A 72,089-nucleotide genomic window follows, 5' to 3' on the forward strand; every position below is an offset into this window, starting at 1 on the left:
GTGTGTTATTAATGCCTTTGGAGTTTCTCAGAGGTTTTTAACATTTTTATGATTTGTTATTTATTTGTGTGTATACGTGAGTATATGCCATGTGTGTGCAGTGCCTACAGAGAACAGAAGAGTGTGTGGATCTGTCTGAGCTGCAGTTAGGGGTGGCTATGAGCGGCTGTGGACCTTAGTGCGGGCAACTAAACTCTGGTCCTCTGGAAGAGCAGCCAGTGCTCTTAACTGCTGAGGCCTCTTCTAGCTCCAAGGCTTTCCTGTTTTGTTTTGCGGGTTGGGATACACACATCTTACATACTGTATAAGCACCCTACCAGAGAATTACACTCCCATTTCTATGGCCTTAGATTTTTATCACACACTTTAAAGTAGAAAGACAATGAATAGCCTGACTACCTTTACAAATAATGCAAGAACACAGGACAAGATTATTACCTTTTTTCTTTCTTATTTTATGTATATAAGTACACTGTCACTGTCCTCAGACACACCAGAAGAGGGCATCAGATCTCATTACAGATGGTTGTGAGCCACCATGTGGTTGCTGGGAATTGAACTCAGGACCTCTGGAAGAGCAGTCAGTGCTCTTAACCACTGAGCCATCTCTCCAGCCCTGATTATTACCTTTTAACTTGACATCATGTTGCTCAGAGGTTTTGATGTGACTTAAACCCAAGTTGACATTATTATTTATAAGCAAGTAAATAACCGTATAGTATACTAATTTATCCAATAGTTTATTTTCTTCTTGCATCTCACATCTTTTCTCTGAGACATTTCTCTTCATACAGAACATCTTTTAGGAACTCCAGTAGTGAGGGGAGGAGCCCCGAGGGGTGCAGAGGTGATGCCTCAACACTTAAATGAGATTACTGCTTTCCGCAGAGAACTTGAGTTCAGACCCAGCACCCACATGGCAGCTCACAACTGCCTTTAGCTCCAGTTTCAGGAGCTCTGATGTCCTCTTCTGGCCGCCGTGGGCACTGCATGCACATGGCACACATACAAACAAGTAGGCACATACTCATACACATAACATCAAAAAATAATTAGAGTGAAACTTAATTAAAATATATATTTTAAAAACACCCTTGGAACCAAAGAAGAAACAAAGGAAGGAAAGAAGAAAGTTAATTTCAATAGTGAAATTTGTTTCATGTTACTTTATTTATTTTATGTGTGTATCTGTGGTGGTCTTCTTTTCCCCGAATGACCCCTTATGACTCTGTATGACTTGATTTCTAATTTTATCTTTAGTTAGGGGTCGGGTATGTGTATGTGAACCTACTTTGCCCATAGAAGCAAGTTTCCTTCTGAAACTGATTACAATGGCTGTGAGCTGCCATGGGTGGGTGTTGGAGCCACTGGAAGAGCAATGTGTGCTGCTCACTGCACACTTATCTCTTTAGCTCCTATGCTTGTATTTGTTAATTTAAGGTTCTTGGGATTTAATTTGTTTATCACAATAGTTCTAAACTATTTATGTGGGGGTTCTAGAATTTTTTGTATATAAAACTGGATCAACTACAAAAATTATTCCTATTTGTAGAAGCTATCACCCTCACATTATATCTATAGACCTCTTTGGAGAAAACCTGATATTTTAATACTATTGAGGCTTATGTCTGTGGACACAGCTTCTTTCTTGTTTTATTTAGGTATTTAATTTCTGATGTTTTGTAGTTTTCAACAAACATATTTTAAACATATCCTGCTAAATTTATCTAAAAGTAAAATATTTTTATGTCAGATAAATAAATAGTACGGATATATTTCAATTTCTGATTGCTTAGAGTGACTTTTAAAGAATACAACAGATTTTCCTATCTCATGTGAAGCTGATCAGTTCAGTTGTTCTTTTTTGTTGTTGTTTTTGTTTTTGTTTTTTCGAGACAGGGTTTCTTTATGTAGCCCTGGCTGTCTTGGAACTCACTCTGTAGACCAGGCTGGCCTTGAACTCAGAAATCCGCCTGCCTCTGCCTCCCAAGTGCTGGGATTAAAGGCGTGCGCCACCACCGCCCGGCCTCAGTTGTTCTTTCTAACAACATTCTGTAGATTCTAATTGTATTATCCACTAATGCTGTACAGAAAGTCAGCCTAAAACTTAGATGGCTTGACCAACCTTCTCTCTGTTTCTCTGCATCAGGACTCTGGATTTGGCTCATGCATTCTTTGGCTTAGGACTGTCGTAGGCTGACATAGTGGTTGGTGACAGTTGCCCTCATCTCAAGGCTGCACTCGAAGGTTCTTCGAGTGCAAGGCTGAACAGGAACCATGAGCAATGGCCCTGCTCTCTGCTTTACCTTGGGAGAGTTACCATTAGTACAACAGTATCAGTAGGAGTTAATTTTTTTTGACAGCTTTATACATGTATACAATGGATCATGGTCATATCCTCCCCAGAATCATCTCTTACTTCCCCCCCCCCCCCCCCCCCCCCCCCCCCCCCCCCCGCCATACACACACTCCTGATGACCGATTTCTTCTCAACTATTCTCCCTTCTACTTTCAGGTGTGTGTGTGTGTGTGCAGATTTGTATGTGTTTGTATCCGTTTATGTGTGTGTTTGTATGTGGTTTTTTGTTTGTATTTTGTGTGTGTGTGTTTGTGTGTGTGTGTGTGCATGCATGTTGTTGTCTCAATCATCCCCTCTTACCCTCCGTCTCATCCTGATGACCCATCTCATCCATCACAGCTGTGGTGTATTCATGACTGCAGCAGCCACACCATATCCAGAAGACAGCATTTCACAGAAGCCCACTCCTCCAGCTCTTACAGTCCTCCCATCTCCCTTCTGTGATGTTCCAGGGTCCTTAAGGGTCCCATTAGGGCTGAGCCCTCAACAGTCTCTTAGTCTCAGCACTTCAAACAGTTATAGGTCTCTGCTCTAACTGTCACCCACTGCTAAAATAGACTTTATGACCAAGGCCAAGCTGCTTTTATAGGACTCCTTGATCAGCTTAAAGTCTGGTTAAACATGTTGAAAAGCTAAGCATTAAGAGTAAAGTTTTAAACAGGTATCTTTTGTTTAAAATAAAGATTTTTTAAATTAATAAACCTAAAATAAAGGTTCATAATCTATTTTTCAAGACCTATGAATCCTGTTATAGTTATGAGCTGACAATCATGTAGCATTTTGCTTCCAGATCACTTTCCAAAAAGCCCTCTCACCTTTGGTGCACAAAAGATTCTTGGGTATCTGTACACTACTAACATTTGGCAGTACCCAACTCTACTCTTGCCTACTTGAAGGAGATAAGTAGCCTATCCCTGTGGATTGTTCTACTAGTGACTTTGAGTCTTTCTTCTCAATACCACCTTTTAAGCCTAAATCTAACTAATTTGGACCTTGCAAATCAGCAGATTTGCTTTCTGGTTGGTAACAACGTCTTAGCTCACTGCCTGTTGCTGTGATAAACACCTTAAGCAAAGGTGACTTGGGGAGGAAAGCGTTTATCTGGCTTATAGGTTACAATTCCTCATCTTGGGAAACCTGGAATTTAAAGAAGGAACCTGAAGCAGAGGCGATGGAGGAACACTGCTTACTGGCTTGCTCTCTCTCATGTTCAGCTACCTTTCTTATATAGACCATGCCTTCCTGCCTGGGGATAGTACTGTCCACAGTAGGCCGAGTTCTCCTACATCAGTTAGTAATCAAGAGGTTCCCTCTCCCTGGGTTTGCCAAGGTTGCCCCCACAAGCACCCAAAACTGCTAAGCCAGGCTTTCCACTACATGCTCAGTATGTAAGTGATGAGTAGTCTCTGGGGGAGGAAGGAGTTGACGTCAGGCAGGTTTACTCACTTCCTCTCCACTCTGGTCTTCTCACAGAGGTTGTTTTGCACCCCACTGACTCAACATCTATTCTGATACTTCATTCTTTCCCAACTGAAGTCCACATTTAAAACAGACACCCCAATCACTGTTGCATACGAGAGCTGTGGGACTCGGATCAGGGACTGTAACGGTTTTGATTTTACCAGAATTAGGTTGTAATAATCTCTGTCTCAAAACATGATTCTACTCTTAAGTTGTCTGGTATGGAGGAGAGAGGATCCTCTGGGTCCCCAAAGGAAGATCTTGACCGTTTCTTATTTCTAGGGAGCATATTATAGTAGTCAGTAGATAATCTTTTGTTCTCTCTCATTGTTAGTACATCCCGTCTCTTGATATTTATGACTTAAAAACTCCTTCCAGTCTCGGAAATATTCCACAATCAGAGAAATAATTGCTTCTGTAGTAACGTATGAAGAGGGGGAGAGGCAATGTCTCACATCAGTTCGGGTCAAGTTTTCCCGTATAACAAGCTCCAAGCAAATCAAATTTTTCTGCTAAAGGAATGTTGAAAAGAAAAAAAAAGAGCTGTACATATCTCATTTTAGAGTCTGGAACTGTAGATGAAGGATTGGGGATACTAATGGTAGAGAGATAGGGAGGTTTGGATGGAAGTTAAAGCTAAAAGGCTTGCCTTAGGAAAAAGCTTTGCTATTGAGGACTCTGAAACAGCCAGTACGAGAGGACACGTGACAGAGATGTCTCAACTGAGATTAGACACTTGCCTTACGTGATAGAAGTTTCGTTTTCTTGCTTTAGTGACTTTGCAAAACACATCCAACTCTGAGAAGATATCGCTGAGGCCCCCTCCCAAGGTCTTGAGAGAAAGGTGTTCTAGTGAGAGGCCCTGGAGCTTAGAATCATTAGCTTCTTGTAAATCTGATTCTGGGTGGAATAAAGAAAGTTACTGAAGCGATGGCTTAGAGGCTGCTCTGTCTACCCTCTCCCACAGCAGCGACTGTGGTCTTCGTTAAGGCCTTCTGACATGCTGTACATAGCAATGTAAAAGCAAGACCATAATATGCATAAGACTGGGCACTTCGCCTCTTGACAGCTGCAGAGTTTTGCTATGTGAAGGTAGCTCTTATTTGGAAGACACTAAAGTTTCTAACACTTCTTTCTCACTAACAACATGTTTTTTTGTTTTGTTTTGTTTTAGATTTACTTTTACTTTATGTATATGAGTGTTTACAGGCCAGAAGAAGGGATTCAGATGATTCCCTGGACCTGAAGTTACAGGTGGCTACAAGCCACCATGTGGGTCTTGGAAACCAAACCAGGTCCTTTCTAAGAACAACCAGTGTTCTTTTCTTTTTTTCTTTTTTTTTTTTGGTTTTTCAAGACAAGGTTTCTCTGTATAGCTTTGGCTGTCCTGGAACTCACTCTGTAGACCAGGCTAACCTCGAACTCAGAAATCCACCTGCCTCTGCCTCCCAAGTGCTGGGATTAAAGGCGTGCGCCACCACCTCCCAGCACAACCAGTGTTCTTAATCACTGAGCTGCGTCTCCAGCCACTTATCTGTTTTCAAGTTAATTTGTAAAACAAAACAACAAAACCTTACTGTCACTGTTAACTTTTTAAATCTTCTCTGTAATTTGAAAAATTTTCACCCCAGTTTGTCAGACAGAGATTGTTTGTTTTCATAGGCTGCTGATGTATGGCTAGATTATACTGTTTTAACTACGTTAATTCTGGTGAACCAATGTAATCCTTTGTGTCCTCACAGGTTAAAGATGTCATTATGGTGGTTAAGTTTTCTGCTCCATGATGTACCCAGAGGACACATGACCAAGACATCTATCTGGTCAGATCTTCATGTGTGTGAGGTTATCTCTAGGTGAGATTAACACTTGAATCAATACAGTAATATGTACTTCATACCATGCTGTGGTATGAAGTACATATGGGCCTCACCTAGTCAGGTGACGATCTTGTGCTATAGAGTTGATATCTACAATGTCAACCCCCACCCCTCATATTTTTGAGCACCTACTCAGTCCTTGACCTAGTTACCTTGATATATATCTACTTGATATAGCCTTCAGTCATCAGAGAAGGGAGCCTCAACCGAAGGCTTTCCCAGATGGGACTTATCTGTGGACAAGTCAGTAGGAGGCTGTCTTGACTGTGAGCTGATATAGGAGGGCTTAGACTAGTATGGACGGTATTGTTGTTTAGACAAGTGGCCCTTGGCCAGACTGTACGCCATCAGGCAGCATTCCTCCATGGTCCCTGTCTACTTCCTTGACTGTAAAGAGTTTCTTGGTTAGATGTGACATTGTGTGAAGTAGCAAGCAGGACTTCTGTCAAGTTCCTGCTTAACTTTCCTCAATGATGGACTATATAATCTAGAAATGTAAGCCAAATAAAGTCTTTCTGAAAGCAGACATTACCTTAACATCCTGCTCCCAGCAGCCTGCTCTTCCTAGCTGGACCATAATCCCAGTGGTCTCATAGCTGCTCTCTCTCTCTCTCTCTCTCTCTCTCTCTCTCTCTCTCTCTCTGTTCCTCCTTCTCTCCCTTTTCTTTCCTCTCTCCCTCCAAAAATATGTGTGTGCACATAATTTGATCAGTGCTTATCATATAATTTTTAGTATTTATTTTAATTTATGTATATGCACACATGTATACACTTGCCTATGGAGGCCAGAAGAGGCCGTCAGATCACTTAGAACTGGAGTCAGGAACAGTTGTGAGCTGCTGATGTGGGTGCTGGGAATGGAACTCAGGATCTGTAAGAGCAGCAAGCACTCTTAACCACGGGGCCATCTCTCCAGCCCCAACACTTATTTTATGAAACAACCTGAGCTAATATGAGACTTTATCATTTATTTATTTATTCAAATGTCTGTCTATCTGTCTGTCTATATGTCTCTATTTCTTGTATAGATACATGCAGACATTTACATTATTGGTTTTGAGTCTCTGGTAAACATTGACACAATCAGCTACTTTATTTAACTACTGGAAAGAAAGGAGTTCATATATGTGACAACTTAACTGAGTCCTTAGACATGAAGTATTTCCCAAAGGTGCATGAGTTAAAGGCTTGGCCCCTAATGAAGTGTTCAGAGGTGGGGGATATTTACATAAATATCCATATGTTGGGATTTAATACTTTCCTCAAACTATTGTTAATTATCTCCATTTTACTGATTGAATAACACATAATTTTATTGTTCCCTAAAAGCATCATTTTTCAAAAAAATTTAATCACTTTACATCCCCACTGCTGTCCCCCTCCAGGTTTCCCCCTCCCACAGTCCTTCCCCCATCCTCTCTCCCCTTCTTCCCTGATAGAGTGGAGGTCTCCCCTGAGTATCCCCCCACCCTGGCACATCAAGTCTCTGCAGGACTAGGCCCTTTTTTTTCCGATTGAGGCCAGACAAGACAGCCGAATGGATTTCACAGACAGGCAACAGTATTGGAGATAGCTCCTGCTCCAGTTGTTCAGGACTCACATGAAGATTGAGCTGCACATCTGCTACATATGTGTGTGTATGTATGTGTGGAGGGGTGTTTAGGTCCAGCCTGTGTATGCTCTTTGGCTGGTGGTTCAGTCTCTGAGAGCCCCCCAAGGGTCCAGTTTAGTTGACTCTTCCTGTGGAGTTCCTATCCCCTTCAGGGCCCTCAATCCTTACCCCCAACTCTTCCATAAGAGTCCCTAAGCTCCATCCAATATGTGCCTGTGGGTCTCTTTATCTGTCTAAGTCAACTGCCGGGTGGAGCCTTTCAGAGGACAACTATGCTAGGCTCCTGTCTTCGAGCATAACAGAATATCATTAATAGTGTCAGGGATTGGTGTTTGGAACCATGGGATGGGTCTCTAGTTGGGTCAGTTATTGATTGGCCATTCCCTCAGTCTCTGCTCCATCCCCCATCCATGCATTTCTTATAGCAGGATAAGTCTAAGTTTTGTGGGTGCATTGGTGTCCCTATTACTCCTCTGGGATTTCTCCCTGGCTACAGGAGGTGACCTCTTCAGGTTCCAAATCCTCACTTCTGTGAGTCTCAGCTAAGGTCAACCCCAATAAGTCTTGGGATTCTGCCCTATCCTAAGTCTCTGGCATGTCCTCAACATGCACCCTGTACCAGCTGCTGATTTTCATTTGTTCTCATGACCATCTGGCCATCTCCCCGTCTCTCCCCACACCTAATCCTGAAACCTCCTCCACTTCCCTCCCCATCCCCTCTCCCACCCACTTCCCTCCCTCCATCTGCCTCCTAAGACTATCTTATCCCCCCTTCTAAGTGAGATTCAAGCATCCTCATGGGCATTCCTTCTTGTTTAGCTTCTTTGGATCTGTGGAGTGTAGCATGGGTATCCTTATTTTATGGCTAGTATCCACTTATCAGTGAATACATACCATGCATGTACTTTTGGGGCTGGGTTACCTCACTCAGGTGTTCTCAAGTTCCATCCATTTGCCTGCAAATTTCGTGATGTCTTTGTTTTAAATAGCTGAATAATATTCCATTGTGTAGATTACTACATTTTCTCTATCCATTCTTCAGTTGAGGGACATCTAGGTTGTTTCTAGTTTCTGGCTATTATGAATAAAGTTGCTATGAATATAGCTGAGCAAGTGTCCCTGTGGTATGTTGGAGCATTCTTTGTGTGTATGCCCAGGAGTGGTATAGCTGGTGTTGAGGTAGAACTATTCCTGGTTTTCTCAGAAACCACCAAATTGATTCCCAAAGTTGCTGTACAAGTTTGCACTCCTAGCAGCAATAGAAGAGTATTCTCCTTGCTCCATATCCCTGCCAGAATCTGCTGTCACCTGAGTATTTAATCTTAGCCATTCTGTTGGATGTAAGGAATCTCGGAGTTGTTTTGATTTGCATTTCCCTGATGACTAAGGACTTTGAACATTTCTTTATGTGTTTCCCAGTCATTCAAGATTCCTCTGTTGAGAATTCTTTGTTTAGCTCTATACCCCATTTTTTAAATTGGGTTATTTGGGTTGTTGGTGGCTAACTTCTTGAGTTCTTTATACATTTTGGATATTAGCCCTTTGACAGATGTAATGTTAGTGAAGATCCTTTCCCAATCTGTAGGCTGCTAGTTAGTCCTAATGACGGTGCCCTTTGCTTACAGAAACTTTTTCAGTTTTGTGAGGTCTCATTTATCAATTATTGATCTTAGAGCCTGAGCCATTGGTGGTTTTTTTTTTTTTGTTTTTTGGTTTTTGTTGTTGTTGTTTTTGTTTGTTTTTTTGTTTTTTTTTTTGTTTTTTTTTGTTTTGTTTGTTTGTTTTTTGTGTTTTTTTTTTTTTTTTGTTTTTTCGAGACAGGGTTTCTCTGTGTAGCCCTGGCTGTCCTGGAACTCACTCTGTAGACCAGGCTGGCCTTGAACTCAGAAATCCACCTGCCTCTGCCTCCCAAGTGCTGGGATTAAAGGCATGCGCCACCACTGACTGGTGCCATTGGTGTTTTGTTCAGGAGGTTGTCTCCTGTATCAATGAGTTCAAGGCTATTCCGTACTCTGTTCTATTAGATTTAGTGTAACTGGTTTTAAATTGAGGTCTTTGATTCGATTGGACTTGAGTCTTATGCATAGTTATAAATTTGGATCTATTTGCATTCTTCTACATGCAGGCTGCTAATTAGACCTGCAATCATTTGTTGAAGATGCTTTCTTTATTCCATTGTATGGTATTGGCTTCCTTGTCAAAAGTCAAGTGTCCATATCTGTGTGGATTTATTTCAGGGTCTTCAATTTGATTCCATTGATAGGCCTGTCTGTTTCTATATCAATGCCATGCAGTTTTTATTACTATTGCTTGGTAGTACAGCTTGAGGTCTAGGATGGTGATACCTCCAAAAGTTATTTTATTGTTCAGGATTGTTTTAGTGATCCTGGTTTTTTTGTTTTTCCATATGAAGTTGAGAATTTCTCTGTCTAGATTTGTAAAGAATTGTGTTGGAAATTTGATGGGAATTGCATTGAGTCTGTAAATTGCTTTTAGTAAGATGACAAATTAAATGGAGAGAAATCTAAAGCAATTCCATTAAAATCAGGGACAAGACAGGGCTGCTTACTCTCTCCCTATCTATTCAATATAGTACCAGAAGTACTAACTAGTGCAATAAGGCAACTAAAGGAGATCAAGGGGATACAAATTTGAAAGGAAGAAGTCAAAGTATTACTATTCTCAGATGATATGATAGTATACATAAGCGACACCAAATATTCTACCAAAGAACTCCTACAGCTGAGAAACACCTTTAGCAAAGTGACTGGACACAAAATTAACAAAAAAAAAAAAAAAAAAAAACCAGTAGCCCTCCTGTATACAAATGATAAACAGTCCAAGAAGGAAATTGGGGAAACACCCCTTTACAATACCCACAAATAATACAAAATGTCTTGGTATAACTCTGACCAAGCAAGTGAAAGACCTATATGACAAGAACTTCAAGTCACTGAAGAAAATAAGAAAGATATCAGAAGATGGAAAGATCTCCCATGCTCATGGATTAACATAGTGACAAGCACCATTGTTAAGAAAATTTTAGCCTAAAGGAGAGAAAGAATTTCTTCTCTAAAAATGACAAATTTTGTATCTGCGTCTGGACATAAGCGTGATCAAAACTAAGCTCTTTCTTGTCGGAAGCAACCTGCCCACATAAAATGCAAGACAGTAAATCTGAGCGATGCCCTGAGAGCCCTTTAGTAGTTAAACATAATCCAGGCAAACAAAGACAGGAGAAAGGTATCGATTTCATGTCACATAAATGTGAGTGTCACAAGCCTTGAATAATGCTCCCAGGACCCTTTTGGGTGTGATCGGGCAAGTCTGTGTTTAACGACATGAGAGCTCCTTTCTCTAAGGTCGATCGTATGTGCTTAACCTCTAGGCTCCCGAGTGGCTAACTGCCCCACTGGTTTATGGAGTGGAAGCCAAGGAGATTGGGGATTTAGGGCACCGATGACTTGATCTTTCAGGCTCTAGCAGATGGTAAAAATCCAGTGCAGGCTGCAGCCTAGCCCTTCCAGGAGGCACGGCAGCGGGCTCTCATTTCAGACTCACTCCTCTGAGGTGCAGAGCCCATGGTCACCTTTAGAAAATGGACTTGATCTCATATCTGTGAGAGAAAATGGTCTGCTCTAATTGAGATTCCCCTCTGCTCTCCCGACAAACAGCTATGAAGGCAAACCCCTGAGGTCTTCATGTCTCTTCAGTTTTTGTTTCCTTTCTGGGAAATTCCCACTTTGTATATTTTTTAAAGTTGTTTTTAAAAACACTAGGCCCGAGGCAGAGAAGATAGCTCATCAGCTGCTGAAGTGTGATGACCCATGTTTAATCCCCTGAACCCGCACAAATGTGGACAGAAAGAACTGACTCTGCATGATGTCCTCTGATCACTACACACTACACACACATTCTGTGCATGTGTGTGCCCTCTCCAACACACACACACACACACACACACACACACACACACACACATGAATAAAAATGTTAGGCCTTTAAGACTGTTAGAAAAGGAGGGTGGGAAGAAGGAAGAAGGAATAGAGACTAGCAGAGAGGTTAACGCATCAGAGGTACAGGATGCTTCACTTTGAGACTCCCACCAAGAATCAGAAATAAAAATTCAGATCTGCCACCAGAAAAGGGTGTTTTACTTGAAGCCAGTCCCATGACCCAGATATGTGTGTGGCCTCTACCTTTGCCTACATTGAAATGTTCACCCCCAAGGGAATGGTGTTAGGAAGTGGGCCTCTGGGAAGTGGTTAGGTCATGAGGGCTTGCCTTTATAAATGAGATTAGTGACCTTATAAAAGTGACTGGCTCCTTCCCTCAAAGGAGACAAGTTCAGGCTGTATAGCTGCAGATGGGGTAGGAGGAGGAAGGCTGGTCTGAGGAAGCAGGCTCTGCTCAGACACTGGGTCCAGCAACACTTGGATCCTGAACCGTCAGCCTCCACAACCAGGAGAAGTAAACTTTCCTGTTTGTATGTCACCCAGCCGGTGGTATTTTGTTATAGGAGCCCAAACAAAGTCAATCATCTAGGATTTTCATCTTATACTTTGCCTCCTTTTGGACTTGTTTTTTGTTTGTTAGCTTAATTGATTTTTGAGTTAGAATTTTGCTGTGTAGCCCAGGCTAGCCTCAAATTTGCAGTCGTACTGCCTCGGCCTCTCAAGTACTAGGATATAGATGTATAGCACCACACCTAGCTCCTAATTTATTTTAAAAAAACAGCTGACATTTATTTTTCCAGTTGGTAAACTGTGGTTTAAATATGTGTTGTAAAATCACATATAAAACAAAACTTAGTCTCTTATGAAGAAAAAGTATTTAACCATAAGACATAACCAAAATATCAAGGGGGAAAATACAACCTTAATGCCAAGAACTTACTATTTCCACATTGTCAGCATGAAATTAATTCTGTCCTGTACTGACTTCCTGCAGAGAAGTTAGTCAAGCGGGGAAATCTGACAGTTCTAGGGCAGACAGGATGGTAATCAAAGCATCAGAATCGTTCCACATCTCAGAGGTGAGCAGAGAAACCGAGGCTTAGAAAATCTGGAGAGGTGGACAGGGCACCAGCATGGACCCCTCTAAGCATAGGGACCCCGGTTCACATCTTCTGTACTGCACACTGTCTCCCTTCTTTACCAAAGCTCAGTGTGCTAGCTGGAGTTGCCTAGAAGTGACTCCCGTATCTGTGTACCACACTGTACCCACTTCACTTAGTCACTTTTCCTGAAGAGACAGGAGAGGAGCCCGTAGCTTCCAGAAGCCTTCCTTGTACTATGACAGAGTGTGGTCACATCTTCAGACGTGCTCTGGTCAGCCAGCATCACCAGCAGAGTGGTCCATACCCAGGTGTAGTAGTCAGTGTGTTCTCCAGAGGAATAGAATAGAGAGGATGAATGGATGGACATATATATGCAGAAAACTTTCAGATAGTAACAATGGCCAGAACACACCTGAGAGCCTGCTAGTTTCTTGTTTTCAAGGCTGGGTGCTCAGAAGTCCAAACTTGTCACAGAAAGCCCAAAGAGTTCCTGGGGTGTTGCTGGCCCTCAGTTAATGATGGGCTCTTGGAAACACGGGTTCTGATATCAGTAAGGAATCAGCAGCAGCAGCAGCAACAAGAAGAAGACAACTCAGAAATAAGAGCCAAGGCCGAGCAAGCAACCTTCCTTCTGCCTTGTCCCCTTTGATCAAGGCTGCCACCAGAAGGTGCCACCCACATTTGGGGTGTATCTTCCCATCTCAGTTAAGACCAGTAAGACAGCTCCTCGAGTGAGGCCCCTTACTCAGGTGACTCCAATTTGTGGCAAGTTGACATTAAAATCAACCAACACACTAAGGGATGGATGGTCCCCATGTCTGTGGACGACAGCTATTTCTAAGGAGATCAAAAGATTTCTGCCATGAAGTGACACAGTCATATTATTTCCTTTCTCTTTTAATTTGTGGAGGTTATCGGTTACACCATTTTATTACACATAGATATTACACATCTAGAAGCATTTCTAGAATAAACCTCACTCAGTCCTGGAACATATTTCTGATACACTGCAGGATCGGCTTCACTGAAAACGTACGTTTCATTTACATTTAACTTCGTGACTCCGAGAGGGCGGTAGCTTTCTATTCTTAAGATAGTTTCTATTTGATCATCTGCAACACACCCAGAAGAAAATGAATCTTCTACCCCAGTAGCCATTAGCTGCCAATAGCTTTACAGCTAGGGCTGGGCCCTTGGGAGTCCCTCTCCCATCCATGTTGAAATTTTCAGTTTTTGAAACAATGTATCCACTTCCTTCAGGGCTATGAGCCAAGTCCATAGACCTAGTCAAAATATTTTCTTGTCTTTCAGGTGACCAGAAAGGCTGGGGACCTTGGTAAAGTCATGAAGAGAAGTGTTATCGACATGTTTAGCAAAACAGCTGATCAAGGACACTGCTTAGTACGGAAGTCAGGAGTTCCCAGGTGTGTTCCTTCCTTTATATCCCTGGTCAGCAGGCTTTCCTGCTAAATTTCTAATCCTCCTGCCTTCAGCTCTGAGTGATGAGGTCACAGGCTTACATCACCATACCTGGTAATGCAGAGTTGCCAATAGTATCACAGTATGTAACTTTTTGTGTTTAGCATCTTTCTGAATAGTATCATTTCTCAGGTTCATCCTTGTTGTGTATTCCTCTTTATCACTGAATACTCTTCTTGTGCATGGATGTGCCCCAATTTACTGATCCATTCACCCTTTAAAAGAGATGTCCAGCTAATGATAATTATATATGTAATTGCTAAAGCCTACAGGTTTATGTATATATGTTCATATTTCTCTTGAGTTAAGTACCTTGGAGTACAATTTCTTGGTTGAGTAGCATGTTTAACTAAATAAGGAATTGAAGGTTTGGAGAAATGGCTCAGTGGTTAAGAGCACTTGTTGCTCTTGTAGAAGGCCCAGGTTCAATTCCCGGCACCCACAAGTGGCTCACAACAGGCAATACAGATTCCTCTCTTTAAAAACAGACAAGAAATTATCAACTAGAACAGGTCTCCATTTGATGTTTGTTGGGGGTCTGCGCTGATGCAAATGAACTCTCAATTCTTGTTTGTCTGGGAAATACTCTTTCACCTTTATTTTTGAGGAATAATTTTTCTGAGTATAATATTCTTGGTTGATTTTTTTCTTTCAATGCTTTGACTATAGTATTTCACTCTCTTCTGGCCTGTAAGTTTTCTACTGAATTGTCTTCTGTAAGACTTATGTATGACTCGATGTTTTTTGCTGTTTCAAAAAGATGGTTTTTTGCTGTTTTGAGAATTTTTCTTTTTATCTTGTGCTTTTTGGTTTCTTTCAGTTGAATCTGGTTGGGAGCCCTGAACTCTCTTTCTTCCTTTCTTTCTCTCTTTCGCTCTTTCTCTCTTTCTCTCTTTCTTTCTTTCTCTCTTTCTCTCTTTCTCTCTTTCTCTCTTCCTTTCTTCCTTCCTTTCTTCCTTTCCTCCTTTCTTCCTTTCTTTCAAATCTGGGCATCTGTATCCTTTTGAAGTCTAGGAACATTTCCAGCCACTACTTTCTAAAATAGGCTTTCAATATCTTTCCCCATTTCTTTACTTCTCAGAATTCGAATTATGCAATCCACCAGATAGTGTCAGAGAGCTAGAGTTTTTTCCACTTCCTCCCCACCTCTGCTCCATGGTTTTTTGTTTTTAGATTCTTTAACAACTGTTCTGGTGAGTGTAGTGGTACTTAATGTTTTCCACTGGGTGGATGCATAGGTGGATGGATGGATGGACTGTTGGATGAATGGATGTATGAATGGATGGATAGACAGATGGATGGAATGTGTGTGTGTGTGTGTGTGTGTGTGTGTGTGTGTGTGTGTGTGTGTGTGTGTGTGCATGCACACATGTATGCATATATATTCATGAGTGTATGCAGGTGTATGCTCACATGTGAAGGCCAGAAGTTGATGTTGGCAGGTCTCTCTTTAATCACTCTCTTCCTTGTAGCTTGGTTGGTTGGTTGGTTAGTTGGTTTGGTTTCTCCTGTTTTAAGACATTGTTTATCACTGAACCCAGATCTCACCATTGGGCTTGACTGCCAGCAATCCCCAGGCTTTGCCCATCTCCCCTCCCAGTGCTGAGTCACAGGCACTCAGGCTCAATGAGCCTGGCTTGCAAGTGAATTCTGGGAATCCAACCTCACACTTGTGCAGCAAAAACCTTCCTCCCTGTCCCCTCTTCTCGTTTATATTTTCTAGTAGTTCATGGATTTGTTGCTATATCTCTTTTTTTCCAATGTGGTCTGTTCAATATTTCACCCATTTGAAAAACAAAAACAAATGACACTGGGGCTGGAGAAATGGCTCAGCAGTTAAGAGCATTGACTGCTCTTCCAGAGGTCCTGAGTTCAATTCCCAGCAATCAGGTGGTGGCTCACAACCATCTATACAGGGATCTGCCCTCTTCTGGTGTGTCTGAAAACAGCGGCAGTGTACTCATATACATAAAATAAATCATTCTTTTTTTTATTATTATTATTTTAAAGATACCACTTTCACTATTGAGTTATAAAAGCAGGTCCAGAATATTTGTTTTGTAAATATTTTCCCAGTTTGGTTTTATTACTGAGACTTTGTAGACACACACAATATTCAACATTGTTAAGGTGTTTTGATTTTTTTTCTACTTCATTTATTATGTTTGACATTAAAAACTAAGGTCATATGTTTCTTCTAGAAATTTTATAGTTGTGGTTTTTGCATTTATGCCTATGACTCATTGAAAGTTAAGTTTTATATCTAGATCAAGGTTAATTTTTTGGCATTCAATCAAATCTAATTGTTTGAGCAGACAATTCTCTCTCTTTGAATTATCTTGGCACTTTTGATGGTTACTGATTGTATCTATGTGGACCTTTTTTCTAGAGTTTCTATTCTGTTCCATTAATCTGCATGTCTGCTCTCTTACTAGGGGTTTCCCCCTGCTGCTGAGATAAAATGTCCTGACCAAAGCAACTGAAGGGAGAAAGGGTTTATTTTAGGTCACAGTTCAAGGGTAAAGTTCATCATGGTGGCGAAGTCAGAGCAGGGAGGAAAGTGTGTGTGTGTGTGTGTCTATGTGTGCATTTTGAAATTATGAAGTTGACTGAAATGACCTAAAGCAATGAAAGGAAGAAGCTTCTAGTAATAACAATAGTTACAACCAGAGACCAGGTAGTGCTCAGAGAGCCTCCAGAAGGACTCGATTCTCTTGAGGTATGCTGGCTGTCAATGTGGGACACTGTACCTGACACTGGTGTGCTCTAGAGTCAGCCGCCTTTTTCTTCTCAGTACAAATTTCACAGGGGAGGCTGGGAGACAGCTCAGTGATTAAACATCCACCCTGCAAGTGTGAAGACCAAAGTTCTTACTCCAGACCCATGTAAATGCTAAGTAGACAAGGTGGTCTGCCTGTAACATCAGCCTGGAAAGGCAGTGAGAGACAAGGGATCTGGATAGCAGGCTGGCTACTGAGAATAGGCATGTCTACATGCTCTGGGTTTGATTAAGAGACCTTGTTTCATTAAATATGGTAGAAGAACAATTTAGAATGACTCTTTACATTAACCTCAGACTTCCACATGCATATAGACATACACACACACCACATATACCACCACACACATGCACACACATATACACACACACCCCTCATATACTACATACACACCCCACACATACACATACATCGCACACACCACACATACAACACACACATACACCACACATATGCACACACATATACACACCCCACATACACCACACACACATACACACTCACCTCACACATCCCACATCATACACACACACACCACACACACATACACACTCACCTCACACATCCCACATCATACACACACACACCACACACACATATACACATACCCTCCATATATACACAGCACCCACTCCCTACCCACCCCCACACCCACACATAGTATACACACATACATCCACATACACCACACACATATACATACACACACCCTCCAAATACACACAACACCCACTCCCACACACCCACACATACCACACACACACCACACATACACCATACACATAAACACACATATACCATACATATACACACCCCACACATACACCAGACACATAAACACACCCCACACATACACTGCACACACACAAACCACACACACACACACACACACACACACACACACACACACACACACAAATAGAAAAAATCCACAATAAAATCCTGTCCTTTCCATGGTGGTCCGTGTTCTCCATGAGGAGTGAGGAGCTCTGAAGTTAAGACTCACATTACACAGCCTGCCTCAAACTCATTTGACCGTGGATCCCTCTTTAGTCCAAACTCCCCTGATATCCAGGCATTATCCCTTGCTGTGAAAGGGGGCTGGGGAAGCACCTATGAAAATACTGCCACAGAAAATTGTACAGACTCTCTCTTCTTTCAATATCAGAACAATATTAAAATGAGATAATTATGTCAGAGTGGGCCTGTTGCTTCATGGTCATGTAAGCAATGCCTGCTGCTTAGTCTTTGGCCCAGAGAGAAGCTGCGGTTTAAATGCCTTGATTGCCTTGTGTTCTGCCTCAGAAATGATAAACAAAACATCCCCCCAGCACAGAGTATTGAACTACGCAGGCTGGGTGGTTTGCTCCCACATGCTTTCTCCCGTCTTCTTTGCTGGCTCTCCAAACTCCTGCTTTGCCCTGATGTATTGCAGAACATCCTGAAATCATCCACATCTGCATCTTCATCCTCATCACAGCTACAGCTGTACCCATATACAGCAGGAGACATTAGCTCCGTGCTTATGTGGTCCAGTAGTGATCAGTGTGCTGGGGTAAATATAATGTAGGCATTTACCTTTCAAAGAGAAGAAACTTCCTAATGATTGACAGCACAAAATTAAATGAGCAACATCCCAAACAACAAGGCAGCTGATGTAGTTGATTGGGTTTTGTTTTTGTTTTGTTTTTGAGGTGACAGCCTTGCTGGTGGATCTGGAGGCACAGGTGTAGCACTTAGGGGCTGTGTGGCCAGGAAGCAGCTCCACAGCCTGTCCTTGTAATTAAAAGTATAAATGTTTCAAGTCGAATACATCCTATTAGTAAGATTTTAGGAAACAAAAATTTAATTTATTCACATTCGATATGGTCTGTAAATGCCACCATTATGGTCCTTCCACTGGCCTTTGATTAGCTATGGATTAATAAAACTTTTATACCTCCTTTGTCAGCCTCATTGCGAACACTGTTTTTGCATACTGTTACTATTAAATAAATGAATTAGTGTCCAGAAATGTGTCATGCATATTACCTAGCAGCAGGAAGCATGATACAGTGGTCAGCTCCCCAGGAGCCTCATAAATCCAGTACGCTCCGGAACCTGCTCACGTGGACCTATTAAAAGCATGGTGATTTACTGGAGCCATATTTGTGCTTAACAACGGAATTTTAGTTAATTCAAAACAATGTAAATCACCTCCAATTACAGTATTTGAATATTCACCGTTGCTTTAGAGAACATGGACTTTACTAGACAGGGTCGGGTAACTTGTGTGCAATGCAACCCAATCCTGGAAAGCCGTGTTTATCTGAAGCAGCTCGTTAACTCTCTGCCAAAGCAATTCAGGGAAAAATCTAGAAAGAGGGGAAAGCAGGAACAAGGCCTTGGCAGCCTTTCCTGGCTGGAGTGCCCAGGTGCGATGCCATAATTGCCCCAGTGTAAGCTGTTCACCGAGCTGGAGATGGGGTGATGTTACCAGGAGCTTGGGACTCTCAGTTGTGTTGTGGTCATGTGATCTCAAATCTATGCAGGCAGCGTCTTGACACCACAGTAGCCAATCCATCCCTGAGGGTACAGCGCTGACTGGAGAGTGCGCTCAGATTTGAAACAAGTCTTGCTTTTGAGGTCTCAGAGGAGCTTTCTGGGGAAAATAGATGATGACCCCCCCAGCTGGCTGCATAGGTTGTGTTCATTGGTGCTGAGCCTTGAGAGTAGGTAGTTGCTGCGGGTTCCTAGCCTCCCAGGTGGATGCAAGGAGTGGAATTATTTTTGGTTAGGAGTGAACTTCCTCCATTTCCTTCTGTCTGTTCTGGATGTCCAGCTTCCTTGACCTTTAACCTAGTCTGAAATGGGTAGACTTGTATTTAGGGAATCCAAAACCTGGAGGAAATGCCCACTTTGGGGCAAAGTCAAAGTCAGTGTGTGTGTGGTGTGTGTGTGTGTGTTGTGTGTGTGTGTGTAGGTGTGACTGTGTATGTGTTTGTAGGTGTGTGACTGTGTGTGTGTCTGTGTTGTATGTGTATGTGTGACTGTGTATGTGTGTGTGCATGTGTGGAGTATGTATGTGTGTGACTGTGCATGTGTGACTGTATGTGTGTATGTGTGTGTGTGCACATGTGTATGTGTGACCGTGTGTATGTGTGTATGTGTGTAACTGCGTATATGTATGTATGCATGTGTGCATGTATATATATGTGTGTGTGTGTTGTGTATACATGTACTAGATTCTATTTAGGTCAAACAACAAACTGGAGTATGTCCTCACCTCCACCTTGTTTGAACAGGTCCCTTGCCACCACTGTGTAAGCCAGGGTAGGCAGGTTCTACTTTCACTTCCCACCTTCCCATGGTGGTGCTGGGATCACTGATCCTTGAACTGCTGTAACTGGTTTCCACCAGGCTCTGGGTCTCTGAACTCAGGACATCAGGCCTCCATGGAAGTGTTCTTACCCACTGAGCTGAGTCTCCAACCTGGAAAGCCAGCTTGTATAATTTTCATTCAGTACCACCACTGGCTTTAGTCAGTGATGATTGTCAGTGGCTCTGAATTTGTCTGCCATTAATGTTGTGCCTTCCAAGTCACGTGCCCTGTGGTGAGTGATGTCCCCTAACTGAACCCAAATGTACACACCTTGTGAGGGAGCAACAAGCTTATATGCAGTGTGTTGTCCTGCGGCCAAAATGAAATCAGGCACATAAAGTACAAGGTGGTCACTGCTCTGCTCCTTTTCTCTCTTGGCACACATAGATGGTATGAGGAAATGTCTCTTCCACCAGTCTGCACTCAGCACGGACTGAGCCACTTGCTTCCTGCTCTGGTTTCATGTAACAGCATGGTTCTCCACTGTTTTCCTTTGATCTCTGTCAGTCACCCATCCTTCTTCCATCCAAGGAGTAATACAGGCGTATCGTTTAGAAAATATTAAGTTACTAACCCATCTCCATTCTGTCTTAGCTTTTTTCTCCAGATGTATTGCATCCGTATGCAAGCATGCACCATGTATGCCACAAGCGGCAGAATAACATCTACATTTCAGCCTCTCAGAAGTCAAAGAGGGCTTTCAGAGATGGCTCAGCACCTAAGAGTGCTTTCTGCTTCTGCACCCACATGGCAGTTCACAACCTTCCTTGACCTCCAGTTTCCAAGGGAGTTGTTACTCTCTCTGAATCAGGAGACTGGAGCAGAAGGGTTGAGAGATTGAAGCTATGCCAGCCTACACAGCAAGGTCCTGTTGTTATTTAAGCTAATATGGCAGCCACATTGTTCCATAGCAGCCTACATGTATATTGCCTGCCTGTTTTCCCTCGTTCTTCCCTCCACGACCCACTTCTTTCTTCCCGTGGTCCTGTGCATTGAACCCAAGGACTTTGTACACATGGCTAGGCAAGTATGTACACAACAGCACAGCATCCTCGGGTTTTCATTTTCTCAGTATCTGCACGGAGCATTGTAAAGTACGAGTCTAATCTCCTTGCTTTGAGTCCTCTGCAGTCCTATTCAGTGTTATACAGCGCATCCTTCCATGGTCTTCTTGGCACACACACACCAGTATAGCTGCAGGATATGACAGCTGGAGGCTAAATTCCTAGACATTGACTTCCTGGGTCTTGTTATAGAAATTGCAAAAAACTGTTCTTTAAAGAAAAAAAGAAAAAAGGTTTGCACTAATTGACCCACCTTCCAATAATATGAAAATGCTGTTTATCCCACACTCTTAGTGTTCTATGTGGAGGGTTTAAAAATGAACTGAATACAAGCAAGTAAGTGAGCCTCTGTGTGTGTGTGTGTGTGTGTGTGTGTGTGTGTGTGTGTGTGTGTGTGTGTGTGTGTGTTTTTCTCTCTGCTCTTGACTGTGGATGTGTTATGACCAGCTCTCTGAAGTTCCTGCCTTGAATTGCTGGCCACGATGAACTGTAACCTCCAACTGTAAGGTAAAATAAAACTCTTTCTCCCTTACGTTGCATTTTGTCCAGGTATTTTTACCACAGTAACCCAAATGAAACTAGGACAGGATCCAATCCTGTTTCCCTCACACCTCATGTGTGAACATCTTCCCGTTACACGGACCACACATGCAGCCATAACCCCCTCGTACTCACATGGAAGCCTCCAGGAAACGGAGTGAGCATCCAGTTCAAGTTCATCCAGCTTGGGTTCAACTCCTAGTTCTATGATGCGTTATTTTTCGGCAATTTAGTTGACTTATTAGAGTCTCAGAATTCTCATCTATAAAACAGTGCTGGCCATATGCATTCACAGCACTTACATGGGTACCCTGCAGAGTGTCTGTCATGTGCAGCTGGAGAGATGGCTCAGTGGTTGATTAAAAAGACCGGAGTTTGAGTCCCAGCATTCATATCTTATGGCTTCAAGATCACCTGCAACTTCAACTCCACAGATCCAAAATCCTCTTTTGACTTCTGTGGGTACCCAACCACACATCTCTATAAATAAATAATAAAACATATATATTATATATACACACACACATATATACATATACACATATGTATGTATATATATATGTATATATACATATATATATCGATATGTATAACTATATATATAACAATATATAACTTCCAGGACAGCCAAGGCTATACAGAGAAACCCTGTCTCAAAAAACCAAAAAAAAAAAAAATATATATATAACTATATATGAATGAATTATGGTAGTATTTCTCATTATAAGATGAAACAAATTAAAAATTGAATCTGTCTTTTATTTATGGAAACACCCCATTTACTGATAAAGGTATTCCTAAATTTAATAAACCTGAATTCTAATTGGGTGATTATAACCCTGTCCTTTAATAGAGTATAAATTAGAAAAATGCTCAATGCTTTAAGGTGACCTTGTAAAATTAATATGTGTGTTTCTCAAACACTTGGAAATTTAAGACATGAATATTAAAATCAGTTAGCTCACTAATCCTCTGCCGAGAGCTACTGCTAAAGCTATATGTTTATTTATTTATGTTGCCCAAGATGGTATAGAACTCACTATGTAACCCAGCTAGCTGGCTTCAAACTTGTGTCAATCCTCCTGCCTCAGCCTCCCTGGTACCAGAATCTCTTATACTCAGTAATATTCTTTTTCCCACCTTTCCCCTCTCTGTGGACTCCTGAGCATATAGCTCAACGCTGGGAGCTCAGTTTGATCCAAAAAGAGTGTGCTGTCTATCAAACACCCCCTCTGGGGTAAATAAAAAGTGTTTCATTCTGTTTAAAGACTTATATTGTAATTGGAAGTACCATGCATGTGACACTGTGAAGACAACCCCACTTATAACAGCTGAACAGCATCATTTTCTGTAAGAAATTCTTTGTTTCTAGGAACCTAGAGCGTCTCGCCATTCCTGCAATACCAATAAATAATGAATGGAAACATAAAACAGCTGAAACTCTCCCAGTGAGGGAATCTGAACACTTTCCTGACTTTTCTGCTGAGCCCCAGGTCATTTACGGCTCCGTAATGAGACCTGCCAACTTGTCATCTCACACGCCTCAAACTTAACAAGTCCAAACAGAACCCTTCCTCCCCACCCACCGGCTCCCCCTCCCATCTCAGTGATTGGCATCTCTACCCTGTAGGTGTTTCAGCAAGAAATCCAGGAGTGGTCCTCGCTTCCTTCCTCTGTCTCATTTAGAAACCTAACAAGTTTGATTATTTCTGCAGCACAAATCTCCCAAATTTCTATGTAGCTCCATCCCCTTGAAACCAAGTCTAGGTTTAGCCACAAGATCACCTTCCAGCTAAGTACCTGGTAAAGGGCACAGTATTTCCTCTTCAGTGATATCTGAACTGCATTTAGGACAAATTCCGAAATCTTCAGTTTAACCGCCTAAACTATTTCCTACCTTTTTAAATTTTATTTTCAACATGCTTATTCTGCTAGCCAGCATCACTGCCTCCTTCAGTTTGTTAGACCTGCTCTTCACACTGTGGAGTCTTAGCACACACTGCCCTAAACACCTTTAACCCCCTTCCTCTTGTCCTGTGTCACATCTGTTCATGTTTTAGACCTCAGTGTTCATGTCACCTCAGCATCCTCCCCTGAGCTCTAGGTCAAAAACACCCACCTCAGCCTTTCTTAGACACCTTTCATTTTGCTACACAGTCACTATAACAATCATCTATTTGTTTACATAATCCTTTGATCCATGCTGGTCTCTCCACCAGAATATAAGCTCCCTAAGGACAACACTGTAGCTGTTTGGCTTATCATTGCAGTCTCAGGAGCGCATGCCTAGTATTTGATGATGGATGGATGGATGGATGGATGGATGGATGGATGGATGGATGAGTGGGTGGATGGATGGGTGGATGGGTGGATGGATGGGTGGATGGATGGGTGGATGGACGGGTGGATGGATGGATGGATGGATGGGTGGATGGGTGGATAAATGGATGAGTGGATGGATGAATGAATTAATGGATATTTCCTTCCTTTACTGCTTCTCTCTGGGATCAAAGCACATTTGCACAAACACATGAAACAGAAAAAAGAAACTGCTAACAATCTTTCTGTAGCATTTTCTTCTCAATAGGCTTTGCTCATCTTCAGAAGGCACTGTCATTACATGTGACCCCCTGATTAACAGGCTTCCTGGGGGCACGCCCACTTTCCCATCCAGTTGTCCAGATTCAACTTTAGTTTAGAGCCTACATTCACACCATCTTCCTGAGGTCACAGGAGCTTATTAATCTCTTAGACAAGCCTACTTTGAAACATTCAGGAATGGTGCACACACTTCATTCCAGAGCAATAGCACAGCAGGATGAACAGGACCAGCCAACCCAAAGTCAGGAAGAAATAATGTTGCCGGTCCGGCATGATGGTGCACACCTTTAATCCCAGCACTTGGGAGACAGAGGCAAGCAGAATCGGTGAGTTCAAGGCCAGCCTGGTCTATGGATTCAGTTCTAGGACAGCCTAGGATTTACAAAGAAACCCTGTCTTAACAATAATAATAATAAAAAAATAATAATAATAAATAAATAATAAATAATAATAATGAGTGTGCTTGAAGTAATATTCACTTCCTTTAATAATTCTATTACTGAATCTCCTAATGAATATTTACTTGACAGATCCTGGGTGTAAAGAACTGTGTTCCTGAGCTAAACCTGACAGTTCCTGCTCTCACAAAGACCTGTGGTCCCGGCAATAAAAGTGCAATCATACCAGTTCGTGGGGACATCCTCAAGATGGATCATAGAACCAGACCAAAAGCACATTACCTGTGGCCCATGCCACCAACAATGCCATTTTGCTTGCTGGATTCCTGAGTTTGAAGTAATAGGCATATCAACAACTTGTAGCTGACGCTACCCACTACATGTCTCCTGGGTTGTCTGGTTTCACACAGCTGCACTGGACTCTTTCATACCAGTGAGTTTTTGCTCTGCTTTCTCTCACGTGCCTCAGCCGAGCAGAGGCGTGATACAAAATATTAGGTATCTCACACAGCATCTGTTGAATAAATATTTGTTGTTGGATCTGATGGTAAAAATTTTAAGGAAGTGTTTTTTTGAAAGCTGTACATCATTTCTTGAGTGACTTTGGGTTGGCTGGCTGTGTCCTTCTTAAGATGTCATTGCTCTGGTTTAAGGATTTCAAGGCCTATGCTTTAGGAATATTCCATGTCACATGCGTGGCTGTCCCATACAAGTGTGTGAGCTTGCTCAGCTCCAGAATAGGCAAGCTCAATGGTTTCTCTCTAAGCCTTGCCATGGTCTTTTTTTCCCAGAGCCTAAGTTTTTTTTGGGGGGTGGGGGGGCAGGGAGCTGGGAGGCTAGTGATAGCTACAACCTCAGGTTCTTGTCTGTCTCTGCTCCAGAGCCTTTCCATGGTGGCTGGGTGCACAGCAGGAAGGGTTCTGTACCCCTGGTACCAGCATCTTTCTGAATCCCATCTCTGCACAGCTCTCCTGTGGCTGGTGTGAGTACACTGCCTCCTGGCTATTCCAGGTTTTAAAGACTCTGCAGGCAAATCCCACATACTCAACTTTATTTTCTCTCCCACCTTCCTTTACTCTTTAGCCTGTAATTAGCCATTTCCCCCCTCACAGGTTTAAAGACTGCTTATTTGAAATTCATCAGCGAGTGACTCCCATGAGAGTTACCCTCAATTACAAACTAAAGACTAATTGTATTGTGATGGCCATGGCTGGAAGATGCCTTGACAGTAATCACATCAAAATTAACTCTTGCTTCTGACTAAACACTAAGGCTTTAAAATGGACCATGATTCACAGTGGCCAGTATAGCAGTTGGTGTGCTGGGGAGTGATACTTACACAGTATTTTTAAAAATTCCTTTTTCTATTCTTTTGAACTCTGTACTACTTTTAAAATTCACTTAATGGAAAAAGCACAGGTTGTTACCTTTACCACAAAAGTTTGTCACGTAAAATTATTTTTTTCTGTGATTATTGCTATATTTTGTTCTTAAGATAAATTGCTGAAAAGCTTAATGTACAAGTCTCACATGAACATCTAGTATTTTTAAATGATATTTTTGCTGATTTTTTTGAGAGTTTCATATGTACATACAATATATTTTGATCATATTTCTCCCTCACGCCTGCCTTGTAACTCCTCCTGGATCTACCCTCCACTCCCCCTCCCAACTGGATGTCTACATATGTACATATATTCATATATATATATACACATATACATACACACACACACACACACATACATACACACACACACACACACACACACACACACACACACACACACACATATATATATATATATATATATATATGTATATATATATATATATATATATATATTGGGTCCAGTTTTGATGCCCATATTCCCAGGTCCTCATGCCAGCAAGGCAAGATTTTACCAAGTGAGTCCTCTCCCCAACCTGATCTCCTATATTTTGCATTTCTACACTGCCATTGCCGCAGTAAGCACTTGGCAACAGGCAGCAAGCTTTGGAGAGCTGTTTAGAAGTTAACCTGGCAGTGATGGGAAGATGTACCCACACAGGAGGGGAGGCCCAGCATAAATGGAGGCAAGGGTGGCATATTCAGGAACCACTGAACACATGGCATCCCCAGACAGCAACTGAGGGGCCATCTCTGCGTGGCCACTATTTTCAGGGCACCCCGCAAAAGATTTGAAGTAGAGATTTCTGTGTTTGATAAATATTTAAGTGAAATTCAGAAGTGACATTAGAAATATACTTTTTGTCTTCAATCAGGATAAAAAGACAAGACAAGCTCCTCTTGAGCCAGGCATGGTGGTGTACACCATGCGTCCCAGTACTTGGGAGACAGAGGCAGATGAGTTTGAGGCTAGCATAGTCCACATAGCAATTCAAGACAGCCAGGACTATATAGAGAGACTCTGTCTCAAAAAACCAGGGAGAGGGAGAGAGAGAGAGAGAGAGAGAGAGAGAGAGAGAGAGAGAGAGAGAGAGAGAGAGCTGTGATTTTAGGTATAAATTTAAAAGTAATGTAAAAGTTGTTCTAATATCTTTTTTTTTTTTTACCTTTTCCAAGTGCCGAAGATACAGGATACAGGAAGCCATGAATTGGTCTTCTCTGAAGCACAGGTGGGCACTGAGATCACTTGGCTTGCTGTTTCTATCACTGTGCTTAAAGGCAAGGACATACACGCCTTGCCTGGAGCCTGGAGCTTCTGGTTACAGCACACAGTGCCTTACAACAGGCTGGCCTTAAAGACAGATCAGGTCCGAAGGGCAAACCAAAAGGAGGTAGGCAAGAGACATTAAGAAGCAAATACTTTACCTTGTGAAGTTCAGATTTCGGTCTAGGTATAGGTGTCCCACCCTAGGGCTCTCTCTGGTCCCCTGCTTGTCCTCTCTCCCCGCTTCTCCTTCAGATCACTTTTCTAGGTCCTGCCACTACAAGGTGACCTCTAAAGACTGGAAAGGGAAAGAGGAGTTAGCAGAGATGGAAGTGGAGGTCCAACCTTAGCCTTGAAATGGCTGTGACCCATACAGAGCTTCCAAATAGTAAGCCAGAACTTCTGCCAGGGCACCTCTGCCCCAGTGCCAAATGGCTTTGTATACACTTACACCTCAAACGGAGCTGCATCCGAATGTTACATCTGCCGCTCACTGTGTACAGATGATTGGAAAACTGCAGAAGAGTAGGAGAGTCACCCATGTAGCCCAGGCTTGATTCAAACTATGCAGCCAAGGATGAGTTTGACTTTCTGATCCTTCTTGTCTACAGCTCTGAGGCACAGGAATTACAGGCATGGGACACCACACCTTTCTGCTTTTCCTTTTCTCTTCTTTTCTCACAGCATATTAGAGGATAGAAATGTAGTTTAAGCCTAACCTTACAATATCTATTTTCTTATGTTCATGTAAATTTATAGATATATTTAACATAATTACATCATTTCACATAATAATACTAATAATTATGTATATACATACTTGTATTTTCATAGATATATTAAGTGGCTGCACAATGAAAAGCTCTTGTTTCAGTTAGTGTAACTCAGGCTAACACGAATGTTACAACTAACATTTCATCAATAAATACTTTTTAGGTGTTTAAGATAATGTCTTTACAGTGAACTCCCAGAAGTGGGGACAACTGGGTCAAAGAGATAAATCTTTTGTGAGTGCATGAGCACATGTGTGCATGTGTGTACATGACTTTATGCACACATGTGTATGTGTGTGTGTGCGAGGGTGTGTGTGTGTATGCATTTGTGTATGTGTATGCATGCATGTGTATGTGTGTGCATGTGTGTGTGTGTGTATGTGTGTGTGTATGTGTGTGTGTGTGTGAGGGGTTTTGGGACACGCTAGAGATCAGCCTCAGGTGTCAATCCTTATAGTTTCTTAGGTGTCATTTGTGGAAAGCTTCTGCTGCGCCCTAAAGATGGTGCCTACTGCCTTAGCCCTCTTGGGGGAAGAAGTCCTTATTTGGTGAGGAGGTTGCACTTTGCCGGTAGCCTGATCTCTCGTCATGAGTGTGAACCTATGGTGGAGCAAAACGTAGTATGGGCTGATGGGCAGTCCACTGGAGGCTACTTAAGCTGCACTCACGGGAGGCACGAGGGCACACCCCTTGATCTTGTAACTGAAAGGCAATTCCTGAGTAAAACTGTCTCTGGAAGGAACTGGTGTGCTAGTCTTTCTTCCCTGCTGGTCAGGGTGGTCGGCGCGGCACAGTCATTCACATTGTTTTTTGAACCAAGGGCTTGTCAGCTACTGAGTCCCAGAAATTCTCTGGTGTCTCCCTCCTTGGCAGTGGGATTTCATATACTGCCACATCAATAGGTACTTGTTTGTGTGTTTGTTTTAATGTGGGTTCTGGGGATTCAAACTCAAGTTTTTATACTTGGGTGGCAAGCACTTTACCAACTGAGTTTCCCCCTGAGTCCCTGGTCTAAACTTTAGGCTTCTTGTGTCCACTGCTGAAGTTCCCCATAGTTCAAGGGAGGCACCAGCTGGGCATGGCCTGAGCATCTTCCTCACAGAAGTGATTTCCTAGGAGATAGAAAACTTTTGTGGGGCTCACAAGCTTCTCACTGATTCCAAGGGAGAGGTTTTCTTTTTCAGCTGGGCTGAGGCCAAAAAATACATGTAAACATTTCCACATGCTGAAAATGACTCACTCTGAGCACCCCCCGCCCCACAGAAATGCAGCCTGCTCTGAGCAACCCCCTGCCCTGCAGAAATGCAGCCTGCTCCATGCATTCTTCAGCATTCTTCAAGGAAAATTAGCATCCAGCACCTGCTAAGAATTTGCTTGTGCAACAAAATTGCTCCAGAGCTGTCTCCCTAATGTCAGAAAGGGTAGTTTTTAAACTTTAGGCAATATACACAAAAGAAAAGAAATTGTTTACTGTCCTAGATAACTGAAAATAGGCCTTTTATGAAAGAGCCATTTATATTCACTTGTATATTTACCATGTATGTATATAGTATAATTACATACACACAACCAGACTTAAATGAACACAATGACAGTGCTTGTCCATCTTTGATGAAGGCCATTTAATAGCTCTCTTCTCAACAACACCAACACACACACACACACACACACACACACACCATTTTCAGTTACATTCCCTTTAAACAGGTGTGTTACCTGCTGTTACCATTGAAACAAAGGCTCTGTGCCCACCCCCTTGCAATATTACGTGCTGATGAACGGAAGTATCGAGACTCTTCCACAAATTATTCCACCGGTTGCTTGATGCTGTCTTCCTCTTTTTGCCTTCCATGTTACTCAAAGCTATTTGAATTCCGAGTTTAGAGAATCTCTGGTGGATGGTCAACTGTTTCCAGAAGCACAGGGAACAGCTATGAAAAGAGACACCTGCATCTTCGGCGATGGCGTTGTGCCAGTCTGATCCCACAAGTGTTTTCAGAACGCAGGCCAGTGCGCTAGCTTGGATACAGCAGGCAGCGGAGGCAAATAGTAGCCTGGTTTGATGCTCATTCACAGGGCATCCTCGCCTCACTAAGTGCCTACTGAATGGTTTGTTTCCCTGTGAAGAATAGACCAGTGGCAACTGGAAGGGAAGTGAACATGCTAAAATACTGTAGTCAAATTTCTAGGGCATTGTTTTTCTCCTAACTCAGAATTTAGAGAAGTCATCCCTGCCCTTGAAACATTATTCACTCTTCAGATAAAACATACTGTACTAGAAGTCAAAGGGGTTACAGACAGGTCTGTACTTGTTCTAGTGTGCCAATGTTCCTGCCTCCTTACTTACATGTCCTCAAGTGCAACTACTACATATTACATATATAGCCTCCAACACATATGTTAGCAAAAAGTAAAGAGAGCAATCCTTCTTCCCTAATCCATGCGGGCAAGTGGAGGAACTGGCCGGATACCTCTGCCAGCTCTTAGCTAAGGTCCTGATGATATGCATAAACAGGCCTTTCACAGAGTGGGTGACTAATTCATTCAGTTTTGATTGATAATTAGGACAAGCAAAGAACAGATCAACACAAATCACAAGGGCACGAACATCTGGGACACCTTTTAATGAGATAGCCCAAAATCTCTTTAGTGGTAATTGCACAGCAAGCACCAAGTAGCTTTCACAGTTGTTCTTGCAAATGATACAAATTAGCACCCAAGATCTGAAAAGTGCTCAGATCCCTGGGGGAGGGCAGGGCCCTGGGTAACTTGGACAAATACATTTATTAACCTAGATACATTCTGGCATATTGTTTGGGGACTGCTTTCAGGGGGAAAAATTAGTCAGAACTCTGAATCTTACTGCTGTTTGTTCTTGGGTTCCCAGTTGAGTCCACTGTGAGGCAGTTTCCCCTTCTTTCATTCATTCTCCACAGAATGAATCCTTTACCAATTTCACACAAATGCCCTGAGAATTTTTAAATATGCAAGATACTTAAAACCTGAAGTTTAAACCCCTTTCCTCATCAGGAAACACAGAGAGCATGCTGACAACTGGACAATTTTGCGAGTCTTTGGTTCTACCTATGCTGTCCACAGAAGCCACGGAGCTGAACGCAGCCTTCACTTCCCAGATTCAAGCTCCTCTACGGAGACAGAGAAGGGACTCTTCAGAGCAGAAAGCCCAGAGCTTGTTGTATTTCTTTTTTATGCTACTTCTTGCCTGAGTCCAATGCAATGTGAGAAGGGACTTCATGTCCAGGCAAATGAAATATGTCAGGCAGCAGCAAGAGGGCTTCATTTGAAAAAAGAAAGTCATCAACTGCATGGATGAGGAGACAATAATGACAGGGAACCTGGAGCCCACATTTCACCTCTGGACTGGCTCTTTTCCTCTTCAGGGTACTTCTGGCACACTATGGACACCTGAGTGTTCATGGGAAAGTGATTATCCACGGAACAGTGAGGGTTCTAACTCTTCTGTATGTGTGTGCTACATGTGTTTGTACATGCACATAGTTAAGTCAGAAGCAGCAGTCAGGAGTCTTTGCATGTTGCTCTCCACTTATTTCTTTTTAAAAAGGTTCTATTTTAGTTGTGTGTGTGTGTGTGTGTGTGTGTGTGTGTGTGTGTGTGTGTGTGTACATGCATGTGGTGTCCATGGAGGCCAGAAGACAGCATCAGATTCCCCGAAGCTATAGTTGCAGGGTGGTTGTGTAGTCACATGATGTGGTGATCGATTAGAAGGAAAACCGATCCTCTGAAAGAAGCAGCCATGCTCACCACTCTGCTATCTCTCTCCACCTTATTTTTTAAGAAATGGCATCCCAGTGAACCTGGGACTCTCTGTTTGGGCTATACTGACTGGCCTATGAGTTCCTAGGATCCTGCTGGCTTCACTCCCCACTCCCACCCCTACAAGCACTGCCGTTGTGGGTCTGTGCTTTCAAGCCCTGCTTTTACTTGAATGCTGGGGAGCAACTCAGTTCCTCATATTTGCCATGCAAGCATTTTCCTGGCTGGGCCATCTCCCCTGCCCTCTAGTCTGGAAATTAGCCTTTTCTCTTGTCTGCCTGCTTCCTGGCCATAGAAACTCCCTCCCACAGATGTGTTCAAAGAACCCCAATGTTTAGCTTCACCCTTTCCCACACCGAATTTCTGCACATGAGAATGGCAGAGTTAGCAAGAAGCGACACTTTACAGAAGAGATGCACTCAGAGACATGCTGGGACACCACCAGCAGCGGACTGCCCCACATGCTAGGAAGAAATAGGCTAGATCAGACTCAATTAAAAAACCAACAATAATTATTCTTTTTTTTTTTTTTTTTGAAAATTTACTTCCTGAATTTGGAATTCTCCGCAGAATGCAGAACAATTTGAGATTAATACATTTTATGCACCTCATCTTTTACCTATGGGGAATTCAAGCAAATTAAGATGTATTGAAAGCTAATTGCATCATTCCTAGTCCTAGTTAGCACAGCTTGCACCACATGGTGGGAATGACACACAGTGGGCTGCAAAACCCTTCAGAAGAGATCTGAGGGCTTAGAACCATTTGAGCGTGAAGAAACAAGCATGGAATGCCTAGTGGACTGCTGGGCTCTGGCTCAGACAAAACAGAGTAAAAAAAGTAAAGGATCCTCCACCACAACAAAACCTGTCAGGAATAGCAAGTCTTAGGACTTTCCCACAACCAATTCCCCTCTCCTAAAACAGAAATTAAATAATGGAAAATAATGTAGATCAAATTCAACTGGAAATATGTAGCCAAAGTGTTTAAAGAACATGGAAGGCAGCCAGAGAGAAGGAAAAAGAGTCTTGTTGCCCTGGATACTCTTTCGTTTTTCAAATATATATTCTTTGTGTGCATGTGTACATGGGTGCATGTGTACATGTTCGTGTGCCTGTAAAGACCAAAGTGCAACAGGAGGTCAGAAGATAACCTTGGAAGTTGGTTCTTTGCCTTCCAATCTTGTTTTGAGTCAGGGTCTCTCCAGCTATATTCTACCACACTGTATACTTTAGGCTAGCTGCCTGAAAGCTTTCTCAGTTAGATTCCCCTGTCTCCCCACCTTGATGGAATAGAATACAGATACAAACCACAGCCAGTAGGCATTTTATTGGAGTCCAGGGATCAAACTCATGTGGTCAGGCTTACATCTACAAAACGCTTTTACCCACTGAATCCTTCTCAGCCCTGGAGACTCTTAAGGGAGGGACACCTACGATATTTGCATCAGGCTTTCTGGTCTTGGTCGTTAGGACAGGGTCTCGATACATGGCCTAAAGTAGCCTCCACTCTTGAGTTGGGACACAGAAATACATAAACTGGGAGAAAAATACACAGGTTCCCAGGTACATGCTTGTACACCCCTGTTCCCAGCCTCGGTTTCCGAAGGTCTCTTGGACTGTAAAACTCAGTGACTGTTCAGTTGGACTATTTCGTCCATTAGTTACTCCACATACTTTTCCTAAGTTAAACACGGAGGTCAAGCAGGACACTTTTCAGAGTCAGTTCTTTCCTTTTACACCCTGTGGGTCCTGAGGATGAACTCAGGCCGCCAGGCTTGTGGCCAGTATCTTTAACCCCTGGGTCATATCATCAGTTTATTTTCTGCATATATATATATAATATATCTATATATATATATTATAATGCCATCTGAGAAGGCCATTTGAAGTGACCATTAATCTCAATGTTCTCAATCCAGGAAAAATTTCAGTTAGCAGCACCAATTTAGGGATCCCGAACTCCAAATAATGACGTTTAAAAAAGGATTTGAACAAGGATGTGGAAACATTCTCTTCTAAGAAGATGACAGAAGTGGCTTACTAAACAGGAAGTCAAGAGAGAAGAGACCATACATGATCCCCCTTCTGCCCAGTGCTCTGCTCACCTATACCATACCAAGGATTCCTAAATTGACAGACAGCTTTATTCAACAGAGAATCTATGGAATTTACCATGTACAATGAATCCACATGGGGCAAGTTTTAAAAGAATTTTTACCTTGTCAAATTCATTGGATCAAAACCTTTTAATAAAAAGAAAAAAGTCCCCTGCACCATAGGAGCTCTGTCTTCTTAATTTGGATGGATATATTATCTTCAAAAATTCTATGATAGTAGTAAAATTTTATTCCAGGAAAGGTGTTTTGTTGTTGTTTTTGCTTTGTTTTTAATCCTTTGGTGAGCAAGATTTGAAATACCAAAAATAGCATGAAATTCAAATCTGAACAACTCTACAATGGAGCTCTTGGAGGCAGATTACTTACGAAGAGAAATGGCAGATATTTTTCAAAACATGAGCAGGGCGAACTGCTAGAGGTAGCCGAGACAATATTATAGTCAGACTGCCTGCCTCTCCTGGAGCCCAGCAGGACATTCACAGACCTCTGTCTTGAAATCTCACCACTGTCTTCCAGGGCGAACTCCTGCTCGTGTGGGCTTTGTCATTAACTCTAGGTTTGAATTAGAATTCCCTATCTTACAGCTTGGAGCCAAAGTCTGTTTACAAAACAGTATTTACACTTGACTAATTTTGCAGATCAAACTAATTAAATCAATTAAACTGGTGATTAACCAAATGAAGGCTGATTGCAAAAATTAGTGGGTTTATTTTGGAGGACTGGAAGTCGGCTAATTACTGCGGTGATTGCTTGAACCTGGAGTCCTCTAAATGTGGTATAAATGGAAGCCTCACAGTGAATTAGACTGGGAATTCATTACAGTTTAAAGCACTGTTAATATGATCAGTCTGCTCCTCCTTGGGGAAAATTGCCTCTCCCTGTGTGTTGTATATTGTTAAACAGTCACTTGGGCTATACGCCTTTTGCGACACAACCCAACAAAATGGACAATGAAATGAAGCAATTTTTACAGCAATAAATACCAGTACCTTCCCACTGTTAGTGCACATAAACACTGACGAGCTTGTTAGGTGAATTATGATTCAGTATGTTGGGTCATACTGGAAGGATGATTGGGACAGGGATAGGCAGATGGGGTGGGCATATATGTTCACATAGGAAACTGTGTGTTCATAGAATTATGCATTAAGATTCTGCCTGTCTTCCAGGCTCCCAGGTCATGTCATTGCTGCTTGTCCTTGTCATATTTGGAGCAACAACACACTCTGGAGCATGGCTAAACTCTCAGAATTAGAGTTTAACACACCCCAGGACAGGATATGACAATCAAGCTATTATCACAGTCCATGGTTTTGGCCAGAGACTCCTGAGTAATGGTGGCTACCGGTGGGCCCTCACTGGATGCTTTTTCTCCATCTTCTCAGGCAGATGTGTTAGTAAGGGAGTATTTACGTCCACACGTAATACATTCTACTAATTGGTTCTTAAAGCGTTATCATTTTAACACAAAATGTGAGCTCAGCTGAGCATGTGGTCCACTTTTTTTGCTGATCTAAAGATCATTGACCTTTCGTTACTCTGTCTCACCTTCATGTTAGATTTATGAGATGGTATTTACAGTAATGAAAGAAAGACCTCACATCCCACCCAAAGATATGGGTAAGTGTAGGGGTGAGATGATGGCTTTATGCAAAACCTTAAAGGGAAGCAACAGCCTACATCTATAGACACATCTTTATCTTCAGCATCGTATCCTCTTTAGAGATGGGAGGGGGGGCTAATTTTCCCAGTTAATCAATGAACACGTCTTGACATTTGCTTTCTTGCATGTTGCAGGTTCATAACAAGAAACACCTTATCCCTACAGGAAATCCCACAACCTTTAGCAATGACTATTCATTGCCATTTGATAAGTAGTACCCCCCTGTGCGCCAGGGGCTAGAGAGTGCAGATTTGAACAAATTAAGACCACAGACTGCGTTTTAATAAGAACAAGGAAGGCACATCTGAAGAGTTGCCGTCTGGAGGAAGAATGCACTTTCCTGGTTAGAAGAAGCAGCATGACACAAGGGCCAGACCGCTCAGGGCTTTGAGAAGCTGCTGAAGTTAACCAGGGACGCTTTGTGCTGCCATTCCTGTTGAAATGTTTCCGAGATCGCTTCTACGTGCTGCAGGAGGCTTTGAAATGATCGCTTAAGAACAGATGTATTCAAGCAACCATCCAGACCATCTGACACAGGAGAGTCATGTCTCCTGAGAGGGGCTGGGAGATTTGTAAAGATGGGTTAGACTTAGACTGCACAGCCTGGGGATCCTGGATAAGACACCAACTTACAACAATATCAGCAAAGGAAAAAAAAAAAAAACAAACAAACTCCACAATGTTATAGCTACAGAATTGCGATGGGGGTGACACTGCCCAGGGACATGTACCAAATCCAGGACAGTATTTGAACTCTTAGACAAGCTTGGACTGCAAGATCTTGCACATCCAATGATCAGGTCCATCCATATGTTCTATGCAAGCATAAGTGTATTTATGCAAGCATAATGTATCATCATCAGTCTGGTTGAAACCTGTGCAGTACTCCAGTGCATGACACTTTTTCTCTGAGTTGTAACCAGAGAACATCCTCAACAAGGAAGCCTTTTGGCTTAGAAATTCATGGCAGCTGTGTGTTGATAGATTATTAGAGGGGGGTTGTAATTTTAAAGACAAAACTAGAAATACCATGATCACTTACTTCACTTGGCTTTCTCTGTGTCCGTTTTAATCTCAACCGTGGAAAACACAAAAATCTATGGAGGAAGGGAAAAGGCTGGCTTGGAACACCAGAGATGCAGGTTCACTTCTGATCAGAAATATACCATCACCATGGATGAGTCATTCAGTTTTCCTGCACTTCTGTGAGGTATAGAAATATCTAGAAAGGTATACAGCTACTTATCACCAAAGATGCTTCCATATCTTCTTATTATTCCTGTAACATATTAAACTATGTTTCACAGACTCTTGAACACTTGATACTCCTCTGCCAAAGATGTTTAATAAAAATATACAAAGCATTTTAGCATTCCAGACATAAATAACACTTTGTTCCTTGTGAAGGCCTGGCATGCTTGTGGTGATGACGTTGCCAATCAGGTGAAGATATTGGGGTATGAATATAGCAAAGACCTAGTCCCACGCTCCTGGATGCATGCAGGTTTGGACTAGGACTCAATCAAGCTCTCCTACACACACACACACACACACACACACACACACACACACCTCCACTTCACTTCACTGTGACATGCTCTAGGCTCCAGTTACTTTATTCTTGAAAAAATTTTAATAGAGAACTCTTATGAAGACACAACTACCCACTGGGATTGAGGATACAAAGACTTTTCCCTATCATCGTTTTATTCTGAAACAATCTTATATTTATAGAAGAATTGCTAAGAGAGTCTGTGGATACCTCTCACTCAGCTTCTCAGTTTTTAACCACATGTCATAGTTTGCTTTCTCTTGCTGTAATAAAACACCATGATCAAAAGCAACATGAGGAAGGGAGGGTTCATTTCACCTTGCAGGTTACAGTCCAATATGGAAGTCATAGCAGGAATCTCAAGGCAAGACCTAGAGGCACTCCACTTACTGGCTTGCTCACTATGGCTTACTCGGCCTGACCTAATACAATCCATGACCACCTGCCTACAGGTGGCATTGCCCACAGTGGGTTGGACCCTTCCACATCAATTATTAATTAAGAAAATACCCCCACAGCCTTAGTTAGAAGCCACTCTGATAGAGTCACAGTCTGAATTAAGGTTCCCTCTTCTCAGTTTCCCCTTCCATATAGCTGTGTCAGGTTGAAAACAAATCAGCCAGAACACTATGATACATTTGTCAAAATGAAGAAATTGATTTGCTTCAATATTATTAATTAAATTACATAATCAGCTTGGATCTCATAAATTAAATGTTTAATAAACAAACGGGAGTTAGTTAATAAGTGGTAATATTATGAGACCCAAGATCTTCTGGTACCCACCAAGTGACAAATGGAGCCAATGTGTATGACAGGGACTGCCTACTTCTCATGCTAGCCCCAGAGAAGAGAGTCAAGGTCACAGAGACCTAGTGATGAAAAGCACAGTAAGTCAAATGCTTAGGCTCATGAACCTGACACCAGGTGGCCAACTGACAGCACATCTCAGACCCTGTTATTTTGGGACAAGAGGTCCACATTGGTCATTCATTATTTTCAAAGTACATCGTTTTTGGGAAGATATTGCAGTATTATTCAAAATGTGCCAATGTGGACAGGATATCCCAAGAGTAATTGTGAGTTATGAGGTCACGAGGACCTCATTGCAAACTATTTGCAAAACTTAATTGGGGTAATAAATAAACTAAGCATGTAAATTAGATTGAAGACTACAGTGTGGGTTAGACAGAAGTCGTTAGCCTGCTGACTCAAAACGTCTTCCTCCAGTTCTGGAATGCTCGCCGAGTCCCCTGTTAATTGAGAGTATGAACTTCAGATATCCCAAGGCTTCACCAAAAAACAAGATAGAACAAAAACAAGCAAACAAACAAGCACCTTGGAAATGTAGCCACTTAGTGAGATCCATATGAACAGAGATGCGTGATTATTTTCTGTTACTAGATACTTAGTCGTTTGTCAGATTACAGTCTGGCATTCACAGCTAAATCCACCTGCCCCTTAGAGTGTGAACTAATGTTAGCCAACACACTGGGAAGCAAATGCAGACCAAAAAAGAAAGGAAGGGAGGGAGGAAAGAAGAAAGGAAGGAGAAAGGAAGGGAAGGGGACAGACACATATACCCAGGAGGTGGGGGAGGGAGAGGGAGAAGTCCATTTCCAATCAATGAAAACAAATATATCAGCAGGCTAAAATAAAACTCTCTTCTTCTTTTCTTGTTATGCCGTGTGTGTGTGTGTGTGTGTGTGTGTGTGTGTGTGTGTGCACATTTCATGCCTGTGCTCACACATGTTCTTGTGTATGTGTGTGTGCATGTGTACAGGGTGTCATTCCTCAGGACACTGTCCCTCTTGGCTTGGAAGACACAATTTTTCACTGGCCTGGAGCTCATCAAACAAGCTAGACTGGCTATCCCAGTGGACAGGTATCCACCTATATTGGCCTTCCCAGTGCTGGGATGGCAAGCCCACGCCACCATGCCTGGCTTTTGTATATGGGTTCTAAGGACCAAACTCATTCTTATATTTGGAAAGATTTGCTTTACCCGCTGAGCCATTCTTTCTCCTTTTCCTCCTTCTCTTTCTCCTCTTCCTCTTTCTCCTCCTTCTTCTCTTCCTCCTCCTCTTCCTCTTTCTCTTCCTCCTCCTCTTCTTCCTCCTTTTCCTCCCCCATCTCTTCTACCTTCACTTCCATTTTCTCTTCCTCTACTTCCTCATTCTCCTCTTCTTCTGTTTTTTCTCTTTCTTTTTAAATTAGGCGGGTCAAAATAACTTCAGACCTCACTATTGTTCAGATGGTTGAAGAATGAGTTAAAGAGGTCTCCTGCAGGTAAATATAAATATACAGAAAATGAGAGAAGCCACACACACAGCACCACATCTAATCATGTCACCTAAATCAGGTCTTTACAGCAGCTTCTTTTAAACACACACACACACACACACACACACACAGTTGATTGAAGGAATACAAATGCCTCTCTGTGGTGACTCGAGATGCCACTTGATATAGCCCATTTTCTAGACTCTAATTATTCCATTTGTAGACATGAATGCCATTTAGATATGAGCTAATTCAGCATGCTAACTCAATTAAATTCGTACTGACTTGGATTTATGAAACATCAATGGGTTCTTGGTGAGACCAATGGGACCAGGGGTGATTCATCCCCAAGTCTCCCCGACATGGCCTCTCAGGAGCTCAATTAAACATGCCAGCTATGAGGATGCTTTTAAGCCAGAATGTTTCACAATTAAAATGAGGGGAAAAAAGGAAGAAGAATTCCATGTTCCTTCATGCACACAGAAAAGAAAACCCTGAGACAGACTGCAGGTTGAAGAAAGCCTTTAGGTTATATGTTGACTATATGCACAGAAAGGCTGCTTTCCTCCCTGGACTCCAGCGTCTGTGTGGCCTGAGTCAATCACCAAGCCATGTGGCAAAGGCCAGGGAACATTGCAGTGTGTCACCTACTAGGCACTCAGAAAGTGCTGGTCAAACTTAAATTGCTTAATTCAGCTTGGAGCCTGAGTCTGTTCCTTGATCCTGAAAGCTGCAAGGAAGATACTCACTACCAATCAGATCTGTAAAAGTATTAGAAATCTCTAATCATTGGAAAGCACAACTAGTTATATCTTCAGCCTAAAACTGCAAGCCATGTCCAGGAAATGGGATATTTGCAAGCAGGGCAGGCCCCCTCATCACAAAGCTTGTCAAAAGTAGCCTTTTTTAAAAAAAGAAATATTTCTTTAAAATACCTAGAAACAGCTTGGGAAGGCAGACAGACTCCTGGCAGTTGGAATGTCTGTTCCTGGAAGAATTTGGCCTCATGCTTAGTCTTCTTCACTAGGGCAATGTTTAATGATTGGAGGACTCACTGGCCCCAAGCCTCCAGCCTGGCACAGGAGACATAATTAGAAACGTTGCTTTATTTGCCTTTGAACACCTGCACCCAAGAGGGAGAAGAAAAAAAAAAAAAAAAAAAAAAAAAAAAAAAAAAAAAAAAAAAAAAAGCCAAGCCTCATGGTGTATATCTGTAATCCCAGCCATGGGGAAGGGAAGGGTGCCAAAGCCTGCTCATAAGCTGGCCAGCCAAATTAGTGAGCTCCAAGTTGAGGGAGAGACCCTGTCTCAAAAAAAAAAAAAAATAGTAATGTGGAAAAGCAATAGAAGATACATAAAACATTCTCTGCTCTCTGCATGAATACACATCTGTGGGTATGTAACAATTTATGCAACAATGTTATAAGCTTGAACTTACTTTGTCATTGATGAAACATCCTGGTTACATCTGTTTTCTATTTTCACTCTCCGGAATCAAGTCTTAGAGAGGAGAGATACTACATTTGTTCTTCCAAGAGCTACAGGAGCAACCATACAAGTCAGAAAGAGTCCATTTTGATATACCTCTCTTCATATTAGTTTAGTGCCCTAGTATACAACATCTCAGTGTACATTAGTAGTGAAACATTGTAGCAAATGGTAATGTTACTCTCTGAATCTGAAATAGGCCGGACCTCCAGGCACAAGTTTGGAATGTTCCATGTAAGAGCTGGGAATTTGAACTCACATCCTAATGCTTACACAGCCAAGGTTCTTACCCACTGAGCTATCTTCCCACCCCCTGTCAACAGAGTTTACCTGTAAAATCAGATGAAAGAAACATGTCCTGACTTTACCTGTGCTGAGTCAGTTCACACCCCATCCCTCCCTGCCATCTTGCTAGGCCCTCACAGAGCAAATGACTCAACTTGACTTAGTTTCGTTCCAGAAAATACCGTGTGGGCTGGCAGAGGAGACTATCAAACAGACCTCAGTACTAGAGTGGGCAGAGGCTCTGTTTTGGCCCTGCTGACCCAGTGGATCCAGGTCTGCTGTGACAGGAAGCCTTGGAGCCACTCACCCTGTTCCTCCATCTGAGCCACAGTGCCACCCTCAATAACTGTTGGAGGCATTAAATAAAATAATACATATGGAAACTTGTATGCTATCTAGCTGTGCTTCCTAAGGCTTGTCCACCATCCCAAACATGGTTCCTCGTAACAACTGCATCTGTGGATTGCTGCATCTTATGACACTTTGCAGAATACACTGGTGAATTAAGGAATTTGAGAAGCCAGGCAGTGGTGGACACGCCTTTAATTCCAGCACTTGGGAGGCAGAGGCAGGCAGACTTCTTTGTTCGAGGCCAGCCTGGTCTACAAAGTGAGTTCCAGGACAGTCAGGGCTACACAGAGAAACCCTGTCTTGAAAAACAAAACAAAACAAAACAAAACAAAACAACAACAAAAAAAAAAAAAACAACGAAAAATCTAAGAAGAGGTTTGTGGAAATTCATTTAATGCAATATTTCAAAAACTAGTTGGTAGTTACACATCTTTCATTTAGAACTTCAAGGCTAAGTCAGCAATATTTATTTCACATTGCTTGTCACTGTGCAGGGTGTGTCCTCCCGCCCCCCTCCCCACGATACCCCATGCCACCATGCTGGCAGCAGCACTCTCTTCCCTTTCTGCAAGCTCTTTCAAATGTTGACAAAGGCGACCACCAGCCCAGAACTTACATTTCATAATTTGGGAAGCCAGAAAAAATTACTCTCTTTCCATTAATTTTAGAAATAATACTATATCTTAGGTCTTGTTCCCAGTTTCCATAATGGGAAGAGTGATCAGGCCTGGTCACATATTTCATTCCAACTGGGAAAGGGCTAGCTGTGGCTAAGCCCTGTGCACTGAAATTAGAACAGATAGAGTTGAAGATATCACTCAATAAATAAGGTCCTTGCCTAGTGTGGACAAAGCCCTGGATTCTATCCCCAACACTGCGTAAACTGTGAATGACGATGCACACCTGATATCCCAGCATTTGAGACATGGAAGGAGGAAGATCAGAAGTTCAAGGTCATCTTCAGCTATACCTTAATTCAAGGCTAGCCTGGGCTACATGAGAAAGTAAGGGTGAGTTCCAAACTGGAGTTTTCAGAGTGGATGGATTCTTTCTCCTAGGGTAGAGGCTCATAAACTATAGGATATTTGAGACACCACCCCCCAAACACACACATACAATGTATTGGAAATACCCATTTGAGGGCCACACACATTACTCCAGGATTTTGTCCCACAGATTCTTGGATTGATTGATTGTTTGTTTGTTTACAAACATGCAGGAGCTCTGAATATCACACTTTGGGAAACAAGATAAAAGCAAGAAAAACAAGCTTCTAGTGGCTGTCAGTCTGTGTTACATTTCAGTATCACCTAAAGTGTGTTTTCAAAATTAGATACCTGGGTTCTCCCTCCTAAGCTACCAAACTGGCATTTGCCGAGAGAAAAGCTCCAAAGTGTACTTTTGCATAGCTTCTGCTCTGACTAAACAGGCCAGGGTCCGAGTCAGCTGCTTTAGAGTGGAGAAACCAAGCTTCTGCCTTGCTAATAAATTAGAAGCTGTGGCTGCTGCTGCTGCTGCTGCTGCTGCTGCTGCTGCTGCTGCTGCTGCTGCTGCTGCTGCTGCTGCTGCTGCTGCTGTGAGCCCACGGACTGTACAATGAGCAGCAAGACACTAAGGACTGGGGGACCATCTGTACATTTCATTCATATACTTCAAGGCTATGTCCTTAAGGGTCCATACACCTGCCAGGCAAGCAGAAAAGAACTTCTGTTTGCAGCAGGATTGGTTCTTAACGATAGCTTCCACTCCTTTCTGAGGAATATGGGGCTCTTCTGCAAGAAGCCCTTGCAAGCTACAGCACCGATTCCCATATTTTCCATTTAACTAGCCTTTCAGTGTTCCCAACCTTGTCTAGACTGGAGAGATACAGAAAGGGGATCAAGATGAAGAAAGTGGTTCCTAGTAAGAAAGGACATCACTATCCTGATTTGCCTGGGTCATCCTAGTGATATCTTTATCTCAATGACCGTGGCAGACATGTAGACCAACCACAGTAACATACAGATAAAGGGCCAGCCAGCTTAGTCCCAAGGGTCAGGGAAATTAAGGACAGAGCTAAGCCTAGAGTTAAGCCTAGAGACCAAATTGTTTGCCAAGTTGGAGCTGAGATAAAGCTAGAGGCTGAAAGAAAGCATGTGGTCGAAAACAGAGATGCACACCAATGGCCCCATGGCCTCTCTGAACCCTTCTGTTCTGAGTGCCTCCCTCACTCAGTGTGCCCAACATCAGTCACCTCATGTGGTGACCCATTGGGGAAGATCCCTTTGAATGAAGCTGGGTTGTGGTCTGCCAGTGGCTCTGCTATCATGTCTCTTTAGCTTGGGAACATGGATACTAATTTTGACAATTTTTCTAGCTTACATCTCTGTCTGCATGTCTTATTTGGCTTCTTTTAATTTTTCTTACAGATATATATTGTATTCTGAACATATTTCACATCTACTTCCATTTAATATGCACAGACATGATTTTTGTGTATCTTTGTCCATGTCTCTGTGATCTGTTTTGGTTCATTTACCTGTTTAACTAACATTTCCCCTACACGTGTCTGCCAGATGAATGGTAAGCACTTGCCATGTACCGCAGAATACCGTTGAGGCCTCTTCCCTGTTTGTATGACCATCTCCACTCTAGAAGTAGGTGAGTAGGAGAAAGAACCATTCAAAAAGTAAATTATACACATTTCCTGCTTATACAAGCACCAGCAGGGGAGGGGGAACTTCCAGGAGGTAAAAATAATAAAAACCATGTCATTAAGAAATCACAGGAAAAGACCTCAACTGAATGGCACTGCATCAGAGGTCTAATGGAGGCAGGGGAATGGCACACAGCTACACATGGGATGGTGTTTTCCTGAGGGAATAGTGCAAAGGTCTTCAGGGCACCCAGCCAGGACATGAGAACCAGGACCACTGAAAGGTCTTGCAGTTTTATAGTGGGCTGAAGGAGCTACTGTCCTTCATAGGCAGGACGGCCATGGGCGCGGGCATGGGCCTGAAGCCATAGTAAGGGTGGACAGTGAGTGGTAGTGGGGAGTCTGTCACGGGGTTTGAGCAGAAGAGAATTGTCATTTTGAATGCTGTGTTGAGAAGTGAGAGGACTGGAGAGGTGAGTCAGCGTTTGAGAGCCTTGGCTGTTCCTCCAGAGGACTCACATTTGGTTCCCAGGACCCACAGTTGGTGGCTTACAAGCCTTGTAGCTCTTTTTTTTTTTTTTTTTTTGGTTTTTCGAGACTGGGTTTTTCTGTATAGCCCTGGCTGTCCTGGAACTCACTCTGTAGACCAGGCTGGCCTCGAACTCAGAAATTCGCCTGTCTCTGCCTCCCAAGTGCTGGGATTAAAGGCGTGCGCCACCACCGCCCGGCGCCTTGTAGCTCTTACTGTAGGAAATCTGATCACTTCTTCTGGACTCCACTGGTCCCTTTGCTCACACATAGACACATCTATATACATATTCAAAAATAAATTATTTTCTTTTAAAAGTGACTATATTGGGACCATTACCCAGGCAAGAAGGAATAGGACTGTGACAAGAATGGCCCCAGAGCAGCTGTAATCGAAGATGTTCTGTGTACCCTCCATTTCTATGTGCAGCTCTTCCCTCCTGGTACCCAGAAAGCTGACATCCCCAGCTACGTGGGTGGTCTGTGCAGGAAGCACCACACACACTGCCTCATCCAGGGCTTCATCTTCATCATTTAAAAAGTGCAGATAGTTATATCTGCCCTGCAAGACCTGGGGGCTCTTTGTGGGAACTAAGTGAGGTCACAGTTCTGCAAAGCTTACAGCAAAATAGAAAGGGAAACAATCCAAGGGGAAGAGCCTCTCCCTCACAGGCAGCTGTGCACTGTGGCCTGAGCACATTGGAGGTGGGCAGCTTTGGCATCAAGAGGCCCTTCTGGTTCTTCAGATGTCAACAGTGAAGCCTGTGTGCTCTCCTGGGTTCAAACCTAATCCCATGAGATTAGCTATTTGCTTATTTATTTTTAGATTTATTCTTCCTTTCAAGTGTGTGCATGTGTGCTCATGTATATACATGTGTGCATGTGTGTGACCAGTGGAGGCCAGAAGAGGGTGTTGGTCCCCTGGAGCTGGAGTTATAGGTGGTTGGGAGCTATTGGAGGTGAGTACTAGGATCAAAATAAAGGTCTCCTGCAAAAGCATTCAGCATCTTTACTGCTGAGTCATCTCTTCAGCCTCCGACTTGTTTAAGAAGAATGCTGAGTCATCTCTTTAGCCTCCGACTTGTTTAAGAAGAAGAGGAAGAAGAAGAGGAAGAAGAAGAGGAAGAGGAAGAGGAAGAGGAAGAAGAAGGAGGAGGAGGAGGAGGAGGAGGAGGAGGAGGAGGAGGAGGAGGAGGAGGAGGAGGAGGAGGAGAGCTCTGCTTGTGACTGTAGCAGCGTGAGGTGCACTTTGTGGTCCTGATGCTCAGGTCTACAGATGTGATCATGGGGTCCTTCTCTGTCGTGTGGATTTGCTTTGCTTTATCCAATAAGGAACATGAATACATGAGACAGAGTAGTAAGGTGTGGAATGATGGTTTACTGCAGCAGATGTGTAAAGATTGTGTGATGTGCAAAGTCATGGTGGAAAAAAACATAGGAAAGAAAATGAGATAAGAGAGGTGGTGGGAAGTTTTCTGGAAGAAACTTGGTTGGGTTTTAAAGGGTAAGTGAGAGCCTGACAGAGACAGTCATAAGGAGAAAACTAAGGGGAGAGTCTACCTCTTAGTGGTTACCGTAAGTCTACAATGTGTAGGAGGTGATGGGTGGGACTCTAAGCATAAGAGTGTGGCTTAAAATTTAAATCTTCAATATGTCAGACCTTTCCCTAATAATTTGTGCAGGCCATTCTTCTCTAGGGAAATAAGAGCTAACCTGTAAGTTCTCAGATGAGGGTCAGGGATGTAGCTCGGTTGGTAAAGTGCCTGCCTATCATGAATAAAGCCCTAGGTCACAAGGAGATGCATGCCTGTAACCTATCACTTGGAAGTGGGGGCAAGAGGATTAAGGAGTTCAAGGACAACCTCAGCTATATAGTTGGAAGACAGCCTGGGCTACACCATCTCAATATATGAAACAAAACAAAAATAAATATAAAAAAAAAACCCTTCAGATGATTGGTACACACACACACACACACACAGAGGGGGTGTTGCTCAAGTAGCTCTAGCAAATGCTTAGAGCCAAACTCAAGAACGTTGAAATAACAATGTAGCCTGCTTGGCAAGCAATCTCTCTCCCTTCCCAAAGAAGATCAGGGCCAACGGGGCTGCTCTGTCCAATCTCTGTGCACCTGTTCCCACATGTTCCTGTTTTCCTCACCCTCCGCCCATCATCTGACATCTTGTTCCACAAAAGGTTATGAAAGATCAGAGCAGCCTCCAGATCACACTCCAGATCCAGGAGGTAAAGGACCTGGAGTTTGTCCAACTCTGAATCTGGAATTTTCCATCCCATCTTTTCCTACAGAATGGCCAGAGAACAACACACAGCAGCATAGGTGTGTGATTATCAGTTATCACAGCTGAAAGGAGGCTACAAGAAGGGCTGTTTGTTTAATACTTAAGGCAGGTATATAACCGTTTGATGGTGTTTGCTAAATGCTCACCAAGGACTGCACGCTTCCTTTGTGGTGGGTGTTCCTTCAAATAGATGGATGACGACTATGATCCCGCTACCTCTGTCCTGTTCCACCCACTGCCTGATGCCTGATAGATACAGAGCAGAGACACTGAAATTAGGATCTTTTAGAAAATTCAAGGAGCATGTTTACCTGAATAGTTTTCATCTGATAGGACTGAAACTTAAGAATTTAGAAATTTATATGGATTCTTAGAGGCCCCATATTGTATGTATCCTGGTGAAAATGGCCCAGCTGTGCATGGGGTTTCCTTTCCAACTTCAGCCACGCCTCCCTTGGAAACTCTCTGTCTCTGTCTGTCTCTGTCTCTGTGACTCTCTGTCTCTGTCTCTCTGTGTCTCTCTGTCTCTCTCTGTCTCTGTGTCTCTCTGTCTCTGTCTGTCTCTGTCTCTCTCTGTCTCTGTGTCTCTGTGTCTCTGTGTCTCTCTGTCTCTCTGTCTCTGTCTCTTTCTCTCTCCTTCCTCCCTCTCCACCTCTCTTTCTCATCATATTCTCCTACCACAGGACAAAATTGGAACATAAACTTAAACTCACAGTAGGCTTAGGTCTCATTACAAGTCATACAGTTTTCACTTACCTAGATTTGATTCTCCCGAGCCCTGGCGAGAGAACCAACACACCCAATTTATGTGGTGCTGTGAGTGAGACCCAGGCCTTCACGACACCTGAGCAAGCATGCTACCAAATGAGCTATAACCCCAGATCTAATTTGTAATTTTAAAGAGAACCCCTGAAAATCAGCATAGTAGCACATGTCTGCAATCTCAACATCCAGGAGGCTGAGGCGGGAGGATCGCTCAAAGTAATGTGAGATCCCTGCTCCTTAGAGCCTGGTTTCTATCAAAAGACTGGCTTTCCCTGTGTAGGGCATCTGAATAAAGGTGATTGGTGTTAATCTCAGGTGTGAGGGGACAATTTAAGCGCTGCAATCTTCAAAAGGGGCGGGAACCAGCCTCAATCAGGAGAGCCAGAGTTTGGAGGTAAAGTTAGGTGGCCTTTCCTAGAGCCAAGAAAGGGAGAAATTTAAACTCAATCTAATCTCAGGCTGTTTCCCTGAGAAGATGTGTGTTATTGCCGGGACTCTGGCCAGCATTAGGGTCCTGTGGTCGCAGGATAGCCTGCTGCAGGAACTTTTTCCTTCACTTCCTCTTCCTGGGAAGACCAGAAACTCTTGTCAGCCTGTTCAGGCTTGTGCCGTTTGCTTTGCCCTACTTGGGGGGATTTCTGCTTCTGGATGCACTTAAGCAAAGAAAGCAAGAGGCACGGCCCTTCATTAGTAAATTAGCTGTATGGTGAGGAGTCCTCACCAATTGCCTTCAGATGTTAGTTTAAGGGTGTAGATTTTTAAAAAGAAGAGTTTAAAAGAATTTAAAGATTCAGTAAAAGGGGGAACCATAATCAGAATATGTTGTATGAAAAAAATCTATCTTCAATAAGAGAAAAAAAGATTTAATCAAGGGATGAGGGATCTCCATCAGGCCTAATAATAAAACTCTAAAAACCTGTCAGTTTCTAGCAAAGAGGTAAGATACAACCCAGGGAGTCCTACTGGATAGCTGATGTGAATTCTGGCCTCCTTCTGGTTTACAGCCTCGTTCACTCTGATGAACCAAGTAGTTGAAATTTTGAGAAGTTTTGAGTGTTTGCTCTGGTTGAGCTTTCTAAAGCCTCCTGCAGGCCGTAAGCTGCAAGATTATAAAGTCCCTTTTTGGGTTGCTTTAACTTTATAGTGGACAAAGTGGTCTTCATAAAATGTCTTGTCCTGAGTGTGCTGGGGCCAGACACAAACGCCATGATGTGTATTATTCTAACTTAGTGAGGTACACTGCTGGTTTAAATACTGGAGATGTCTTTTCCTCTGTGCAGGACCCGCCTCCAGATGGGGACCATCTCGTTAGAATTCAGGTTCTAAACACCACTTAGAACATGGAAGGAGAGAAAACAGAGTGTCTACAATAAATATTGCAGCCAATTAGGCCTCATCATGGTAATTTCTCTGGTGTTGTAATGTTTGTTTACTGGGTTTTGTAGGGAGTTGGCGGCCCTAAGATGGTAAGGGGTTGGCTCCTTTCTGCTGTCACATGGGAGAGCTACCAACCGAGAAGATTGCTTCTTTGCCCATGAGACCTCCATCTTTATTGTAAAAGACACTGAGAGACTTGACCTAGACATGCTGCTTGTCCACATTCAGAGGAGGTGCCCATAACGTTTCTGGAAAAAAAAAAAAAAAAACCCACACATTAATATTGCTGATTTTCCAGTGGGGGTAAATGAGGGTCTCCAAGCCCTCCTTAGAACAAGCTGGAGTTAAATAACATTGTGTGATTTTTTTTTTATTTTACTGTGATGAATGCATAGCTATTAAATAACCTTTTAAAGGGTTGGTGTAATTATCTGTAAACAGTAATGTTATATAAAAAAAAAGGTCAAGTTGTCCCGCCATTAGGTGTTTATGGATATAAACCAGATTTATGTTTTCATAAAACAGGAGCTGACTAACTAGATTAACTCTCCACAAACTAAACCAACTGTAGTAATATTTAGACACAATAAAATGCTACCAATTAAAGCAATTTTATTATTTTTTTTTGTGTCATATTGATTCATAGCACACTCAAATGAACCAGAGACCTTAAACTCGGAATGGCTGGCAAAAAGACATCCATAGTCCCACATTGTCATCGACGAGAAGAGCCGTTAAGTGAGAAGACTGTGCAATAGTATGAATATTTAATTAATAATTAGTCATGTAATTTCTCCTCAGGAATTATTATCCCTCAAACTGGTTTGTGAATTTAATTATTAGCAGGCTTTTTGTTTCCATGTCCTCCTCATTACTGTCAGGATTGATGTAACACAAACTTCATTAAAAATTAAAGCGAGAGTCTTAATTACAAGGCTACCCCGACTGAAGTTAGAATTAGCCAAGCCAGTGATGTGCAAATGAGCGCATTATTTAAGAAACATGCTGCAAGTACTTATGCTAATGTAGAAGGTTCCAGTAGCAGACCTTTTCGCTGGCAGTTGCATATTCATTAAATGCAGTATGCAAATTTAATGTAGCAGTCTTAGTAATGCGTTGTTAATTTATTCAGATTTATTGAGTACGACTTGTAAAAAAAAAAAAAAAAAGTACAAATTTAATTACTCTATCTGGTAGGGATGATATTAGGAGCTAGCCGGGGTTTAAAATGTTGTGAACTGGATTAGTGCAGTTTGACGGGAGATGTGGTATCAAAGGACACAATTTTGATAACTGGGCTTGAAAGAATATTTGATTTACTTATGGAGTGATCTAAGAAATCACTGAAATTGCACATGTTCCTTCCCAATAGGGGAGTAAAAAAAGTCTCGGCTGTATTAACTTTAGAGCGAAAGCAGAGCCGAGTCCACAGCTTAAATGGTCCTAATGACTCTACGGAGACCAGTAAAGGTTATGGATTGAGAGCGGCGGGGAGGAAACTGTCTTTGTGGAAAGTTCATTGGTGGTCGCCCCTGCGATGAGCGACAGGAAGCCTGGCTTCTCTGTCCCGCTCAAGGAAGTGAAGCCCCGGGTGTCCCGGCAGGGCCTTGTCTTCATCTAGGGTGAGTGGAGGGTGAAGGATGGAGGTCCAACGTTAGGACACAGTGTTCTTTCAAAAGGATGTGTAACCTGCACTCATGCCGGGCACCCCGTCCACACTGCCAGAGTGGACACTTGGGAACCCACCCTTCATACACCTTTCAGTCTCTGGAAACCCCGCATGGTGGGTTTTTTATACCCACTATACAGGTGAGGAAACTGGGGCCAAGATGAGTAAAAGAATGTATACAGAAGAAAGAGCCCAAATTTAAGTACAACTAGTGTCCCACCAAATCCGATTTCCCCCCTTCCTCCCTTCCACTCCTTGGCTCGTCTTCATCCTTTTCCTCCCCTCTGCCTTCACCTCTTTGGGGCCCTCACCATCCTTTCTCCTTTACTTTCAGAAATCTCTTTCTTCTTCCTACTCCATGCTGCTGTTTCTGTCTCTCCTTCCATCTCTGCATCCTCCCCTACCCTCCTTCTCCCTCCCGTTCTTTCTCTCTTTTGTTCTCTCATACCCCCCTCTTTATTCTATTACAACCCCCCTCCGTCCCTGCTTCACTTCTGTAGACACAGAGATGTGCACACTGTATTTGAAAACCTAAGCAGCTTGACCCTCTTGCTCTGGAACAACTGCTACAAACAAGCACACAGGTTAAATTGGAACAAAACTGTGTGTTTGACACAGCTGCCCACGAGCACCTCACTCCCCGGAACTTGTCATCAGGAAGGACAGGGAATGGGCTCCTCAGGCAAGGCTCAGAGAGCTGCATGCAAACAGCTGCTCGCTGCAGTCAACTTGGAACGCTCTGTGCTCCGCTATTAAGAACTTTATCCTTTTCATCACAAAAATTAGTTCTGCGTACTTTTTAAACACAATTAGCATGTTATTTTGGTTTGGAGGGGCACTGTCTCCGATTGGTTAATATTTTGGTGAGGCTAAATAATGGTTAGGAACGACGCTGTATGCCTAGTCCCCAGCACCCATCTTTGGAGGTATTCCAAGCTCTCTGATATATGCAGGCTGCCCAACCCACATAGATTCACTTTCAGCCCCATCTGCCAATCGGGTAAGTCCAGCAAAACACCTTCAGGCAAACCTCTGGACTGATCACACTGAAAGGTAATGCTTATAAAAGAAGTCTTTCTACATAATTGATCTTTTTTTTTTTTTTTTTAAAGTCAGTGTGGCTTCTAGGTTCCTTCATTGTCTCCTTCTATCTTACGTCATGTACAGAGCGGGGGCTCTAGGAAGGACTTAGCTGCAGCCCCTTCCTCCTCGGCTGCTGATTACTGATCTATTTATTCCTAAGCTTTGACTTCTTAGATGGCATGTGACACACACACCATCTCCGTGTCGGCGTGTGTGTATGTGCCACTGAGTCACACACTTTTAGAAGTCGGAGAGCGATCTTACTTGTCTCTAGGTAGGAGCAGTGGTGTGGTAGCAAATTTTTAAAATAAGGCTCGAGGGCCAGGGAGGGGCCTTAGTCAGGAAAATTCTGACCATGAAAGCTTGAAGACCTAAATTTGATCCTCAGAACAAATATCAAAAAACCAAACGTGGTTGCACATGTTTTTAATCCCAATACTGGAGAGGCACATCTTTTTGGCTTGCTGGCTAGCAGACCTAGTTAACCTGGCAAGCTCCAGGCCAATGAAGAAACTCTGACACTATCTGGAGTTAGAACAAGTAGTAAAATTGGGGGAAAATTATCCAGGAGACTGAAGCATTGAAAGACAATCAAACAGAATGATTTTAAATGGCATAAATGGTCAATCAAATAAAAGCCACACCCGATATCAGTAACAGACAAGAAAAATGAATTTTAAGGATGAAGGATGAACTCAAGACGATGATACAAATAGGCATATGTAAGAGAGAGAGAAAAAAAATCAAGGAGCATGATATTTCCAAAAAGTCTGGGATATGTTCAAGAGACCAAATGTGGGAACTTACGGTGTAGAAAGTAGAGGTAAAATCAAATGAAGTTATAGAAAACTCCTGAAGTTTACAGGAAGGGGTAGGCATCCAATCCAAGAGGCACACAGAACGTCGAACAGACATGAATAGAGAAGACACTCTCCACGACACAGTACAGTCATGACGTCCAAAATACAAAGTAAAAAAAAAGGAAGTCACAGCTTCCAGTCCCAGCAGCCCATAAACCTGGTGTGATGGCACTTGGCTGAATCCTACCGCTTGGGACATGTAGGGATAGCCTCAGCTACATAATAAATTTGGGACAGCCTGGATACTTGAGACATTATCACAAAACAAAACGATTTGTGGATTTAACCTTACTCTTGACAGGAACTGTGCTCACTTTGGCAGGCCCAAATGGGACCTGAGGATGTAAGTTCAGCTACACATCCCAGAGAGAGGAGAGGTTTGCAGCTTTGATCTGGAGTAGACACCTCCACGTTTTCCCTGTCCTTCTGTGTACAGTGTGAATTCTGGGACACTTGAGGGTTCCCATGGTTTTTGTTCATTGTGAGTACAGAATTATCTAAAATGAAACTTTCCAGGCCAGAAGAAATGGTAGTAACAATCAGTCCCTGGCTGTATGGCAGCCACCATGTCAGGAACTGTGTGTGTTTCATCTCACACCTCCTTGGGACAATGCCATGAGGTAAAAACCATCATAGTCCACACTGTACAGAGAACACCGAGGGGCTGAAGGCTGCAGAACTTAGCTGAGACTTTACAACTGATAAAAAAGCAAAGCAGGGACCTACCAGAGTGTTTCTGACATAAAGTCCAAAGGTTCAAAGCTGCCTGTCTGGTATGATGTGGCCATTGGTTTGGGGAGCAAGGCTTTGTAACAAAATAGCTGTGTTAGTCTTTGTCAACTCAAAACAAGCCAGGGTCATCTGGGAAGAGGGAACCTCAACTGAGAAAATGCCTCCATTGGGTTGGCCTATAGGGCATTTTATTGATTAATAATTCATATGGAAATGCTCAGACCACTCTGGGTGGTGCCACCCATGGGCAGATGTCCTGGGTTGTACGAGGAAGTAGGCTGATCAAACCATGGGGAGCAAGCCAGCCAGCAGCACCCCTTCATTGTCTCTGCTTTAGTTCCTAACTCTAGGTTTCTGTCTTGAGTTTCTTCCCTGACTTCCCTCCATGACGGAGTATGACCTGCTTTTGAGCAGTGTTTATCCGAGAGAGAGAGAGAGAGAGAGAGAGAGAGAGAGAGAGAGAGAGAGAGGAGAGGGAGAGGGAGAGGGAGAGGGAGAGGGAGAGGGAGAGGGAGAGGGAGAGGGAGAGGGAGAGGGAGAGGGAGAGGGAGAGGGAGAGGGAGAGGGAGAGGGAGAGTGAGAGAGAGAGAGAGAGAGAGAGAGAGAGAGAGAGAGAGAGAGAGACTAACAGAAGGCCCCTTGTATCCAGCATTTCCAAATACTCGTTAGGAAAGAACTTCACGAGTCCTTGTTAATGGTGGTGCTTTCCAGAACTATCCAGTTATTGTAAAACTCTGGAAGACGGGACAGGGCACTGGAGTTTGTATTTAACAAGTCTACTGTTCTCAGTGAGCAACTCCCAAGAGCCAAAGTGGATATGGAAGACAGTGGTCTTCCTGTCTGTTCTCATCACAGTGGAGGACTTGGTTTCATTCTATCCAGGAACAATCAATCAAAGATTAACTAGAAAACCAATAAGTCAAAGCCACATGTGCAAACAGACATGTAAGGAGGTGTCATGGCTCATACCCAAAATGGTCCCCATAGACAGGGAAATTTGGTCCCCAGCTGGTGGTAATATTTGAAGTGTATCTGGAGGTGGGGTTTACTTAGAGGACATAGGTCACTGGTGGCCTCTCTTTGTTGGTTGTGCCTGGTCTCCACTCTTTGACTCCCGTCCACCACAAAGTGAGCAACCCCCTCTTCCATGTTCTCACCACCATCATGCTCTTCCTCATAGCAGATTTTACATCAGCAGAGTCGATGGCTGAAACCTTAGAAACCACAAGCTGAAATAAATCAATAAATCCTCCTTCTCTTAGGGTGTGCCTGGGGGGCATCTTGTCACAGCCACGATAAAAGTAACTAAATACAGGAGATGAACAGTGTTCAGAGAAGTTCAGAGTCCGAAAGAGTTGTGACCAGTAAGATTCCTCGAGAGACATACATCCACAGTATTAAATCTTGAATTTGTCCTCCCAGCTTTCTTTAGCCCCGATTATCTGACCTGCAGAATGGGGAGAAGTGTGGGGAGTAAGTGGGATCTAACCTGGTAGAACACAGTGTTGAGAGAGTACCATCTCCAGCCCTACACGGCCTGGTTCACATCTCAGCCATGCTCTTGCTGTCCATGGGCCTTCAAGTAAGTTGCCCAATTTCTCCAGGCCTCTGCTCCTCTTGTGGTTGTGACGATTTACTGTAGAGAACTTAGTACAGTGTTAGTGGACTGTCAGTGTAGTGGTAACTTAGTATCTGGAAAATTCTAATGCATGTGATTCCAACACCTCCTGCTCCTATGCACAAATAATATAATAGGTTCTAAAAGCTGAGTTCTTGCCTGTGAGCCTGCATGAGTGTTGCATCATGTCTCAGCAAGAGGAACAAAGCAACAGCCACCAGAAAAGAGTTATTTCAACCTTTGACCCCCATTGCTGTTGAAACTGATGTGGAGGCATGCCCCTTTCCAACTCCACAGGGGGAACTCTGCAGTTTGTTCCTTCTCTAGGAGTCCAGCTCCTTCATGCACAAAAGGTTCCAGCTCTGAAAGCACACAATTCAATAATAATAATAATAATAATAATAATAATAATAATAATAATAATAATAAATACTCTTTAACCTCACCTTCAGATGTCAGTCACTTTGCTGGAAATTCTGGGAGAAATACAAATCCACCAGGGAGATGGGTCACTGTGACTTTTCATTCAATAACTAGCATTTCTGCTTAAGACCTCTCAGTCATATAGATTTCCTGGTGTTCGTGGTTTCGCCTAGCGTGTACTCCTGAAATGATGGTGTTAATCATAAATTCTAATTGGAACAGGATCCCCCGCAATTTATTCCTAATGCCTCAGAAAAGCAGACATGTTTCTAGGAATAAATTGAGATGGATTCTATTCCAATTAACAGTTTGACTCAGTTAAAGTGTGGTTAACCCACTGCCGTGCTCAGATCACCATTCAGCTGGTAGAAGGAAAGTGCCCGAACTAGCAAGCTGATGCAGATCATCTAAACATGGCCACCCTTGAAGCACTGTGGACCAGAGTCTGCCTTCTCCACCCTACTTTTGCTCCATATTCGTTTTTTGAGGGGGCACTGTCAGGGAGTTTGTTTAGAGCCTTAAATGGACTTCACTAGTTAACCAGAAGTATGGGCTGTTTTCACCTTGTTCAGATGGAGTCTATATCAAGTCTTTTTTTAATGGACTGACAGAGCTGGAAAGCCCAAAATTCATGGGCTAGAAACACAGGACTTCTGTGCACACTATTTATTTATAGATGTGTTTATTTATTTTTGTGTGCATGCATGATGGGGGAGGGTCATACATGCACCAGAGCATATGTGTGGCAATTAGAAGACAACGCATAAAAATACTTCTCTTCTTCCACCTTTATGTGGGCTCCAGGGATCAGACCCAGTGGCCAGCTTACCATAAAGACATTTCACAGGCCCAATGTCATAGTCTTGATGCAGAATTTCTTTTCAGTTTTTTGCTCTGCAGGTCTTCACTTGATGGGATAAGACCCATCCACATTATTGAGGGTAGTCACCTTTGTACACAGCCATGTTTATAGCTTCAATATTAATGACAACTATATAGCAACATCTAGACTAGGGCTTGACTAAACAACCAGGCACCATGTGATTGCCAGCCACATAGTCACAGAATATAAATTTAGTCCCCAGAAGGTACTTACCTAGATTTGAGGCCTATAAAGCTGGGAGCAGACAGAAAGCATGACTCGGGTTATCTAGTGCCATTTGTCAGTATGTCAGAATGCCTGCCATACAGCACCCCACATGTAATGCCCCAGATATGTCTTTCCCAAGTCAGGAATGGAAATGTTATATTGAGCAAAGACGGGACCTTCTTTTTGATGGTGTAGTTGTATCATAAAAATTTCTAAGCCTACAGATGTTAAAGCCATAGGTTCCTATAAAGCAGAAGGTAAATATTTAGGATGGAATGGCCAGCCTCGTGGGCACACTCAAGAGATTCTGACCCAAATAAAGCTGTAGGAGTTCCATTTCCTCTGGGCAAACAGGAGAAAGAGATGATAGGAAATTGATGTGTGTGGGAAGCAGAATGATAGGACATTTACATCTATTTAATTAAGGAACGCGTTGTAACCTCTATTTACTTCTCTTTAATTAAGGAATTGCTCATTTTAGAGGAGGTGTCATGCTGGGCCTTCTACTACTTTTGTGATTCAAAGCTCATCTAAGGATGTGTGGGAAATAGTTTGGTGATCTTAGCTTGGTCTCTAATGGTGAGAGCTTCGTATTATAAAGCCAATAAACTACATTACCAGACCCGCAGAAAGAGAATCAAGGGACTTATCAAGAAAATGATCTTTTCCGAGCACAGAGGTCATCCATGTGAAGGTATGTTATTCTGCAGTCATTTTGACCAAAATTCAGAAGCACAATAGATTCCTTGTGGAATAACCAGCCATATTTGAAGAGAAATAAAAGGAGCCAAGGAAAATTAATGGAATGCTATGGGCTCTTAAGAGATATTGGATTTATTTAGCACATTAAGGAAGCTAAAAATGTCCCTTAACACAAACAATTAACCATGCCCACACACAAGCAGGAAGTTAAAGGGAAAAGAAACAAAGAGCCATGTTTTTACAATACACATTATATACATTTACACACATGGCAGCACATATATTATTGGTATTGATTCAGTATCAGTCTCCTCAGAGATGGTATTTCAAACCTAAGATGACTCATTACTCCATCTGACATCTTAACCATTTTGGCATTATCCTGGGAAATGCCCCTTATGTTCTGTGAGACATAGTTAAGCATAAAAGGACAATGGATAAAGATACAGTAGGAAAAGGAGGTTGTAGGAAGGCTAGTAAATTTATGGGGTGTCCAGTGGTGGAAGAGAAGTTTAGGATTTCTATCCAACTGCTGGATACAGTCAGTTATGCTGATAGATACTCCATTTCTATTGAATATCACTGTTCTGTGTGTGCCAAGGTCTTAGCTTTGCTAATGGAGTAAAGAAATTACCTGGATTATACCAGCATTTTGTAGGGTGAGTCTATGTCTATTCATTCCAGTAGAAAGAGCAATGCAGACTAAAGAAAGGATTCCCATCAAACCCATCTTGAACCAGTGAGATTTGGGGAGTTACATACAGGAACATGAGAGACCTGAGTATCTGCATTACTGAAAATCCCTCACATGGCATGTATCAGAGCCCAGAAAAGCTGCATCACTGAGTCACTTGAAAAATGTGCAGGCAGCTAAACACTCGAGATCCCCTCTCCTGCAGCAATGTGCCGCCTACAGAAGCTCCAGGAGCCTCGTGCATCTTGAGTGTCTTATGCCTTTTGTGAGGTTTGTGATTTTCCCCGCCCTCCCCTCCAGGTATGGTTAAAATTTAGAGGACATATACAGTGAAGCCTCCACCCCAGTGTCCTCCTACCAGCTCCAGACAGCGTAAGTAGAGTTTAAAGTTCGGATCCATCCTTTATAAGGTCAAATCAGAGGATGGAGCAACACCAGTGCTCAAAATATTGCCCTGGCTCCCAGATCTTTATATGTGTGTCTAGATTTTGACTACTCTAGAGCAGGGACCATAGCTGCTACCTGTGAGAGCAATTCCTAATGTCTTGCCAGCCATTAGCCATTAGCTAGGATAGGATTAACATGTTAGGGATGGATGAATGCTTTTCTGCTCACAGTTGGGTTTCCCCTCTTTCTTAAACTCTCCATACATGCCCTCACTTTCTGACTGCCCTTCCCTCTCCTCTTTTGTATGTATCCAAGACCTAGAACTTTACCAAGGCCAATAAAAAGTTCTCCCCACTGCCCATGAAGCCTTACAGATTTACATGGCATTCACCAACACCTTCTCTGAAGGCCTGTACCTGCTGTAACTGATTTCCTTGTTGGGAAGGAGTGTGTGGTGTTAACTACTTGTCTTTCAAAAATATGTATTATTTCCCCAGCAAGACACTGGCTGCTCTGTGTGACTCACCTGTGAACATTCTCCTCTTGAAACCCCAACAGAGGCATATGCATGACAGCTGCCCCATAATGGACTCTCAGTGATGGTACTTGGCGACAGATTCGATGCTGGGACGGAACAGACATGTTTGGAAACGGAGTTTCTAGATCAGGTTAAATGAGACCAGAAGACTTACCCTGATGATGGAAGCACTGTTCCATGAGCTTAGTGCAAAAGAAAAAGCAAGCTAAGTACCAGCATTCTTCCTGACTGCAGATACGATGTGACCAGCCAGCCTCCTGTTTCTGCCACCATAATAATGGGATTCTTAGTACTATCAAATATCTGTTGAATAAGCAGTTGAAAAACTTGATGCTTGGAACACAATGCTTTACCATGGACTCTAACTCACACCATGAATGCACATTAGCGATTCTGACCACACAGGTGTTTGTAGAAACACCTCTTTGAGGAAGGCTTTAATTTGAATGCAGTTACCATGTCAAGACTTGTAAGTAAAAAGCCAGCTCAAGATGGAGACCAGAAAGGCTCTCTAGCAGAAGCCTTTATGATTTCTTCTGGAGAATAGGGTGAGGTTAAGAGGAGATCCAAGATGAATAATGGAAGAAGAGTGGGTGGAGCATTTTCCAACCCCATGAGTCTCTTGGGTGTTTTGTTTTTCTTTTTACAGAACCTATCACCTAGAGACACGGGGACAGACACAGAAAGAATAAAGAGATATAACTAAGATTCAGTTCCCAACCAAGAAGAACTTAAAATCCAGCAGTGGGGTTCACTGAAGGGGGGGAGCATGTGACACAATGCGGGCTGTGGCATGCCATAACGGGATGAAGGCAAAGGGCAGTGAGGAATAAATTATGTATGGCTGGAACAACCCGGAGAGCTTTGATAGGGGTCATCTTGGGAAGAATCACATTTCTGACACTGTGACTTCCTTGCTGTCCTTGTGTCCCCTTGAGCTAAGCTGAAATATGTCACTCCCGCCTTAAGCGGCTCTCTGTCAGGTATTTTGGTCACAGCAACCAGAAAATTATCTGAAACATTTTTGGTGCCCCTCCCCCTTTTCTCTTAGCACCCCGATCACAGTTAGGAAGAGCTTCTTTCAAAGTCAACGTTGCTTAGCTATTGTTACATCAACCAGGAATGACTCAAGGTCAGTTTAAGACCATCTTTATTTTTACAGTGGTGGTGGTGTCACACCTGCCATGAACCAGTTGTACCTGAAGAGCTGTTGAGTTTCAAAGAGTGTCCATTTCTGTACCTAAGGAAGTGGAGCCAGTCGGGTGGGGGTGGGTAGCCCTGGTGGCAGTCCCTCCTCCTCCTCTGGGTAATTATCTCTTTGCAGTGAATAATGGTGCTTCAGCTCTACGTCTGATTCTTTGATGAAGATGAAACTATTTAATCAGGTTTGGTTGCTCATCTCATCATCTCCTCACATCACACCCTTCCCGAAGAGTTCATTAGCTGGAAGAAAAATTGATGACCTCGTTAGTTCTGCACATTGGTTCACTTAGGACAAATTGGAGTTTGAGGATGTTGCTTGACTCTGCCCATGGGGTGGGGGACAAGCACTGTCTATGAACTGTTTGGATAAACCATGCCCTTGATGCCTTAGGTGGCAAGGTTGCCTGTCAAATGTCTGTTTGACAGAGTTTTTTTTCCGATGGAAACACCCCTTTCGGTGCAAGGGCAGGTTTGCCTTCCTTCTAGCCTCTCCTCCAATTCTTTGCCCACGTCACCCACTACTATTCATTGAGTTTGTCACTCCCCATGACTTGGTTTGTGTCCTCACCCTCTCTTTATCTAGAAAGCATTCTCTGATAGCATCCAAGTTACTGCTGGGACCTCAATGAAAGGGCCAGGGGCAGGGGAACAAATCAGGACCATGGACAGTGCCGTGAGCAGCTCAAGCTATGAAGTGCCGCACGCTCTTGTGTGCTTGGATCCACAGAAGCAAAAGGTATGGTAAATTCTGGCACTGTCTAGGTGGCCAAATGATCCGAGTGATCTACACAACCAGGATAGGCTGGATGATAGTGATCTAAGAACTAGGGTACAGGTAGGAGGCTCATGGTGTTGGAAAATGCTCCACCCTCTCTTCTTCCATTATTTATCTTGGGTCCCCTATAACCTCAACCTATTCTCCAGACAAAATCATAAGGGCTTCTTCTGCTGGACAGCCCTTCTGGTCTTCATCCTGTCACCATTCCCTCATCTCTGTGTCTTTCTTTCTCAAATGCATCATCAGTGTTGTACTTGACACTGCATGACCGCACATTGATATGTCAAATTCTCCTTCCCAGAGAGTACTTGAGGGCATAGAATCATAGAATCTGGCCTTCTGCTCTGTATTCTCAGAGCTAAAGGGGAGCTTGAGATCTAGTAGATTATAAACAATTGTTTGTCTAATGAAAGAATGCTAGAGCATCAGCTGTGGTGGAAGTGTGTGGCCACAGCAGGAGCGACCATGGACACAGCAAACCGCAAGGCTCCATGGTGAGTAGGCTGATGGTCAAGTTTCAACTCTGGAAATATAGGCAGAGTGGTGTGTAATTCAGAGAAACTGAGGCAGAAGGCCAATCCCATAGCCTGGAACAGTACTGAAGGCTGAGCTATAAATGAGTGGTCGCTGAAAGTAATTTCATTTGATGTTGAAAGAAGCCAGGGCCTTAGACACACAAACGATAGAACCCAGGACTTCAAGAACCTAGTAAAGTGACGTTTCATTCTATGCTAAGAAAATATGAACCAACATTAAAGGTTAAGCTATGTGGGGCTGGGAGATACTTCAGTTCAGTTGGTAAAGCCCTTTCCTTTCCAGCATGAGGAACTACATTCAAACCCCAGAACCCGTATGAAAAAACCAGGAGTTTGTAATCCTAGCACTGAGGAGGTAGGCACAAGAGGATTTTTGGCCAGCCAATCTAGCCAATCAGTGAGCTCTACATAAAAATGAGACTCTGGCTGGGCGGTGGTGGTGCATGCCTTTAATCCCAGCACTTGGGAGGCAGAGGCAGACGGATTTCTGAGTTCGAGGCCAGCCTGGTCTACAGAGTGAGTGCCAGGACAGCCAGGACTACACAGAGAAACCCTGTCTCGAAAAACCAAGAGAGAGAGAGAGAGAGAGAGAGAGAGAGAGAGAGAGAGACTCTTTTCAAAAAGCAAGGTGGACTCAGGTGTGGGGACATATGCCTTTAATCCCAATATTCAGAGGAGGCAAAGCCAAGTTAGATCTCTATGAGTTTAAAGGCAGACTGGTACATACAGAGAGTTCCAGGCCAGCTAGAGAGCTACATAGTGAGACGCTGTCTTAAAACAAACAGAGCAAAAAAATAGCAACAAGCTTGAGAGTGACCAAAGAAGGTACCAAAGGTTGACCTCTGACCTCCGGGTGGATATGCAAAATTGTGCATACACGTACATAACACACACACAAACAAAGATCAGGAGATGTAAGGCAGTGCATGTTGAACACGGATCACTTTGATGGATATTACAATTTTAATAAGATGCCCATTGGCTTTATGCCAACATTGATTCAGTAGACTTAGATTGTGAATCATAAACCTCGGTGCTGTTTCCTTCGTGTAGGTGTCCTGAGGTACCCACAGAGGGAGGGCAGGGGGGTAGTTTCCTGAGAACAAAGCTGCAGTTTCTGTCAGGCTTGTTACAGAGACACCCCTTTAACACTTAGCACATAAGCCTGACATCTGGTTGCACAGCTTCCTGGGGAATTTCAAGGACTTTATTCAGAGCCAATTAGGCTCACCTGTTCTATCTCCCCCACAGGAGTCGGTTATAACAAAAAGGGCTACTGTTTTTTCCTAAAGCAGACTTCCCCCAGTGCCTCTCCCACAGACTGTTTACCCCGCCCAGTCTCCACCTAGAAATGTTATTTAGGCAGGAAAGGTTTGCCAACCATGATTCCATTTCTGATAAGCTGACAAGTGGAGGAAGGAGATTTACCTAACACACTTCTGGGAGTTCTGGCTCACACTCTGATGGATTATGGCAGTTGTTGTCCATATCACCCCAAGCAGGAAGCACACCTCTATTCTGGGCAACAATGGTAGACCTTGAGGTCTTTCCACCTTGCTTTGGTCATGATGTTCTCTTGTGTGAATCTGAGTATGTGTGTGCACATTTGTGTGTGTGCGTGTGTGTGTGTGTATGTGTATCCAGGTGTATGTATGCAATTGCATACATGCACATCCATGCATGTGCTCATAGGTGTATGCATGTGTGTGTTTGTATGTGTGTGTGTGTGCACGAGCACACATGCGCAGAGGAAAGGACAAACTTGGCTGCCATTCTTCAGAAACCACAGATCCTTGCTTTTAATTGAGGTAGGGTCTCTACTGGCCTGGGACTCACCCACCAAATAGGCTAAGCTGGCTAGCCAGTGAGTCTCAGAAACTTACTCACCTGTTTCCTCCTCTCCAGTGTTGTGCTTTGTTTAAAAAAAAAAAAAAGAAAAGAAAAGAAAAGAAAAGAACCAGGATATAGGCTCTGGCTGGTTTTGTGTGTCAACTTGAAACAAGCTGGAGTTATCACAGAGAAAGGAGCCTCCCTTGAGGAAATGCCTCCATGAGATCCAGCTGTAAGGCATTTTCTCGATTAGTGATCAAGGTTTGGAGGGCCCATTGTGGGTAATGCCATCCCTGGGCTGGTGGTCCTGAGTTCTATAAGAAAGCAAGCTGAGCGAGCCAGGGGAAGCAAGCCAGTAAGTAACATCCCTCCATGGCCTCTGCATCAGCTCCTGCTTCCTGACCTGCTTGAGTTCCTATCCTGACTTCCTTTGGTGATGAACAGCAATGTGAAAGTATAAGCTGAATAAACCCTTTCTTCCCCAACTTGCTTCTTGGTCATGATGTTTGTGCAGGAATAGAAACCCTGAATAAGACAATATTTGTAGAGGCAAGGTATGGTGAGGTGGAAGGGATCAGGCCCATGCTGAGGCATCCCTTCCCTCTGAGCTACCAGCCATACAAAGGATATAGTATAGAATTGAATTTATTTAGGGCATGGGGAGGGAAGTTGAGGAGGGAGTAGAAATAGAGAAAGACAGAGAGAGAGAGAGAGAGAGAGAGAGAGAGAGAGAGAGAGAGAGAGGAGAGAGGAGAAGAGAAGAGAAGAGAAGAGAAGAGAAGAGAAGAGAAGAGAAGAGAAGAGAAGAGAAGAGAGGAGTAGAGGCCAACTAGGAACATATGGAGAGAGGGGGGAGTGGAATGGGGAGAAAAGGGACAGAAAGGGTAAGAGAGTAAGGGTAGGAGAGTAAGAGAGTGAGGAGGGGGCAAACAGCTCCTTTTATAGTGAGTCAGGCACACCTGGCTATTGCCAGGTAACTGTGGGGCGGAGCCTAGAAGGAATGCTAACACCCAGCTTCTCAGTGGGCTCAAAGAGCACCTAACAATCGACATTACACTTTGTTTATTAGGGAAAACCCAACCCTAGAAGCAGATTTGTGAGACTTGAAGTGTATATACATTTTTTGGAGTCGGGCAAAACAAAGTTGGAAGAACCGTAACCAAAAAACACAAAATTACAGATATAAAATAGCAACACAAATACACATACTTATTTACAATTATGATAGAAATAAATAATAAATGTTGTTTTGGCAAATGCTACAAGGATCACAAAACCTGAAAAAAAAAATACTCATTAGGCCAATTATTAGTTATCTGACTAATATAATTCTATAGTATATACCCATGTTTTCTAGTTGCAAACAACAGCTCTCTTTAAAAATATTTATTTCTACTTATGTGTATTTTTATATGTATTTCTGCACAGGTTTATGTGCAACATGTGTATGCAGGTGCCCAAAGAGGTTAGAGGGCATCACATCTCCTAGAACTGGAGTTACAGGCAACTGGCATGAGCAGACTAAAGTACTTCAAGACCAGAGCACACTGCTACTTCTTCTGCTCTGAGAGCATCAGATGGATTTATTTTTCTCTTTATTATTTTCCAAGTTCAAGTGAGTTTTTATATTGCAAATCCAAATCTCTTTATCTAATTTTAATCCTGCTCCTAGGTTTGAGTTCTTTGACAAAGACTTTGCCAGAATGCATCTTGTGTGTTTTGGGTGTCTGTATGTGTCTGTGTTTGCATTATTCTACCAGGACTTGGAAGAATTGGCTACTCACACTCAGAGACCACTGTTTGCACTAATCATTTATCTATTTCTATCATTTAAAGTTATCATTTGTCTATTTCTATCTGTGGATCTATATATCAATCAATCTATCTGTGGATGAATGATTTAAACAATAAAACAGTGAGGACTCTCTGGGTTGTAATGGCTGGACAGATTGCCACAAATCCCAGGTAACTTGCATAGGATGAATGGCTGTGGCATATGCAACAGTGATGTCCAGGTTCAAATACAGTTGGTTTTGAAGATGGTAGTGTCTTTCTCTTCAGTCTCCCAGCTACACTGCTTTCAGTGTGTTGGCCTTACTCTTCTGCCATAAACAGGCAGTAAGGAACACAGCAGGCAGCCATTGCAGGATTATGCTGTCATACCTATAAAATAAGGAGGACATGACCTGCCTTACCTGATGTGTTCTGCTAAATATCTTGGAGTGACTGGGATTAACTTTGTCCTGGTCACAGACCCTTGGCTCACATTCTTCTCTTGAACTAATTGTTATGCTAAATCATGGGGTGGTGCAGGGAGTCAGGCATTATGCTTTGCATTCACGCATAAACTCTTATCATTAGAATATGATGCTTTCCCTCTAACATACAGGGAGGTAGGTATTTCAGATAAATAAAAATACATGTGTCCCCCTACAGGGGTAGAACCGAACATCAGTAACTGATAAAAATGGTCCCTGCTAGCTTCACATTCTTCCTGCCTTTCCAAGTTCACAACAATCCTCCCACCAGTATAGAAGTCACTTAAATCTAGCCTGCATCCAGCATCTTTGATATTATAGAGTATTCCTATATTTCAACTAGGATCTTGTTGTAGGTCATTTCCCACAAAACACTGTCTGAGCCTGAGATTTATGTACAGAGTGATAAGAAGGGGAGAAGGTTCTCAGCAAAGGAGGGAGTTGGAATGATCTCATGGAGCATTGGAACATGGATGACCCTTCAAAACTGCCCCATTGAGGAAAGGGGCTCTAGACCTCTTTTGGTTACCTATTGAACAAACCATGTCCTGAGGAGTGGCTTTATGGCTGACACAGGTCCTGGAGAGGACTCAGCTGTGAGCCATTGAGAGCCAGTGGTCCCAGCAGCTGGTAAAGTGGATTGCTAGGTCCTGAAGGGGAATCCGAGGAGCACCACATTGTATCCACTCAGGTCAGTTCCCAAATAGCGGAAAAAGGTTCATGCAGTTCCAGTGTTTGAATACCAAAAGCAACTATGGAGTAGTTGGGACCTTACTGTGTCACCACTTCATACTTCCTTTTTGTGTGTTTACATATGAGTGTGTGTGCACATAAATACACAAGAGGTCGATGACAGGTGTGTCTTTCAATTGCTTTCCATCTTTTTATTATTTTGAGACAAGACCTCTCTCACTGAACTTGATGTTTACTGCTGGGCTCACTGCCAGTAAGTCCCAGGGGTCCCCCTGTCTCTGCCTCTCCAATGCTACGATCCTAGGCAAGCAGCAACACACACACCTTTTAGCTTTTAGGAGGGTACTAGGGATCAACTCAGGTCCTCGGGCTTGGGCAGCAAGCACTTAACTAAGCCATCTGCCCAGCTCCACTGTTTCAATCGTTAACTTTAGACTCTGTGTCTCAAACCCTTCTTTCTCGTGTGATTGGAATGTTCTTGGCTCTTTTAAATTCCATAAGGTAAATCTAAAGTGGCCTATGAATGGGGACAATTTCAAAGACATGAATCAGGGTGACTGTGAGGGCTTTGGGTAAAGATTGTAGGGTCAAGTCCCTACAATCTTGGGCTATCAGATAAGAGATGGCCAGAGTATTACACTCAAAATACCTCTGTCCTTAGTATTTCTCCTCCCAGACTCCTGACTTTCCCAACAGCCTACTCTGGAGTGTCTAGGGATGGGGTTGGCGGATGTGCTGACTGTGACTTTGCATCCCTGGTTTAGATCACGGACTTTCTGCACTCATATTTCCTTCCTTGGCCTGTTTGTATCTCCTAGTTTTAGATCACTTTGGACACTAATCATCACGTTCTTCCTTTCAGAACAAGAGGCCTCCAAACTCATTCTCTAACATAAAAGCCTAGGATTTGCCCCCTCCACAGGCCTGTGTAGACATGCAGGGGTCTTTTTCATTTTTTGTTTTTGTTTGTTTGTTTGTTAGCCAGATGGCCCAGCTATCTTTGTTTCCTTGCCAGCCCTTTAACTCCCTACACCATTTCTAATGAGATTTCCCATCTAGGCTGAGCCATTTATATTTTTAAAACAGACATGGCAACTGGTTCCCCAAGAGTTAGATCTGGAAAGGTGGATGAGTTTTGCTTGGTTATTATTGTCTTAAAATTTTTATTAGCTTATTTTTATGTGCATGGGTGCTTTGCCTGCATGTATGTCTGTATATCATGTGTATGCCTGGTGCCCATGAAGACCAGAAAAGAATGTCATATTCCTTGAGACTGGAGTTACTGACAGTTTGTGAGCTGTCTGTGGGTGCTGAAAAATAAACCTGTGTCCCCTGGAAGAGCAACCTGTATTCTTAAGCACTGAGCCAACTCTTCGGCCCCTGCTTGTTTTTAAAACATAGAGCCAGGAGCTGCTATTGTAAAGGACCCAGGTTCAATTCCAAGTGCCCACACGACAGGTCACAACCTTTTGTAGCTCTAGTCCCAGGGGACCCAGTGACCTCTTCTGGCCTTCTCAGGCACCACGTACACAGGTAGTGCATGTACATACATGCAGGCAAATGCTCCTACACATAAAATAAAAATTAATATATCTTTAAAACTTAAAAATCTGGGAATTTCCCTTGTAGTCAAATCTGAATTTCTCCCTTCTCTTAAAAAAAGTCAATAATAAAATGGGGGTGGAGGAGGACAAGAAAAGAGATGTTCAAGCTATGTTCCTGTCTGGCCCCACTCAGCTCATGCTGTCCAGCGGCTGCCTCCATCTTCCTCCTGCTCCCACAGTGACTTACACACCACACTGCCGGCCGCACTCATTTGTTTCCTGCCTGCATCTGGTAGTTTATAACCCTGGGTTAGATCAGCTTTCCTGCCAGGTAGTGTCAGACATTCAGTGCAAGCTGTTGGCAGTAAGGAAGGGTTAAAGGTGGGATATGCTTAAGGGAGGAGTGAAAAAGAAAACCAAGCCCAAGGTCTTCAATGCCATCATGTTTCCCACTGCAGAGAATTAGGCTTTATCGCCTTTGTCAGCTTCACTGGCAACCTGACATCTGTAAAAGATTACCGTAGGCTCGTTTTTCTGTCACTCTGATAAAACAACAAAAAGCAACTTTGGGGAGAGAAGATTTATCTGGTCGACAGGTCCAGGTTATAATCCATCACTGAGGAAAGTCAAGGCAAAAACTCAAGCAGCTAGTCACATTATGTCTATGTTTAAGAGCAGAGAGAAAATAGGTGCATCCTTGCTTTCTTCCTCACTCAACCAGCATATTCTCTCTCTCTCTCTCTCTCTCTCTCTCTCTCTCTCTCTCTCTCTTTCTCTCTCTCTCCTTCTCTCCGTCAAAGAGTTATTTATTTATGTGAGTACACTATTGCTCTCTTCAAGCACACCAGAAGAGGGCATCAGATCTCATTAACAGTGGTTGTGAGCCACCATATGGTTGCTGGGAATTGAACTCAGGACCTCTGGAAGAGCAGTCAGTTCTCTTAACCACAGAGCCATGTCTCTAGCCCTATATTCTTCTCTCTTATACTGTTTAGGACCTCCTATGTAGAGAATGGTGCTGCTCACAGTGGGCTGGGTCTTCCTATATTAACTAACAACATAGACATGCCCGAAGGCTAACCTGAGATAATTCCTCATTACTCTCTTCCCAGATAATCCTTGGTTGTATCAAGTCAACTGTCAAAACTAATCATCACAAATGTGTTACGGTTTTTTTTTACTGAAATGGTCCAGAGTGAATCAAGAGTTACCTTTTCTCTTTACTTATCTGTTGCCAAGGAGGAGATGTGGGAGGACATCATATGCCCTTTCCTTGGGGGCTGTGGATACTGCCAGGTAAAAATGTGAGATGAGCCACTAGAGCCTTCTGTTTGAGAGAAGCCAAGACATCACAAGTTCAGAACCTTTCCCTTTACTGACTGGCAAGGCACGCTCATGGGAACTCATGGCAACCTGCATCTGATAGAAATATGCCTACCACTCACAGCAGATGAAGAGAACTCGGAGGGGAAAGAATAAGAAACAGCCTCTCAGCCAGTCAGTGGTGGCACGCCTTTAATCCCAGCACTCAGGAGGAAGAGGCAGGTAGATGAAATCTTCTGTGAGTTTGAGGCTGACCTAGTCTATAGACCAAGTACCAGGTCATCCAGGGCTATACAGAGAAATAGAATCTTCCTCTCCAGAGCAGCAGAGGAACTGTGGAGATAGATCCAAGGATGAACAGCTTTTCTTCAGTAGAATATGACAGCGTCTCTTTGGTTTACATTCAACTTTCTGAGTAGTTTTAAAAGAAAAATACCTTCATTCGTGTGTGAATGTCTGTGAAGGTGTGAAGATGTGTGTTTGGAGGTTACCAGCCAACCGCGGGTGTCATTTCCTAGGGTACCACCCACCTTCTTACTTTTTAATGTTTTATCTTATCTGAGACAGCCTTTCATGACATGAACTTGCCAAGTAAGCCAGGTGGTTGGCTGTCTCTCGGCCTGGAGGCTATAAGCATGATCCACCACACATGACTTTTTAAAAACACAGGTACCGGGGCTAGAACTCAGGTCCTTGTGTTTGCAAGGTAAATACTTTACTGACTGAGCCATCTTCCCAGCCTGTCTTACTGATTTTAAAACCCCCCAAAGCCTTCATTCTGATTGCTAATTTAATCATGCTTGGCAATCAATTATGCTTTCTGGCCTCAATAAAAAATAGGCTTAAACTAAAGATTTGTGCTCTGTGTGGGCGGGGTCTTCTTTGCTGAATTGAGGATAGAGCAGCTGAGCCATCCACAGACTTCATTATACTGAGTACTCACCCCGCTCCACAGAGGGTTGAATCTCTGCCCCCCCCCAACACCCAATACCTCCTCTTGGCACATTACTTCCAGTAACATATACATTTCTTAATTTAATGGGTTCATTAGTCTGTTATAGCTTTCCCATAGCTACAGCAGACCTGAACAGTTGATGAATAGTTTGTCACAAAAATAGCTCAAGGATAGGTCTTCATAAATGGCAGCCGCACCTTAATCAGGAAGGCCAGAGGGCTGTCAGTGGGGAGGTAAGAGGGAAGGACACTGGGCTCACCAAAGACTTTCTTCCCCTGGGTCTCCTGACTCAGAAACATTAAAAAATCTAATGCGGCTTTATTCTCCATCCTCCTTTAAGCCTTAAACGTCTGTCTTTGGGGCATGGAGTGTAATAGACTAGGGCTTTAGGACCAGTTTCTCTGAGAAGCAGCCGGTGTTCAAGAAGGGCCCTTGACACCATTCTGACTTAATGCTAGACACATCTGCAGCTACTTGGACAAAATTGACATTGTCTGGAGTGCAAAGCAATCGCCTAGCGCAGCATTAGGGAGCATTTACTCTTGAGCCGTGCTACCAGACAGCAAATCTTGACCTTTAGGAGTTCAGAGATTAGATTTCGAGGCTGCAGGCGTTGAAGATATTGTTAGGAATTTGTTGCTATTCAAAGCAGATTTCAGGGTACCTATGGGTTTAATTCATCGCATCAATCATTTTTTTGGAAGGTTCTCTTAAAGCCAAGATAGCTTCAAATAAAAACTAGGATTACTTTCACATTGATTGTCAGTAGTTGGTGAGGAGCACAGGGGACACCCTTGAGATGCTGTTAAACTTTCTGTGTTGGTTCCATGGTCTGTGGAACTGGGGAGAAGGGGATGTTTTGTACAACTGGCATTCAAAGCAGCTGCTGAAAGGTGGGCAGAAGATGAGCATGGGGATTTGGCTGCTTTCCGGTGTGGGTTTCTCAAGCCCTTTAACACATTCATGCACAGAGGGCACACAGGTTAACGCAAAGTGCATCCTTTAAAGCAAGACCTGTTTAAGCCAGCAGAGGTTAAATGCAGGCTTATATTTCACTGAGTCCCTCTACAGGGTACCTGGTTCTCTCTCTCTCTCTCTCTCTCTCTCTCCTCTCTCTCTCTCATCTCTCTCTCTCTCTCTGTGTGTGTGTGTGTGTGTGTGTGTGTGTGTGCAGGCTCATCTTCTCCAGAGGTCAGTTTCTCTCTGTCAGCCTTCAGCCTTCTTGATCCCAGGGCTGTCTGAAAAAGACTTCACAGGGGGTCGGGAAAGGAATTATCACACAGTGGCTAGACTCACACAATGGGCTTCTCCTCTGACATCAGACTTTTGCTCTCTCCCTATTGACAGTGTACATACCATACAATTACTATGAAACTCCCTCAGCACACTCCCTCTTCAACTTGTAGCTGATTAAATACCTTGAAGGCTCATCTCCACCATAGCTTCCCAACTCCCCAAATATGCTAATTTCTCAAAGAAGGGGTTTGTGCTAGATGCTTCTCATGGCACTTCTTTTGTAGCTGCAAGATGATACGGAGTAACATCAAGATGGGGGGTGGGGGGGGCAATCGAAGCATCTAGAACCCAGAGAGGGAGAGTGTGCAATAGAGGGGGAGAGATGCTAACCCACAGTGAAGTAACAGAGACCTTCGACATGATGAACATGTAAGCCAGTATGTTAAGATAGAGTCCAAATAACGGAAGATGCAGTTATCATAAAATACATTTTAGAAAGATCTTTCTCGAAAAGTATCAGTATTTAAAAGCTCCATTGCTGGAAAAAAAGCTTCGTTATGAAGAACAAAAGCATAGGATCTGGGGAGGTTTTTGCTCAGTACTATCCGATTAAGTGAGGTTCTTATGCAGCAGTTACACAGAGAGGCAGAATGCCTTGTGACTACTGACGCTTCAACGCTTGAACACTTCGTCTGGTGCTCTGAAGAACTTCAGTGGGGAAATGGAAATGAATCAAGTTCTCTTCTTTTCTATCCAAGTAGAAGACATGTTCCCCGGG

Source organism: Arvicanthis niloticus, chromosome 27, assembly GCF_011762505.2.
Source record: "Arvicanthis niloticus isolate mArvNil1 chromosome 27, mArvNil1.pat.X, whole genome shotgun sequence".
Lineage (NCBI taxonomy): Eukaryota > Metazoa > Chordata > Mammalia > Rodentia > Muridae > Arvicanthis > Arvicanthis niloticus.